We start from the raw sequence: 72,089 nt of genomic DNA on the forward strand, positions 1-72,089 counted from the left end.
GATGCAATTACCTGCATCTACAGTGTAAGCTATACAAGCTCAATCTGTTATCCATGCCCTTTGAAGGTCATGTCTATTACCTGCTGCCCTTTCTGCCCACTGCTCCATACCACACTGCCCCAGCTGCCAGATAGAGATGTAATAAGAGGGCGCAGCAGGTTACCCTCTGGGCTCGGCTAAAGCGGCTGTGGGCCGGCCGTTCCCATAACGAAATCCACAGATGGTGCTCTTGAAGGCCAAAAAGTAACTGGGAATGTAGGATCCTTTTAAACTGCTGCAGCTCCTGAGGACCTAAAAAGATCAAAGGTTATGAAATGCAAATATGAAATATGCTGTGCTGCATGTGTATACTTACAAGATGCTAAAACAACTTTCTCCACCCTTCCAGAGTTCCTCTCGTTCTCCACAGATAGCCAGTCTTCTACCAGGAAGAAGAACATGTTATCTGTCTGTATGTCCCAGACTATCACATGTTTTAAGTACCAGGATGGGTCTAGACCTGCAAAACACAGCAGTTGTTTGTGAGTATTTGTTATTTTAAGAAGAAAGAAAGAAGCTATTCACAACCACTGACCCGTGTTGTCATGCCAGATGCGTATCTTCCAGATCTCTCCAAGATTGGCATCCGTTTCAACTTGGAAGTCATCCAGGCTGTTCCTCTGGAAAGCTCCTTCTCTTTGAAGGTGACGTGAGCCACTTTTATTCAGACCATACAGGCTAATGCCAACATGTGCAGTGGTACCTGATGGATTCAGATGTTTCATAACTTGGTAAGTTCTTGTTTGATGACTTTTAAGAGGTTGATAACTAAATTAAAGATTCCACTGACCAGACCCTCTTTTCCAGCCTGTTTTGACAAGAACCCGGTACTGGTAGCGACCTTTCTGACCACACAGAGGAACCCAACACAGACGCAGACTTTCCAGGTGATCCAGTTTGTGAGCGAGAAGACCAACCAGCAGATGAATTAGCAGCAAGACTCCACAAACTATTCCCACCACCACGTTTCTCACCGGCTCCTCTGACTGGTGACACAAACAATGTTCATCACTGATGTGTTACAGTTTTTACATAAATTACCGTTCAAAAGTTTGGGGTCAATAAGATTTTTGAAAGAAGTCTCACCATGGCTGCATTTATTTGATGAAAAATACCGTAAAAACAGTAATATTATGAAATATTATTTCATTTTAAAATAACTTTTTTTAATTTAATATATTTTACAATGAAATGTAAAAGCAAAAGCTGAATTTTCAGTATCATTTGTGTCACATGATCCTTCAGAAATCATTCCAATATGCTGATTTGAAACATTTCTTATTATTATCAGTGTTGAAAACGTCTCGGGTTACGAGTGTAACCCCTGTTCCCTGAGTAAGGGAACGAGACGCTACGTCATTGACGTAGCGTCGATAGTTCCCACGAAAGGGAACTGTTGTGCTGTGGATACCACGATATATTTGTTTTCCAGAAACCTTTGATGAAATAGAAAAGTTCAAAAGAACATCATTTATTTGAAATAGAAAATATTTGTAAATATGTAAAAGTCTTGTCACTTTTTATCAATTTAATGCATCCATGCTGAATAAAAGTGGGGGGGTGGGGGGTGGGGGAATCTTGACGACCCCACACTTTTGAATTGAAGTGTATGTTCCCTTTAAAGGGATAGTTAACTCAAATTAAAAACAGCCTATGATTTACTCACCCTCAAGCCATCCAAAGTGTAAACGGCTTTCTTCTTTCAGTTGAATACAGTCAGAGTTATATTAAATAGTGTCCTGGCTCTTTCAAGCTTTATAATGACAGTAAATAGAGGATGAGATTTTGAAGCCCCAAAAAGTGCAACCATCCATCATGAAAGATATCCACACAGCTCTGGGGGGTTACTAAAAGACCTCTGAAGCAAAGTGATGCATTTGTATAAGAAAAATATCCACATTTAAAACTTTAAAAACTAAAATAACTAGCTTCCGGCAGACAGCCATACGCATGTCGACTTACGCCAAAAGAGTAACCCCTTGCATTATGTAGGAGTAGTGTAAGCTTTGATGCCTCTCTCTGTTCAAATTGGGCAACAAACGCAAGTTCCTCTTCTCTTATATCGAAATCCTCTGACATTTCTCTTTAAAAATTCTCATTTTAGACTTCTAATTCGTGGCCGGTGTTTTGTTTTGCTCTATCCTCTGTGTTTCCGTGTTCATCATTCCATCATGCGTCGCGTCAGAGTTAAGCTAGTTATTTAAAGTTTTAAAAACTGATATTTTTCTTACACAAAGGCATCGCTTCGCTTCAGAAGGCCTTTATTAACCCGGTGTGGATATCTTTTATGATGGACTGTCGCACTTATTTGGGCTTCAAAATCTCATTCTCTATTTACTGCCATTATAAAGCTTGGAAGAACCAGGACATTATTTAATATACAGTGGGTATGGAAAGTATTCAGAGCCCCTTAAATTTTTCATTCTTTGTTATATTGCAGCCATTTGCTAAAATCATTTAAGTCCATTTTTGTCCTCATTAATGTACACACAGAACCCCATATTGACAGAAAAACACAGAATTGTTGACATTTTTGCAGATTTATTAAAAAAGAAAAACTGAAATATCACATGGTCCTAAGTATTCAGACCCTTTGCTGTGATACTCAGGTGCTGTCCATTTCTTCTGATCATCCTTGAGATGGTTCTACACCTTCATTTGAGTCCAGCTGTGTTTGATTATACTGACTGGACTTGATTAGGAAAGCCACACACGTGTCTATATAAGAATGTACAGCTCACAGTGCATGTCAGAGCAAATGAGAATCATGAGGTCAAATGAACTGCCTGAAGAGCTCAGAGACAGAATTGTGGCAAGGCACAGATCTGGCCAAGGTTACAAAAACATTTCTGCTGCACCTAAGGTTCCTAAGAGCACAGTGGCCTCCATAATCCTTAAATGGAAGACGTTTGGGACGACCAGAACCCTTCCTAGAGCTGGCCGTCTGGCCAAACTGAGCTATCGGGGGAGAAGAGTCTTGGTGAGAGGTAAAGAAGAACCCAAAGATAACTGTGGCTAAGCTCCAGAGATGCAGTCGGGAGATGGGAGAAAGTTGTAAAAAAGTCAACAATCACTGCAGCCCTCCACCAGTCAGGACTTTATGGCAGAGTGGCCCGACGGAAGCCTCTCCTCAGTGCAAGACACATGAAAGCCTGCATGGAGTTTGCTAAAAAACACCTGAAGATTCTCTGTTCTGATGAGACCAAGATTTGGTCTCACTTTTTGGCCTTAATTCTAAGCGTTATGTGTGGAGAAAACTAGGCACTGCTCATCACCTGTCCAATACAGTCCCAACAGTGAAGCATGGTGGTGGCAGCATCATGCTGTGGGGGTGTTTTTCAACTGCAGGGACAGGACGACTGGTTGCAATCGAGGGAAAGATGACAGGGATATCCTGGACGAAAACCTTCTCCAGAGTGCTCAGGACCTCAGACTGGGCCGAAGGTTTACCTTCCAAAAAGACAATGACCCTAAGCACACAGCTAAAATAACGAAGGAGTGGCTTCACAACAACTCCGTGACTGTTCTTGAATGGCCCAGCCAGAGCCCTGACTTAAACCCAATTGAGCATCTCTGGAGAGACCTAAAAATGGCTGTCCACCAATGTTTACCATCCAACCTGACAGAACTGGAGAGGATCTGCAAGGAGGAATGGCAGAGGATCCCCAAATCCAGGTGTGAAAAACTTGTTGCATCTTTCCCAAAAAGACTCATGGCTGTATTAAATCAATAGGGTGCTTCTACTAAATACTGAGCAAAGGGTCTGAATACTTGGGACCATGTGATATTTCAGTTTTTCTTTTTTAATAAATCTGCAAAAAATGTCAACAATTTTGTGTTTTTCTGTCAATATGGGGTGCTGTGTGTACATTAATGAGGGAAAAAAATGAACTTAAATGATTTTAGCAAATGGCTGCAATATAACAAAGAGTGAAAAATTTAAGGGGGTCTGAATACTTTCCGTACCCACTGTATCTCTGATTGTATTCAACTGAAATAAGAAAGTCATATACACCTAGGATGGCTTGAGGGTGAATAAATCATGGGGTAATTTTCATTTTTGGGTGAACTAACCCTTTGATTGCGAAATTATGTTATATCTTTAAGTAGAAATGGCATACAGGTGGCAGCAGTAGAAGTGCTTCGGGATGGATGAAGAGGCTGGCTCCAAACATAGTGAGGTGATGGGTGAGGCAGTGGGCAGTGTGGGGGCTGCTGCCACTCAAAGGACTCAAACCATCACTGCTCCAGCGCCTCTCATCAACACTGAAGAACCGGCACAGCATGCTGAACACACACACTGAGACAGACACGTCCACACCGCTGACGCTACTGTTCAGCTTCACAAACAGGTCTTTGGCAGAGCCATTCAAGCTGTAAAATTTACAGACACAATTACTTTCGTTCACACTAACACAATATTTCTATTCACTATTTTTAATGAAAAAAAAAAAAAAATTAAGGAAGGAACAAGAAGAACTTACAGTGGTGTAAGGAAGATGGTATGCTCCAGTGACGGAGTCTCAGCTGAGAGAGAGAGGGTGAGCTCTTGAGAATGAGTTTGTCCAGACAGTGAATGAACTGGTTGGTCATCTAGATAGATCCATACAATTCCAGAGGCTTTCTCACCAGCACCTGCTTGACAATACAAAGCACAGGCTTTCTATATTCTATACTGCTAAAACATTTCTATATTGCAAACATATTATATACCTCTTTTGCATGTACTTAAAGGTTATTTTTATTGCTAACACTGAGACACGCTGACTATTACATTAATTTCATAAAATAAATTAAACCAATATAATATACAATGCCATCTGCTTACCAAGGCTGATGGTAAAAAATATAGTAAAAACAGTAATATTGTGAAATATTCTTATAATTTAAAATAACTGATTTCTGTTTTATTATTTAAAATGTTACACGATTCTTCAGAAATAATTTTAATATGCTGTTTTGGTGCTCAAAAATATCTCTTATTATTATCAATGTTGAAACCAGTTGTGCTACTTAATACTTTTGTGTAAACCATGAGTTTTCAGGATCCTCTGATGAATAGAAAGAAAAAACACAGCATTTATTAGAAATAATCATCTTTTGTAACATTAATAATAAATGTATTTACAGTCTGTTTTGATCAATTTAATGGATCCTTGCTGAATAAAACTATTAAGTATTGAGCATTAATTTCTTTTTATACTCAAGTCTTAAACTTTTGATTATTTTATGCATTCTTGTTGAATAAAATCATAATTTTCAAGAAAAAAGTTCTTACTCTAAACAAAATAATGTAATATAAATGAACATTGCATGCATATTATATTATATTATATTATATTATATTATATTATATTATATTATATTATATTATATTATATTATATTATATTATATTAGATTAGATTAGATTAGATTAGATTAGATATTGAAGTGTAATAAGATGCATTGGCTGGTGTACACTACCTGGGATAAGACTGAAGTTTAGGGCAACATAGAGGCCAGTCTGAGGCTCTGTTTCCATTGCTTTGACTGTGAAATTTACACTTCCCTTGGGCAGCAGAGTAAAATTTTTCCATAGTAACCTCTCATCTTCTGTCTCTTGTACTTTTTTGTGTAAAGTAATTTGTATCGCTGTGTCTAGTGTCAGGTTGGCAATCGAAATGGGCTGCCCCTGTGGTGTAGCAAACTCCATGGCTGCAAGAGTAGTCGTTATAGGAGGTTCTGCAGCTGGAATGAATGGGTTTTCTTCACCCTCCATTTGCAGAAGGATTTGCAGGACCTCTTGTTTTTCCTCCTTTAGTTGAGAGCTCAGTGCTGATGGGATGTGAAACTGGCAATGGCGGAGAGGATCTGTGCATAGAAGGTCTTTACTAGGGTCACCCCGTACACCCACCACACTGATCTTTGGAACGGCGAGGGAAAGAGCTTCTTCCCCACTCATCCGCGACAACATTAATGAGCGTGTGAGCTCAAAAATCTGGCTTAGTGCTGATACAGCTGTCTCAGATGTATCCATATGCTTGAGGCCTGAATCGCTCCTCTGCCTCTGATCAGCAGTTAGTGTGCTGCCTGCAGTGAAAATGTAAAGATGGATAAGCCACAGTTCATTTGCAAGTTCAGAGTGAACCTCTATTATCATGCTGAATATGAATTCTGCCTTACTTAAAACAGCCAGAATGTTTCTGCCCGTGTCTGTGGGGTTGATGTCACCCTGTCCTGTTTGTTCTCTTATCACTTTGATCATCTTTTCCGTGACCTTCAGAACCTTTGCATAGCAGCCGTTGCACTGCCATTCAGAGGTAACCACCTGCAGACAGGAAAGTACATTTTCTAGTACATCATTTGCATTTGTAACATCACATGTGACAATACTTTGTTCTTAGGCAGCATGGATAGTTTTCCATATTCCCATAACTCCTCATTACACACAGCAGGCAAGCTGAATTCAGTGATGAGGTTTTGCTTCTCCTGTCACACGGTGCTGGACCTAGAAAATGTTGCTGACATGCTTTATGTCAAGCTATGATTAATGCTGATTAATGCTATGCTTTCCATAAGCTTTAATAATTCAAAGCCTTACTGTAGACTGGGCCAAAGCTGAGCTGATCAGAGCCACATCCTGGAATGAGGAGACCGGCAGAGATGCAAGAGCCTGAATCACATTGCCACGTATCTGAATCTTGTCCTCCAACTCATGAGCACTTACGGATGCTAGCTGTGGAAGTGGGTTGATTTTGATTTAAAAACTAATTTCTAAAAAACAGCAATACAGAAACTAAAGTTGCACTCAGTAATTTTTATGGCAGTTGTCTTGGACTGACATCTAGTGGTATGGATGCAACAACACAAAAAGCAAATATTATCATTTACTGATGACAGAAACTTAGGTTGAGCAAAGTTCAGAATTTAAAGGCATAATTTACCCACCTTCCAACCTGTATGACTTTCTTCTGAGGAACACAATAGAAGATATTTTGAGGAATACTGCTAACCAAACACCATTGGAGCCCACTGACTTCCACTGTTTAGACCATGAGTTGTCAACTCTGGCCCTCGAGGTCCACTTTCCTGCAAAGTTTAGTTCCACGCTTGATCAAACTCACCTGCCTATAACCTATAGCAATTTTGATTAGCTTGTTCGGGTGTGTTTGATTAGGGTTGGAGCTATACGTTCACACCATGTGACATTCTATTCGGAGCTGTTCACATCATCGGACTGGGAATTATGCACTTCTATGGCATCACTATCAACACCTAAATGAATTTGCAGTGGTCAGGTGGTACAGCGGTCACATGGTACAAGTAGGAGCTCTCAAACAGTTCCCATCTTACAAGCTGCAATCACGAGCAATTTGAGGATGTGAACGCTTTTTACACGACAAAATCACGTAATTACAGTAATTACAACATGCCGCAACACCTCTACTCTGCAGGAAAATGTACCTTGAGTGTCCGAGTTGAGAAACCCTGGCATAGACCAAAAAAATCTGAGACATTTCTCAAAATGTCTTCTATCGTGTTTCACAGAAGAAAGAAAGTCATTCAGTTTTGGGCCAACATGAGGGTGAGAAAATGATGACAGAATATTTTATTTTTTGGTGAACTATCCCTTTCAGTTCATGAGATGGAATTTGAACTAAATTAGCTACACCCAAGAGGAAGCTAAACTAGATTGTAGGAGGTGAAATTTATTGAATTACATTTAGGAGAAATTCAACAGATAATGGAATTCTGGGAAATAAAGTGATTTTCCATCTTGGTACATACAATTAGGCCACGTTCACACAGCAGCAGAATATGGTTGTCAGTCCTGTATTTGAGTTCTTAATACGGATACGTTCACACACAGTACGGTTATTTATGGGTGTGACAACCGCATTTTATAACCGAACTCACACACGTAAATTTTCAGGACTCAATCCCAAAAACTGACAGTGTGAACGTGGCCTAATTAAAGTCCCCCTGGCCTGTAGTCAATAATTGTATCCCTTAAAACTAATCTTTGATCACCAAAATTACATATTTAGTCAACTCAACTCAATTTTTATTTGTAAAGCACTTTCAAAACAATAAAAATGGACCAAAGTGCTGTCAATAAAGTTTTTTCCTGTGAAAAAAAAAAAATCATTAATGCCTTAAAATAGATTGAATGTGACCCTAAACCCTTGCTTCATTTAGTATACATGGAACATATAATGAATATGCAAATTAGCCCCGCCTCCACTCACTCACACAAGCTCAGTGATCCACTCGGTCAACTTTACTGTAGTAAACGCTGCACAATGTCAAAAGGAAATACTGGTTTAACTCAGCCATATAAAAATGTTATTAGGCTACTGATATCTTAATTTCATATAAGTTTGTCATGATTTATCAATTTTATCCTTCCAGTGTAAAAATATTTTTAATTAGGAAAATACTGAGTGTACCTTTTAATATACATGCGGACAGCTGGTTTACCTGGTTGAGTTGGCTGGTCAAGGCAATAGAATATTGGATAATTTCCTGAGGGTTTCCTTGTTGGAATAAGGCAATAAACTCTGATTGGCTCTTATTCTTCAACCACTCCATTGTACACTGATCACACAGCAGCACAGTCAGATTCCTGCAGAAGATATGAAGTGTTATTTTGGAGATGTGATGTTTTAATTGGAACATAATTGCCAATAGCTGACTAACTTTCTTGCTGCAATGACTGAAGCCCCCGTACTGTCCTCTACCAGCACCAGCATGTGAATAACAGATATGTTTCCTGCTGTATTCAGACTACCCAGTGGCACCAGGGAGCCAAACGTGCTCTGAGTGCCTCTGTAAAGGGTAATCATGGGACATAATGGTCCAAAATCTTCACACTGTGCCACCTGCAGTGAAAAGATCAGCTGAGCTGAGTCACCGTAATCATCTATCCACCCTGCCATTGAGGAAAAAATAGCAAAGAATACGTCAAACCGTAGAGCCATTACTTGGGTGAGAAATAAGAGCAGAAGAAAAATGACACTACCTGAACAACTGTAAGAGACCACAGTTTCCAGGAAATGAAGCGAATCGTCTGGTGACAGAGTGCAAATACCCCCGTAGGGAGGATGGTTGGGGACTAAGGTGATGCTTGCCGACCCCCAAAGCCCAGAGGCTGGCTCAGACACGTTGAGAGTAAAGGTGTATTCTTGGCCCTCCATTAGTGCTCCTGGTTTAATGACTATTTCTCTCCAGAGACTTCCTGTCGAGGTAGTGACCTCATTCAGTGTTAAAACTTCACCTCTCTGATTCTCTGCAGTCCACCTATACTGTAGTTAAAGTGTTTTAAAACATTATTAAGGTGTGTGTGTGAGAGACTCATGAAGTTATTCTATTGGGAATAAATTACCTGTACAGTGTCTTGACATGAAGAACAATGGCCAGCCAAGGCAACATGGTGCCTGTGACTTACTTGGAATTGCAACAGTGAAATACAGGAGACACACTTTACAGTCACAGGCAGCAATGCAACATTGTACAATTTAACCTTAAAAGAATAAAAATGTAATTAAAGACATATAACGAACATAGTTTTCTGTTCTATGTTTACAATCTTAATGAAACAGGAAGTTTTGGGAATTACATATTGTTTTTTAAATTACCAAAAAGCTCCTCGACGAGCATAAATGGATAGTTCACCCAAAAATGAAAATTCGGCCACCATTTACTCACCCTCATTTCATTCCACCGTTAAAGGCACAATATGTAATTTTCTCCACTCGAGGTCGCTTATTCAAAACAAAGGCATAGCATGATGATGAATGAGCATGAGCATGAATGAGCGTGGAATCATGGGAGTTGTCGTCTTCAACTCCACTGCTGATGGAAAGCAAGCCGACGGACTGGGGCAGAAATAATTTTTATTGGATGAGCTAATGTATTAATGTTTTATTAACGTTTTGTTGTATGAAGCAGGACGGGTTGAGAGCCGTGGGAGTCCTTTTATTATGCTTATGCTTCAGTTGCCCGCTTCAGCTCTTTTTGTTGCGTATGTGGGGTAGCGCAGCTCTGTTTTACATGGTTAAAACAATCATACTAAATACATTTAAAGGGATAGTTCAGCCAAAAATGAAAATTTGATGTTTATCTGCTTACCCCCAGGGCATCCAAGATGTAGATTACTTTTTTTCTTCAGTCGAACGCAAATTATGATTTTTAACTGCAACCGCTGCTGTCTGTCAGTCAAATAATAGCAGTGGATGGGAACTTCAACTATAACAGTAAATAAAACTTGCTTAGACAAATCAAAATTAAAACCTGCGGCTCGTGACGACACATTAATGTCCTAAGACACGAAACGATCGTTTTGTGCGAGAAACCGATTATATAAATATTGTTCGGTTTCTCGCACAAACCAATCGTTTCGTGTTTTAGGACATCAATTTAGGACGAATTTGCGTTCGACTGAAGAAAAAAAGTCATCTACATCTTGGATGCACTGGGGGTAAGCAGATAAACATCAAATTTTCATTTTTGGGTGAACTATCCCTTTAAGTGTGTTAAAAGTTGTTATAACGTTTGTGCATTCGCTCTGTGGCTGGGATAAGAGACTTGTTGCACTTTGCAGTAATCTAGATCGATATTAGAATGTCATGTTAATAAAAACTGGATGACTTGTGTTTCTAAATGATATGCAATTCATTTAAAAATATATTGTTTGATGGAAAAAAAACTCTCTCTGATTATGCTATATTAACCACTTCTATTCATGGTATTCATGGTAAATCAAGAAAACAAGCGATTCAAACAATAAGACTTACTGTGTTTAGGTATATAACAATGATTAGTTTTCTGTTAATAAATGTATGCATACTGTTGCTTACCCATCTATTAAATAGTATAATAAATAATATATTAAAGTGTCTTTGGTGTTTCCATGGTTTCTAGGAAAGTAAAACTGGAAATCGAGGGTAATGCAGATATGATGTCATTGCCAGGTGACGAAATGTCCTGGTTAAAATGGCTGATTTCTCTGGATTTAAACATTGTTGGAAATGTTTGGGATAATGTAGGTACACAAGTCAACAAAATACATAACATATATACGTAAATACAATGCATATTTTTCTAGTGGTTTTTGGATATTTTAATCTAAAAAACTTACATATTGTGACATATTGTGTCTTTAAGACTTTTGTTATTCTTCGAAATGCAAATAAAAGTTTTAGTATTCTCTCATCGTTTTTGTCCATCCTCTAAAAGTCTACACAACCAAAACTTGCTGCATCAAAAAGTTTGAAAGACATTGTAAATAGATATTTTTCTGCCATTTTTCTTTATTCTATGATAAAAAAAAAAATTGTGGAGAAAGTCAGTGAGGTCCAAAACAGCATTAGACCCCATTGTTTTTCATTATATGGACAAAAAAAAAAAAAAATGAAGATCATTTTTAAAATATCATCTTTTATGTTCCACAGAAGAAAGAAAGTCATACAGGTTGGGCACATCATGGGGGTGAGTAAATGACGACAGAATGTTAATGACAAATATGTTCCTAGTGAAATGCTAAAAGCAATGTGAAGTAAAATAAGTTAACACTCACCGACTGTGATATAGAGACAGGTTGTCGTCCACTTTTGTAAAGGGTGAGAGTAAAGCGGTACACTCTGTCTGGCAGCAGTGCACTTCTGGGAAGAAGCAGCATACTGCCATTTCCTGGAATGTGATGATGAAAGGTGGAAACGGCTGAAGACAATGCTGTTGTGTTCTGAAAGCACAGAATACATTATCAGTCGAATGTAGATGAAGAATTTACTGCATTCGTAATTTACTGTACCTCTATAGTGTAACTCCACTGGAACTGAAACAACTCAATATCGTTCTCCTCTGAATCTGGATCGAAAGACTCTGTTGCGTCCAGTATCAGATCATACTGAGTTGACCAGAGCCTGTGAGAACCACCTTCAATCACAGGCACCAGCTGACTGTGGACCACGGTAAGCTTAATGGTCCTGTTCTGTTGTAGAGGAGTTCCCTGAAGTCTAGCAGTAAATTTCAGACAGTAGTTTCCCACTTTTAGAGCGTGCTTTGGCAGATAAAGAAGTGGTGTTGTAACATCCACTGAATCATTTAAGGACACCTTGTCTAATCCTGAGCAATCTTGGCCTCTGAAGATCTCCCAGAAATAAGATGCTTTGTATGTAAAGCAACCGTTGAAGTCCACTCGTGCTTCAAAGTAACTTGGTCTGGATTTTAATATTTTATATTGTTCTTTTACAATGTAGACGTGTGGCTGGGTACACTCCAGCTTTTGTACTTTAATTGTCATTTGAGTGGAGACCTCACTTATGTTGTTGAAAGCTGTTAATTTCACCAAAAACTCACCAGTAACATTAAATTTGTAGACTTGTCTATTGGATTCTGTAACCAGGGCTCCTTCGCTGGCATCACCGAAATCCCAAATGAATTTAAGGTTGCTGCCTCCATCTGTCATGGCTACAAAAGTGACCGGATAGCCAATAAAAGTTCCATCATGGGAGGTAAAAATCTTCACTTCCTTCACATACTTCTGTATTGTTGCTGTACTGGTCAGGGACTGTGAGCAGAAGCCATTTTCCGCTTCCACTGTAACAGACAGGGATCCATTAGTAAAAGGTATGAAGTGAACATTTTGCCCGAATTTCTGAGAGGACTGGATTCCATTTAATAGGAAAGTCCAGTGGTAATTGGCTTGTGAGTCACTGGATGCTTGAAAACTGATGTTTTTGGATGCCTCTAGGACAGCAGAGCAACATCCGATCAAATGCAGACCTTTAATTCTTTCCGCGACTTTCACAATCACTGTTGCAGTTTGATAACTGACGTTATTTTTTGCTGTTATTCTCACCAGGTGGTTTCCGACTGAAAGAGAAGAGGTTGTAAAATTCTGCCGAATATCCACGGAATAACCTGAATTAACAAACTCCAAAGAAAAGGAAACTTCACTTCCTCGGGAGACAGATGGTGTGAAAGTAACCATATCATCCTCACAAACAACATCACTGCTAGCCGTAAGTAAAAGTCCTTGGATGGCGTCCTGAACCACAAGAGTGTATGATACAGTTTGCCAGCTAATGTCGTTTGAGGCGTTAAGTGAGATCTGGTGAACTGCAACTTCTGCGAAATTATAGCTAACAGTTTGATTGTCAGCAAGAACAGTAACAGTGTTGTTGTGAAACGTTAAAACCCATTCCCAGTGCAGGACGTTTCCTGTTCCTGCAGAGCCATGGAAAAACACAAGGCTATTTGAAGTTACAAAAAATGGTCTGAATTGTCCATTTATCTGAATATCCACTTTAGAGATGTCTTCCTGAATTATTAGTTGCTTGGTTGCATCATCAGACCCAAACACATTTGAGACTGATACTCTGATATTGACCACACCGATAACTTTAAAAACATGCAACACAAAAGGCACATCTGATATCACAGGACTTTGCTCAGAGTCCAAGAACCATGAGTAGTGAAGATCAGTTCCAGATGCTACACTCGCAGATATCCTCACTGGCTTTCCTTTAGCTACAGCATTCATTGGCGATGAAATACTCAACCCAGACACAAGCTCTACTGCTCTCAGAGAAAGTTCACTATCTACTGATCCAAGAGCATTGGATACTACCAGTCTAATGTGTATATCACCAGGGCTGTTTGCAACAAGTGGAAACTGTTTGTGATTACTTACAGTTCTGGTAATCCAACTTTGGATTGCAGTCCACTCATATGTCAAGTTAGAACCACTTGTCACTGATGCCGTCAATACTACGGTCTTACTTGTCAGGACATATCTTGCAGCATGCAGCTCCTGACTTTGAATTCGAACTCCATGTATTCTCTCTACAACCTCAATGTGCGCTATGGTTTCTACTTGACTGACAAGATTTTGTGCCGCAACTTTTATCTGAAACACCCCTGCTTTTTGAAACACATACGTGAACGTGGATGTACCAAGCTTTGGGGGTGATGAAGAATCCACAGTCCAGTAAAACGCAACATTTTCATTAACATCAGTCTGAGCTATTATCAGTGTCTCTTTTCCTGCCTCCACAAATGGCTGACTGGTATTAACCATTAAGGATGACAGAGGTGCCTGCACCTCAATCTCTATGGACACCGAACTTGAACTTAAAGCATTAGATGCGGTGGCCGTCACACAAAAACGCCCTGGAAAACCGAAAACGTGTGATTGATTTTGGCCCTCCTTTTTGTAGCCATCTCCAAAGTCCCACTGAAAAGAAGCTGTTTTACCAGGAAGCTCAGCCCAAAAGTAATAGGACTGATTCACAGCCATTGCATCATGGCTGCCTTCAAATTTTATGGATAGATTAGAAACAGGCCTTTGAACTAAAATGGTTGATTTTGCTGTGGCGTTGCTGACTTTGTTATGTACCTGCACTGAAATTTCATATAAACCCTCTTCTTGAAAAACAAAGCAATGGTGTGATTGGCCTTTGACTGGAACTATATCACTAGAAATGTTGTAATACCACCAAAACAGATAATCTGTTACTTTGGGAAGCACGGAAACATCAAAGCATATTTCCTCACTCACTGCTACAGCACTCTTGGCTGAATGCAGGGTAACATCTGTTATTTGAGCCTCAACACATATGCTGGTTTCATAATGTACTGAATCCACAGGGCTATGAGCATTTACACCAACTGTGTAAGTCCCTGAACTTAGAAACGTATGAGTGATAGATGTAGCTCCTTTAACAACAGACAATGGTGTGCCGTCTCCAAAATCCCAATGAAAAGTCAAAAAAGGAACAAAGCCTTTGACTGACACCTCAAAATTAGTCTCTGCTTGACTCAAGATGCAGTCTGTTGGGATAATTTTACTAATTAGCAAACAATAGACTTCCACATTGACTAACCGGTGTTCTTTACTTAATGGATTATAAGCAGAAACCTGAACAGTGTAATTTCCAGGAGACTTGTAAATGTGAGAGGCTGAGCTTCCAGTCAGATCTTTTAGTATCGAACCATCTCCAAATTCAAAGGTCCATTTTAGATGTGTGCCTGAAGATACTCTGCCACTGATTTCAAAGATGGAGTTCAGTTCAATGGAGCCATTGTAATTTAACTGGAGATCTGAGACAGCCTCAACTACGTCCACTGATGTATAGTTAGTCAAGACTGATAAGGAGTTGTTGGCACTGATGGTGACGTTGTATGTGCCGGGCCTTTTAAAAACATGCCTGACTTTACTGTAAATGTCCTTTACTTGATCAGAGTCATCGCCAAAATTCCATAAATAAAGTATCCCATAAGTAGAGGGCCATAATGAGACCTCAAAATGGATGGTGTGGTTGACTTGACAGATAGTAGGAGATGATGACACCAGCAATCTTGATATTGGAGTCCTTATTTTAATGGTTACGGCCTTTTCAATTTGGTCATAATTGTTGTAAGCCTTTATTTTCAGTATGTAGTCACCTAAAAAGAAAAATTGTATATCCTGGAATTTAGTATATTATTTTTCCCCCAAGGCATACCCTCTTAGACTCATAGTCATTTTAATGCCAATATCAAGTAAAAAATGGATTCAGTGACTGATGCCAATGTAGCAATGCACAATTAAAATTATTTACAGTACCTGGAAAAGAAAATGTATGATGGATAGAGTCTTGCAAATAGAAATGTTTGGCACTTTGGTGTAGATGGCTGTCTTCCATCTCTAAAGGAGCAGAAACTGGGTGACTGACAGATGCTGTATTATCACCAAAATCCCATCTGGACAGATAAATCATTTCATAATATAGCATAATGGAGCATTATACATTCAGAAGAGGTCAAACTTAATTTCATAATTCTAACTCAACTATAATTCAGAGACATTAACCTGATTGTAACGCCTATAGAGATGTCAGCTTTAACTTGAATTGTGTAGAGAGTTGAGGTGTTTACAGCAATGGCCTCTGGCATGGGAATTACTGCTAGGTCAGCTAATGGGGTCATTACATCGGCTGTGAGATTCACCTCAATTAACTGAGAGCTCACAGGGTTATTTGCCATTACCTAGAGCAGAGAAAGCAGTAAAAATTAGAAAAATGAAATCATTCATAACAAAACCTAAAGCAATGATTATCAATTGGTGGGTCGTGACTCCAAAATGGGTCTCAGGTCCGTTCTGATAGAGTCACTGACAGCAGGTAAACAACAATGCTAGATGCAAATAATAAAATGCAACTAGCCACATAATCATGTATAAAATAAATAGATTAATCTACTTTTAGAAGAGAAGAGAATATGCTTTACACAACTTTTGCTCTTGACATTAAAGGCTGTGAATACTCCTATTAAACTTAGTATTTTCACCTGAAACAAAGATATGGATATGGAATATGGATTGTGCAACTACAATACCACAAATGGCTTTGTAAAATTAATTATTGACTTCAGCAAGCATGAACCAATTGAAATTCAAGCCACATTTACCAAATAGAACCAAAATAGGCAAACTATAAAGACAAGCCGATGTCAATGTAAATAACTTGATTTTTAAAATAATATTATTTTTCAGTTTATTGTTCTGCATGCAGTTAATGTTAACGCATTTTATAAAACATTTTGATTTGAAGAATGTTTTGTTTCTTTTTTGAAAACCAACTAAACCAGACAAGAACCACTTACCTAAAAGTTCTGAAGATCTGAATCATTGCTTTAGGCTCAGTTTCACAAATGGGTTTAAACTTATATTTAGAAAAAATTCTTTAATATTAATATGTTTACCTTTAGTGTGTATTCTGCTGGTCTTTTAAAAACCACACTGTAAGACTCTCCTATGTGTGGAAACAGGTCATCAATAATCCAAGTATACCTTACTGATGAGCCAGTGACTACTGAAGCTGTAAACAACTGTAGGGGAGAAAACACAGAGTAAGCCCCCTAAAACTCATTTAAAGTCTAGTTATGACATTCTAAAAACCATTTCTTCAAATACCATGTAAATACCATTAGCACATCAAATTCTAAAAGGTTACCGGTAAACTTTTCACAATGACACATAAGAAATTGATACCTGTGGTATGTCAACTAGAACTCTGCTGAAGCCCTGAGGCTGGATGCTCAGCCCAGTGACAGGAATATGAGACACAACTCTCACACTCAGAGTCTGGGAGTTCAAGCTGTTTGAAGCCATGATGTTTAGTGTATGTTCCCCTTGACTAGAAAGCTCCACGTACACATGAGAGAACCACGTGTCAAAAGTAGCCCTAACACATCCTCCTTCAATCTCAGGCATCTCAGCAGGGCAAGAGGACTCAAAAGGAACTCCATTCTTAGACACAGGGTCCGACCAGGAACTGGTTGCGTTTCCTCCTGAAATGATCTTGATGACAATGAGAGTTGGTATATTGACAGCAACATGCATTTGGTTGTCCTTGTCAAGCTTTGGATGTAAAACTTGCAACCCTTTGACAGGACTCTCTGCTTTGATTGGACTGTTGCTCTGTGAGGTGTTTGGTATTGGTGAAACTCCATAGTGCGGCATTGTGTCCTCGTAAATCACCCGTAGGTCACAGACCAGTCCATCTAGCCATTGGCCCTGTCCCAATTGGGCAGACAGGGTCCCCTCTAACCAGCCCCCCCACTCAGGCCCATGAAGGGAGAGGTAACTCTGGCGCCATGCTGAGCTGGTACTGGCAACACAATGTAGAAATTCTCCTGCTCTTCTAGTGTGTTGCAATGCCAGAATGTCATCAGGATAGACAGTGATATGTTTGTCTTGTGCTATAACCTGCATAAAAACAACAAAATAGTTTCAGATTTAAAAAAGGTCAAATTTATAATCAATATATAATATATAATCAAATATGTATATACAACCTGAATTTTGGAAATGTTTTAAATTTGAATAAAATGAAAACTAAAAGACTTTCAAATCACATGAGCCAATACTTTATTCACAATAGGACATAGATAACATATCAAATGTTTAAACTGAGAAATTTTAAATTTTATCCACTAAATGATGATCATTTCAAATTTGATGCCTGCTACAGGTCTCAAAAAAAGTTGGCACGGGGGCAACAAATGGCTGAAAAAGCAAGACATTTTGAAAAGATTCAGCTTGGAGAACATCTAGCAACTAATTAAGTTAATTGATATCAGGTCTGTAACATGATTAGCTATAAAATGGATGTCGCTATATAAATAAATTTGACTTGACTTGACTTAGAGAGGCAGAGTCTCTCAGAAGTAAAGATGTGCAGAGCTGTGAAAGAGTGCATAAAAAGATTGTGGAATACTTTAAAAACAATGTTCCTCAATGTCAAATTGTAAAGGCTTTGCAAATCTCATCATCTACAGTGCATAACACCATCAAAAGATTCAGTGAAACTGGAGAAATCTCTGTGCGTGAGGGACAAGGCTGAAGACCTTTATTGGATGCCTGTGGTTTTCGGGCCCTCAGACGACACTGCATCACTCATCGGCATGATTGTGTCAATGACATTACTAAATGGACCCAGGAATACTTCCAGAAACTTTCGGTAAACACAATCTGCTGTGCCATCTGCAGATGCCAACTAAAACTGTATTATGCAAAAAGGAAGCCATATGTGAAGCCCCGTTGTGTCCTGTGGGCCAAGGCTCATTTATAATGGACTGATTCAAAGTGTAAAAGTGTTATATGTCCAAATTGTCCAAATTTGACATTCTTGTTGGAAATCACGGATGCCGTGTCCTCCGAGCTAAAGAGGAGGGAGACCTTCCAGTGTGTTATCAGTGTTTTCGTGTAATCAAAAGCCAGCATCTCTGATGGTATAGGGGTGCATAACTGCATATGGTATGGCCAGCTTGCATGTTTTGGAAGGCACTATGAATGCTGAAAGGTATATAAAGGTTTTAGAGCAAGATATGCTCCCCTCCAGATGACATCTATTTCAGGGAAGGCCTTGTGTATTTCAGCAGGACAATACAAAACCACATACTGCAGCTATAAAAACAGCATGGCTTCGTCGTAGAAGAGTCGTGGTGCTGAAATGGCCTGCGTGCAGTCTAGATCTTTCACCTATAGTGAAAAATACGTCAAAGACAACCACGAACCCTTCAGCAGCTGGAAACCTCTTTCAGGCAAGAATGGGACCAAATTCCAAAACAAACCAAAACTCCAGAAACTCGTTACCTCGATGCCCAGACGTCTTCACACTGTTTTGAAAAGAAGATGCTACACCATGGTAAACATGCCCCTGTTCGAACTATTTTGAGACCTGTAGCAGGCATCAAATGAAATTAGCTCATTTTGTGCAAAAAAATTGTAAAATTTCTCAGTTTAAACATTTGTTATATTATCCATGTTCTTTTGTGTATAAAATATAGGCTCATGTGATTTGAAAGTCTTTTAGTTTTCATTTTATTCAAATTTAAAAAACGTCCCAACATTTTTGGAATTCGGGTTGTATGTAGTATATGTATATATGTATATTAGCTTTTTATCAACTCATGAACTACCTTTTGGGTGATTTAATACAGAATCTAGCATCTTCAGTTGTAGTGAATATGACTTCAAAGGACTTCAGTATTAGTATTACTGTAATATTGTTGTAGTCCTTGTCTTGTTGCTAGGCCAAATGTTCAGTACAGTGTAATGGACCATTTTCCTTTGCGGAAGCTTTGTTATTGTTAAATAATTAATAAATAATTATTTTAAAAATGATAAACAAGAGAAATATTGCCACCTACACTGATGTGTGTGAGTTCAGTGCTTGGTGGCAGTGTCAGTGACATGTCTGCCATCAAGTGGAAGAACGGTGGTGTCGCAGGGTATCGTGGAGGCAGAGGGAATATATGTCCCCCGTTAGAGGAGTGGTAAGGGCTGCACGGACTGGTGACAGGCAGACAGATCTCCAGCAGGTGACACCAGTACTGCCCACTGACACAGCCACCAGTGGTGTTACACATGGGCATTGGTGAACAGCAGCTGAAAGGGTTCAGGAGAGAACTACAACCTGAGAGAAAAGATGTTTTATAAAATCTACTTCTTAAACTGGTAAATTGCTAAACTGGTATCAAAGTATATGCTACTCATTAGTGCTTGATTTGCTCACCGGGTGGTACTAGGTGATAACTTGGGCTGCAGAACGGCCGTAAGATTTGCACTCTAGCAAAGGTCAGCTGATCACTTGGCTGCATCACTATATCCAAAGACAGCACTCGACCCTCATGGCTGAACCAAAGACCTGGGAACAACATAATCTGTGCACAGTACACACACCTTTCATTTCAAAATAGGTGTGTATTAACTTCCAAATGGTAAAATTAACATGTATTGTTCATAAAATGAACTTTTTTTTTTTGAAAATTACATTTAATTTACATGACTTAAGACATTAAAGGGGCTATATGAAATAATTTTCATGTATTAATCGCTTTTTTCTGCCAATGTGTGAAGAGCTTGTAATGAAACTTTAAAAACAAGACCTTCTCCAACTTCATATATTGTCTGTGAAAGTCTGTTGACAGATTTTTTTTTGTGGAGGACTCTGGACATTTTTGCCGGGAGAATCAAAAGGATGTGACGTTTTCACATGCTCCTGTTCCTTTCATGAAATGAATGCTTAAACAATGTTCAGGTAATGCCAAAAGAGCTATTCTGTACTGTTATTTCAATGTGTCATTTAAAGAAAAGGGATCAATTCAAATTCTCAAATATACTTTATAATTAAACTTTCATAAAAGTGTAATCTGTCCACATGATGCCAGTGAATTGCAGAGCTTGTGCAAACATATTCATATCACTACGATCAGATGCTTTCTTAACTGCTGTTTTCTCACTGTTATTTTTGTTGTATGTTTATTTTGATATGGAGAGGAAAGCGAGCAGCACATCAGCTTCGACGACGTCTGGATGTTCATTAACAGTGTATCACTGCAAATGTATTTCCAACTTCTTTTTACTTCTAAACGGAAAACGAAAAAAAAAAAAAAACTTCACCGTGAGTTTATCAGGCCGGGCCTTGAAACACGTTCAGTCTCTTGTACATAACCTGTGCATGAGTGCGAGTATGAGCAACACAGTTCACTTAATGGCCACCGGTGTCGCTACTAGCAAGAGTTTCTGAATTCTACATATAGCCCCTTTTTTTTATAGCCCCCCCCCCCCTTTTTTTTTTAAAGAAACCCATTAGTACTTTTATTCAGCAAGGTTGCATGATCAAAAGTGACATTAAAAAGCCTTTTATAACGATCCAAAATATTTTGAATAAATGCTGTTTTTTTTTTTACTGTACTGTTTTTTTCTTACTGTTACTCAACATTGACAATAATAAGAAATGTTTCTTGAGTACCAGATGAGCATATTGATTTGTCTCATTTTATATTAAATGTCTTTAACTACTATGTACTAACATTTAAATTAATTATTTGATACAATGCACTTACTGTATATATACATTTTTACATATACTTCTACTTATATTTTTAAGAAATACCTGCATGTAATTACAACTGTAATTAATTTCTGTAATTACATCTATGATTACACTGTTGGACCCTTCCCCTACACCCTAACCCTCCCTTAAATCTACTCATACCACCAAACCTGTCCCTAACCATACTCATATCCCACCTCAGTAGCGGCAAGTGTTTTGCAATATAACATGAACACAATAAGTAAATTGTAGCTAACTTTTTTAAGTACTTAGTTAAAGACACCTAATATAAAATGAGACTGAATGATTTCTAAAGGTTCATGTGAGACTGAAGACTGGAACGCTTTTGCGTTCTATTGCAAATGTTTCGCGTTCCCTTGAGAAACTTTGCATTCACTTACAAAACCTTTGCGTTCTCCCAAAAAACTTTGTGTTCGCTCGCAATACGTTTCTCAGCGAAACGCAAATGTTTTTTTGTGAGGGAATGTTTATTGTGCAAAACATTTGCAAGAGAATGCAAAAGCATTCTTCCTCAATCTCATATTTTTCCCCATCACCATGCCCCTTTAGGGACTCCATAATTAAAATGGAAAATTTTAATTGTAATAATATTTCACAATATTACTGTTTTTACTGTATTTTTGGTCAAATAAATGCAGCTTTGGTGAGCATAAACTATAGAAAAAAATAGACTTGACATGAAAAAAAAATGAAATGGTAGTGTATCTTTAACAGTTTTATAGTAGTGTAAAATTGTTGAGTAGGCCTATATATATTTTATTGAATAAACTGTAGATCCCTTGATTAACAATTTATTAAGCTGATTGCTTTTTTTGTTTTTGTTCTTTTGTTTTGTGTTTACCTCAACCATGTGTGGTCCTGGGTCTGGTGGAAAGGGTAGCAGTTGTATCTGGGACACTGTGTATATGCCTGACATTAGTGGCACACCTGTCACGTAGCTCTCCAGTGATGGCAAAGACACTTTAAAGAGAAAATGAATGACAATGCTGTCAGTTATGAGGTCTGACAAAGGTTTTGCAACATGGCTTATACTGAATGTGAGCTTTAAATAACTCTGTAAACAAATGTTTGTCATCCCCTAGCTCAAAGTTAAAGTCACCATGAAACCAAAATGGACATTACTGTTTTTGTTTTGTTTTGTTTTTTTATGGAATATTGTATGTTTTTTTCCTCGTAAACTTTAATCAAAATAACTTCTTGCAATGACATCTCATCTCTTTTCTGATGACATTTACTGGTACAAGTGTAGGACATCCTGTCACTCACATGACATTACAGCAATAGCAAACAACAATGATCCAACAATTCAGTCAATTCCCAATGGACAAAATCAAGTCCTGCCCTACATTTCTTCTTGTTAAAGGGTTAGTTCACCCAAAAATGAAAATTATGTCATTAATGGCTCACCCTCATGTCGTTCCAAACCCGTAAGACCTCCGTTCATCTCCGGAACACAGTTTAAGATATTTTAGATTTAGTCCGAGAGCTTTCTGTCCCTCTATTGAAAATGTATGTACGGTATACTGTCCATGTCCAGAAAGGTAATAAAAACATCATAAAAGTAGTCCATGTGACATCAGTGGGTTAGTTAGAAGTTTTTGAAGCATCTAAAATACATTTTGGTCCAAAAATTACAAAAACTATGACTTTATTCAGCATTGTCTTCTCTTCTGGGTCTGTTGTATATCCGGTTTCACTCCACAGTGACGCTGCTTCTTCTTCTTCTTTCCTGTTTTACGGCAGTTGGCATCCAGCTTATTGGTGCATTATTGGTGCATTACCGCCCTCTTCTGCTCCGGACAGTGACGCAATTAGGACATCCGCAACATGCACACCTACGCACCATTTAAAAAATATAGCAATACCAAAATACAAACAATGTAGAATAGCTTGAATACAGCGTGCGTCTCCCTCAGACTGTAAATGAAGCTCGGGCGCACTAGATAACACTTTATCAGCGTCACTGTCCGGAGCAGAAGGGGCAGCAGAAGATTACTTTGATGATGTTTTTATTACCTTTCTGGACATGGACAGTATACCGTACATACATTTTCAATGGAGGGACAGAAAGCTCTCGGACTAAATCTAAAATATCTTAAACTGTGTTCCGGAGATGAACGGAGGTCTTAAGGGTTTGGAACGACATGAGGGTGAGTCATTAATGAAATATTTTTTTTTTGGGTGAACTAACCCTTTAAGAAATTTTAGTTGCGATAGTCTTTTTAAGAAAAGACTAGACTTCTGTTTCATGCTGACTAAAAGCAAACTATAGTACTGTAATGCTAAAAGTATTTTATTTTCAAGAAATTTAATCACATATCTTCAGCCATATCATGCTGTTTTCAGTAATTATAGTAATTATAATAAAACACTTTTCTTTTTTCTCTTTTTATAATAGTGATGAGCAAAACTTTTTTCTGATGAAAATGTTACTGTTGTGGAAGGTGTATGGCCCAGTCATGACGATGATTTGGATAATGGTATTTTCTTGTATAAGTGGGGTTTATTAGCTTACCTGATATCTTTTTCTCACAGATAATGAAATTTCCCTTATTGCATTGTTCATTAGTCCATTGTCCATCGTCCAGAGCCATTGAAGTACATTCCTTCATCTCACTGTCTTCAGTATCTAAATCATCGAACCAACCCTGTTCCATTCCATTTCTCAACCAGACCCCAATTGGAGCTTCTCTGGAATTTACACAGAGTAAAAGCAAATACAGGTTCAGCCATTAAAAAAAGTTGCAATGCTCTGTGTTTGAGACTATAATATCTAAATAATATATTTTTAAATATTTCTGTTGGAAAAAAAAAACAGGCTTGCGAAACAATATAAAACCTTGTGATCTCTTACAGTTGAAATGAATTTTGTATGAAGGTCTGAACATTCACACTGTCCACCATAGCAAGGTCTCCTCTCTCATCTCTCTGACAGATGCTTCTTGCTTCCAGCCATGCTGACGTAAATGCGGGCATCCAGTAACAGCGCAAACCATCACGGTCAATTTTTGCACCCTTCGGGCAATAATATTCTAGTGGAAAGCATGAAATATTCCAAAAACAAATTGTGTTCATTTGATATGCATCCACAAATAGCGAACACAAGTCACGTAATGTAATGCTCTATGATTGAAAACAATTAGCAAGAATAATATCCATTACTGAGCAAGGCAGATAAAACATCTCACCACTGAAGCAGCTTGTAAAGACACAGAGAATCCAAATGAGAGGCAGGTGCACAATATTTGTCATTTTATCTGTTCCCCGGGTAGAGCATAATAAATGTGAGTAATAATGAAAATCGTACATGAGAGACAGACTGTGTCCGTCCACGAAGACCCTGCTTTAACTCTCCTTCTGCCTTTTACTTTTCTTCTTCTCTCTCTCTGGCCTCCTTTTGTCTTTCTCTTGTACTTTGTGTGCTTGGTGACTTATTAGCATTGTGCATTTCAACACATAGTTTCAACCCCCCCCCCTTTAACATTCACATGACTTTTGGTGTGTCTCACAGCAACAGCCCTAGAAGAGAGTTCTCATTAACATGCTGTAAAATCCTGCCTGATGAATAGGCAGTTAAACCTCTCATCCAGGTTAAATGCGTCACCACCTCCTTTATTACACTATATCTATATATAATGAAAAGAAGAAAAAAAAAATTAAAAATTTCAAGGCATCAGTAGTGCTGTTTGCCATTGGAATAGAACATCTTTTGTGCAATTTTGCTTAAGTTCTGCCCAAACCCTTGAAAATACAGTCTAACCTTCAGGCAAATGTTTATTTTTCTCCCCCAGGACATACGTCAATGTCCACTCCACTTTAAATGTACAGAAAATAAGAGCGAGGAAATGCAGAAAATGGGAAAAAGTGGGCTCTTCTCAGAAGACGCACCAGCTGTTGCTAAGCAACTGAGTAGATAGAGCAGAGGTTGACAGTCATTCTTTTCAAAGCAAAGCAGACAGACGTAACAAGGCTTTCTCAGCTGAATACAGGGTCGTAGCTTTCAGGGGTGAACAATGGAACAGCATCTAATAGTTTTCAGCAAAAAGGCCAATGAGAATCAGATTGGATTCCAATGACCTTTCCCCAAACCTTACCGGATTTAGATGTTATTACATTTAGAACGGCAAACTCATGACGTTCCAAACCTGTATGACTTTCTTTCATCTGTGGAACACAAAAGATGATGTTTTAAAGTATGCTAGGGGGAAAACAACTTTAGATACCTTTGAATTTCATTAAATGGAAAAAGTACACTCTAAAAAATGCTGGGTTAAAAACAACCCAAGTTGGGTTAAAAATGGACAAACCCAGAGGTAGGGTTAAATGTTTGCCCAGTGTGCTGGGCAGTTTTATTTAACCCATTTATTGTTTAAAAATTACTATATGGCTGGCTTAAAATGAACCCAAAATAGGTTGGAAATTAAAAACAGACATGTGTAGAGGCAACAATAATAATCAAAATGTGAACATTTATTAATAAGTAATGTAATAAATGTTTATTGTTTAATTATTATTCATTAAACTTACACTCTAAAAAATGCTGGGTTGAAAACAACCCAAGTTGGGTTGAAAATGGCCAAACCCAGCGATTGGGTTGTTTTAACCTAGTAGCTGGGTTAAATGTTTGCCCAACCTGCTGGGTAGTTTTATTTAACCCAACTATTATTTGAAAATGACTATATGGCTGACTTAAAATGAATCTAAAATGAAATTAAAATGTTAATTTATTAAACATATTAATAAATGTTAATTTTCAAGATATTTTGGGTTCATTTTAAGTAAGCAATACTGTAATTTTTAAACAATAGTTGAGTTAAGTAAAACTACCCAGCAGTTTGGGCAAACATTTAACCCAACTGCTGGGTTAAAACAACCCAATCGCTGGGTTTGTCCATTTTCAACCCAACTTGGGTTGTTTTTAACCCAGCATTTTTTAGAATGTATTAATAAATGTTAATTTCCAACATATTCTGGGTTAATCTTAAGCAAGCAATATAGTACTTTTAAACAATAGACCCTTTTCACATTTCCAGGTTTCTCAGAAGCGGAAGTCATCATAGTTGGGTAAACTTTTATAGCGGTGAATGAGAGATTTCATTAAATAATTTTTTTTTTTTTGTGTGTGTGTCCATTTGCACAAATAGCAAAAGAAAAACTCCACAATAGTGTTTTCATAAATTTCAAAAAGAGGAAAAAATAGAGAGCGATTGATAATGGCAGTCAGAAAAGAGAAAGATGTAATTTTTACCATCACTTCCATAGCTGCTGTGTTAGAAACACCCTCACAGCAGCTAGTTTTAACTAGTTTTTTTTATTTTTTTTTTTGTAATTTGATGCAACGTTAATATAATACTAGTGTTATAAATGTATATACATTTAAAAAAAAAAAAAAAAAAAAGAAAATATAAAAAACTTGGCAGGATTTACGATATTGATTACTGTTAAAACGCGTCATCACAGTCTATGAAAAGAGTCTATAGTTAAAATTACCCAGCAGGTTGGACAAACATTAAACCCAACCACTGGGTTTGTCCATTTTCAACCCAACTTGGGTTGTTTTTAACCCAGCATTTTTTTTTTAGTGTAGACATGGTTCAGAACATCACAAGAATGGGAAAATTAATCACGGCATTTTAATTTTTGGGTGAACTATCCCATCATATGATTGACTATGTTGTCTTTTTATAATCTGATGTTGATCACAGCTGTTTTAGCATCACTGTGGACTCATTGGGTTGACCTGCACATTGAAGGTGGTGTTGGGGGAGGTTTTTAGAAAATATACCAGAGGGCTCTGTGTCAGGAAACAAAACGGTGATGAATCCCAATTAATCAGCTTCATCCTGATGAGCATGCCAATGAAAAGAGGGAATATTGTTATGTAAATATGACATTAACACCTTCATACCTTACAGATGCAGTCAACATGAACCATGTTTCCATCTCCTGTATCAATGTCATAAGAGTGATGTTAAATGTTTATTTGTAATTTGAATTTTAAAATTATTCATGATGTGATTATAGTTTATACTAAATTTTGCTCTGACACAACAATTGCGTCTCACCCCTCCTGAAATATTTGTGGCAGGCTGTTGTTCAGGGCTGAATAACAATTATCTGCCAGATAGATTATTGCGCTGAGCATTGCTCAGAATCTCTGATTACTTTCTGAATCAATTCCCCATCGTTTTTCATTAGCAGTGAGCCTCTTTATTCTCCAGTATGCAGAGTTCCCAAACAATGAAGGTTCCTTGAACATTTCGTACATCTGCATCATAAAAAGGATTTTGAACTTGACGCTTATGAAGTGGCACCTGCTCGAGTGGTTGTCCTTGGAAAGTGTCGGCACACTCCATGTTTAATCCTGTCATACTACTTTATGTGAGAGAGTGAAGCTACATGGTGCAAAAACAACTCATTTGGCACCTTTTCCTACCCAGTACTAAAATCCTTCTTATTTCTCCTTGGCTTCCTTCAACCTTCGGATAGTCTCAGGCTTCACTTCCCCTAATCCTGCTAATACACATGAACAACACCCTGAGCCCAAAGGGAAATGGTACAAAGATATCCTTGTTTTTTTTATAGAGTAGAGAGACAGTTTAAATCCTTAAAGGCAAAAGCTGTGCTGAATTTTAGGAAACATGAATGGATAAAGTCAATGAAGCAGATTAAAACACCTCAGCAACAGGACAATGTTTGCACTGTTTAATACTCCATGAAAAGCAGATCTTAAAGGCTGCAAGTGCTTTATATACTTTATATTGACCTGCTGAAAGACTGAGCCATCCCATCTACTTTAATACAGTCCTCTGTGTCTTTAAAATCTACTGGAATGTGAAACAGACCGTATTCACTTTCACAGTACATCATCCTGGTCTTATCGTGAACAATTTATCTGTGCACATTATTCCAAGTAAAAATCTTTATTTTATCAAAATGTAATAACTTGTTCTTCATTCACAACCACTTTTGGGTTGATTCAATCAACCGTTATGATTCAATCAATTCCTGATGGATAAAATAAAGTTCTGTCCTACATTTTACAGTATATTGCATCATACTCTGAAATGTGGCAGATTATGAAAGCAAAATGGATTACAAACAGCATTTAACATTGTTTCCTGTAGCTTTCCATAAATGCTGACTTTAAGGAGAACAAATATTTCTAGATTGCAATATAAATTAATGTGTATTTTATAATATAGTGTGCAAGGTATTGAACATAATGTCACATAGTTTTAAGTAAACATGTTTATTAGAGTAGAACATACAGTAACTGTACAAATAAAAAGAAATTAAATATTTTCCTGCTTAATTTTCAGACATATTTGAGTGGAGACCATCAAAATATTCCAGGGTGGGTTACCAGTCCAAAAAAATCCAGACCAAACTGAAGTTCAAGAAAGTCTTTTTCATACCATGTCCACTAGTGTAAATTTATTCTCCTGTTTTGTAGGAATGACATTGATAAAGGTCTTGTACAGAACAGAACCCTTGGGAAGTTTTGGGATCACATCCCTGGCCTCTGCACTTCGTGGTAGAGGTATGTACACCTCCTTGGTGAATCTGACAATACCGTCCTCTAGGGCATAAAGTGTTTTGTTGGTTCCAATGCCAACCTGTGAGGAGAGACAATGAGAGATTACCTTCAGATAAGAAGAATGTTGGCTATTTCCAGTTTTCACATAATTGTATGGAAATAAAGTTTTAGGAATTTGAGAAATTTAAAACAAAGCAGTATTATGATGTAAAATTGAAATTAAAAAAAAAAAAAAAGATTATAAGTATTTATGTATCAGTTATTAAATTTGTTATATTGATAATATTATTGGTAATGAACAAATTATGCTTTTTTTATTTAATTAGTTAAATGCAAAATATATACTGTGTGCACAATTATTAGGCAAGTGATTATTTTGACCATATCATAATTTTATCCATAATTTCCGACTCAAAGCTTTATAAACTTGAATGATTATTGGATTGAATGCACATCAGGTGATGTGTATTTGTGTAACGAGAGAGGGTGTGGCCTAAGGAGATCAACACCCTATATCAATGTGTGCATAATTATTAGGCAGATTCTTCTCCTCAGGAAAAATAGGCCAAAAAAGAGATTAAAAGGTGCTAAAGAGGTTCTTTTCGTCAACTGAGAAACCAAAGACCGTTACTGAGTTTTTGAAATGAGCGCATGCGTAAGAATTTCGAGGGAACGCCTCCCAAAACTCATGCATGAGTATTGGAACACGAGTGTTTACCACCGGCATTCTCTGTATCGTGTTAGTGGATTCATTATGTCGGACTCACCGCAGGTAACTCATAATCTGCAGCTGTTACTCCTGTCTCCTGAAAAAAACATTGCATGCGGCGCCTGTAGAGTGTGGAAAGTAACTGGAGAGCGCAGCCGTGCTCGTCTCTCACTAGGAACGTCATGGCAGTGATTGACAAGCCAGAGGGCCAATCGTTTATGCGATGATCACGTAAACGATTGGCTGATGTTTTTAAGGCCCTACCTTGTGCACAGATGATGTATATTAATATTATTCCTTTCAGTGCACCTAATAAATAGTCTTTTATCAGTTAGTAAAGACAGTTTCAAGTAATATTGCAAAAATTTATAAAACAAAACATGCTCTTTAGCACCTTTAACTGACTCTGAAAAGTAAAAAATTGTAAAAAGTCTTTCAGAGGGATGCAGCACTCTTGAAATATCCAAGAGCCTTTTGGGGCATGATCACAGAACCATCAAACATTTTGTTGCAAATACTCAACAGGGTCGCAAGAAACGTGTCGAGAAGAAAAGACGCAAATTAACCACCAAAGATTTGAAAAGAATCAAACATGACTCTACCAGGAACCCATTATCCTCCAGTGCTGCCATATTCCACAACTGCAACCTACCTGGAGTGTCAAGAAGTACGAAGTGTTCAGTTCTCAGAGACATGGCCAAGGTAAGAAAGGCTGAAACCTGACCACCTCTGAACAAGACACATAAGTTGAAACATCAAGAATGGGCCAAGAAATATCTGAAGACAGATTTTTCAAAGGATTTGTGGACTGATGAGGTGAGAGTGACTCTTGACGGACCAGATGGATGGGCCCGTGGTTGGATCACTAACGGACACAGAGCTCCACTTCGACTCAGACGGCAGCGAGGTTGAGGTGGGGTACTGGTATGGACAGGTATTATTAAAGATGAGCTAGTTGGACCTTTTCGGGTTGAAAATCAACTCTCAGACCTACTGCCAATTTTTAGAAGACACTTTCTTCAAGCAGTGGTACAGGAAAAAGTCTGCATCTTTCAAGAAGACTTTAATTTTTATGCAAGACAACGCTCCATCACATGCATCCCCATTGAGAGCTGGCGTGGCTGGCCAGTAAAGGCCTTAAAGATGAAAAACTAATGACATGGCCCCCTTCTTCACCTGACTTAAACCCTATTGGGAACTTTTGGGCCCTTCTTAAGCAGGAAATTTACAGTGACGGTAAACCGTACACCTCTCTGAACAGTGTCTGGGAGGCTGTGGTTGCGGCTGCACAAAAAGTTGATTCTGACCAGATCAAGAAACTGACTGACTCCGTAAATGGAAGGCTTGTGACTGTTATCGAAAAGAAGGGTGGCTATATTGGTCACTGAGGTTTTTTTTTTTTTTTAAATTTCAGAAATGTTTATTTGTAAATTGAGTGTGTTTATTATTCTCATTTTAACAGGTGAAAGTAAACAAGTGAGAAGGTAAAATCTTTGTTTTTCATTTAGTTGCATTATAATTCTGCACACTAATAGTTGCCTAATAACGGTGTACATATAGATATTCTCTTAAGAAAGCCAAAACTTCACTTTTACTACTTAAATATTCAGGTTTGAGGGTTTGTTAACATTTTGGATTGACCAAGAACATTGTAGTTATACAATAATAAAAGTAATCCTCAAAAATGCAACTTGCCTAATAATTGTGCACACAGTGTAAGTTTCACTAGTGATCTCAGACTTTTGGACCCTACTGTGTCAAGAAATGTTAAAATAAGTCATAAAACAAATAATAAAAAAAAAAGAATTAGTGACTTCCATCAGAAATTGTTATATGCTGCTTTTGCTCTGTCATTGTATGCTTGTGAAAATGGGTACATTTTAAGGTAAAACAATTGTAAAACACTAAATATAAAAAAATAAGTAGTGTACAAAAATATCAACAGTGTGTTTTGGTCACCAAAAATTGTCATTAATAAACTGTATAGACTTACAACATATAAAACATGTTCCCCCGGTTTCACAAACAAGGCTTAAGCTAGTCCTAGACTAAAATGCATGTTTGAACTGTTTCAACTGAAAGAAACTTAGTCTGAGATATCTCAAAATATATCAGTGCAATTGTTTTGTCTCAAGATGCACATAAGTAATATTTTTTTTCTAAGACACGTTTATAAAAGTTACTTAAATGCCCTAATTGAACTAAGGCCTAATAATGGCTTAGGCTAAGCCCTGGCTGTGAAACCGGGCCATGATAACTTACTATGACCAGACACAGCTGTAACTATATAGACAGCTATTCATAGGAAAATATTTGGTAACACTTTATTTTAAGGTGTCATATGTTACATGGAGATACTATAGGAATAACTATAAATCATGCATATTACATTCAACTAACCCTAAACCAAACCCTAATCCTAACCCCTATAGTAAGTAAATGTAGTTACTTAACATTACTCAGTACTTATATGTACAATTACAGTGTAACAAAGCCACCTTAAAATAAAGTGTAACCAAATATTTTATTCTAAACATCTTACATGAGCTCCAGGTTGCCAGCGCATTAGACCCTTGCGTTGTGTTGCGAGGATATTGCCAGCATGTACAAAGTTCCCTTAAAAGAAGGAAAGACAAAACATGTGCTATAATACAAAATAATAGAGGATATAAAAAGGCATTTATATAAACACTAGCTACAATAAAACCCACACACAAAACTGATACGTTTCTCATATCATATCAAGGTCAATACTCAAAAAGTACCATCTTGTTTCTTAAAACCGTATCTGCGGCCAGCACTCTTCCCTCCTAGGTTTTTGCTGCTTCCTCCTGACTTCTTTGAAGCAAATCTCGTCAGTACTACTGTGGGTGTTTGACTGAACAGAATGCCTGCAAAGACAATTTAAAAAAATCAACAGAAATCAATACCTGCAATATGGATTATGTTGAAACTTTTTTTTTCTTCACATAATAGACATAAATTTGATGTGTACGGGGCATTATATCAACGTAATCCTTAATGCTCTGCATTACCATGTACTACAAAGCATTAGTCGGTTTATGTTCTGTTGTCAACATTTAACTCATGCTCACTGTGCTGTTAGGAAATGGTGGCTTAGCATGCTACTACTTACTCACACAGTTATTACAAAATGCTAAACGATAAAGTGCTCCATTATTCTACATCAGCAACTATTATTCACACCCGATTTACAATATACATGATATAAGTCGAAAAGGGAAAACAATATAAACTGTCATTCTACTTACTGGCTCTGGATTGCAGCATCAAGGACGCGAGCGCCGCCATCTTGAAAAACGTCAGAGTATGACGCAGCGGGCGCGCTCCCGTGATCCTTGAAGAAGAACCCGCGAACTGTGGCGTGAGTAGAGATAAATTTGTAAAGTTTGTAAATATTGCCTCTGTTCAACTACAATAGAAGAATTTGAGAGGATGTTGAGTTACATGAGCGTTTGTACCTTGGTATTTTATGTGGTCTGCTATATTGAGTTGAAAACTTGTTCTTTGTTGCAGTCTTTCCTGTTCGTGTTCGCGAATGTAAATAAGTTATGTGTGTTTAAGTTATGTTTGTGGTTGTGACCGAATATTACGAAATCCGCACTGTGGTTGGCTCTGTTTCAACTAAATATTTATGTAAAATTTTTGGTAAAGTAACCATATTTTCTTACTAAAATACCCTAACGTTAGTTACTAGTGTTTGTACAGTATTTGAACTGCGGTAGCTTGGTATTATCCATCTATGACTGTGATAAAATAACGAGATAAAACAAAATGCCAGATTCTGACACCGTTTGAAAGAAATATCATATTAATATAGTATGACTTTACAGTAGTGCAAGGCAAATAATGTCTGTAGAGACTGATCTTTCCCATTGTCTCTGTGATATATTATTCATGGTTGTGAATTCTCCCCACTTAAATATCACAAAAAAATTGTCAGAATGATTTGTGGTAAGTTAGTGTTCAGTCAGTGTGAATGGGTATTGATGAACATTTCACAGTACCTGTATCATCGTTTATGTTTGTAAATTTGTGAATCAGTTTTGGAGTTAGATTATAGCTGCACAATTTTCAAAAAATTAAAATTAAGAATCAAATACATTCATTAAAAAAAAAAAAAAAACTTAAAGGTTAATGACTGAGTAATTACGGAAGAAGATTAGGGCCAAGCAATAATAAAAAAATAAAACCATCTCGAGATTAAAGTTGTTATATTTCAAGAAAAAAAATAGTAAAATTTTGAGAAAAAAGTCGAAATAAAATGTTGAGAGTAAATTCATTAAATTACAAGGAAAAAACGCATTAAATTTCAAGAAAAAAGTTGAGATAAAATGTTGAGAATAAAGTCATTAAATTATGAGAATAAAGTCATTAAATTACGAGAAAAAAGTCAAAAAAACAAATTTGTAATTTAATGAATTTGTTCTCGTAATTTGACAACTTTTTTCTCATAATTTAATGACTTTATTCTCAACATTTTATCTAGACTTTTTTCTTGAAAAATGTAACAAATCTGTTCTCATAATTTAGCGACTTTTTTCTCATAATTTAATGATTTTATTTTCAACATTTTATCTCGACTTTTTTCTCGAAATTTAATGATTTTTTTCTCGTAATTTAATTATTTTTTTTCGTAACATTTTATCTCGACTTTTTTCTCGAAATTTAACACGTTTTTTCTTAAAAAAATTAACAACTTTAATCTCGAGATGTTTTTATTTTTTTATTATTGCTTGGCCCTTATCCTCTTCCGTAGTAGTATAAACAGTTTGTGAAATAAAAAGAAATGTTACAAATAAAATGCTGCTAAAAAGAAAATATATTTTGTATATTTTTACATATTGTATTAATATAAATAAAATAAATATAAAGCTGTACACACAAACACTTTTTTTGCATTATTTACTAATTTTGTGGAGGGAAGAAATATCAGCAGTACTACAGATCTAAACTATTTCAGAAAATCTGACTTGCATGTGTTTTAATTTGAACTTTCCTTCAGACTGCAGATATTTGGATGAAAGCTCAGCATGACCTGCATCAGCAGACCTGGATTCCTCCTAAGTGACAGCGACTCCAGTGATTCAGAAGAGCTGCCTGTCTTCGATTTCTCACAGTCAAAATCCAGACAGGCCAACATGGTGGTTTTAGACAGTTCAGACTCAGAAATGGCTCCTGTTGCTAATCCAATTTCAACTGTAAAGGTCCACACCTCCACTGGAACTGCTAGAAGTGACGTGTTGATGGTCAGTAGTGACAGCGAGGAGGAGGAGGCAATCATTCCCTTAGCTGTGAGACTGAAACAGAAACAATGTGGTCTGGGTACCACCGGTACAGAGGAAATTCGGGCTTTTAATGTGATTCCTAATGGATATTCACACCTCTTAGATGGTCCAGCACATCATATCAACCCCGAGGCCCAGCCGGTTGAACATAACAAGATCTGTAGAAATATAACAAGGCAGTGTAGCTCAAACAACGATGCACCATACCTTACAAAAGAAACTTCACCTGAAGCGGAAAATGGCACTTACCTGGCCAAATGCAAGAAAACCCCAGCAGAAGTGGAGGCTGCCAGACTGGAAGCCCTGAGGAAACGAGCAATGCGAGAGCATCAGCAGGAAGAGAAGGAGAGACTGAGAATGGAGAAGAAAGCTCTGGCTGATGCTGTGAAAGCCCTAAGGCCAGAGGAGTGCATCAAACACATGGTGGTGACGGTCGACCCGGGTAGGTGGCAGTGTGTGCCTGCAGTGCTCATTTTTGCTGTCACAGTTGCTTTCAGTGCTCGGTGTGCTTTGATACTTTTCCTGAGTTGTTAAAAATCACTGGCATGAGGTATTAAGCTGCATTTGCTGAATGGATTAGTATTGATTAGCTGTCTTTCCCCCATAGGCCTGCTGCAGCTGGAAGGTGGCGGTGCTCTCCTGACTTCCCTGCATGCCATGGGCTGCAATTGTGCCATAGAGAAGCAGTCTCTTCCTCGTAGTGTCACCTGGGCTAGACGCTCACCCTGCCCTCAGGCACGACAGCCCCCCTACACATACAGATGCAACTTTTAGCCATATTCCTTGTCATTGGCTTTGAAGTGCAGATAGTGATAAAAATTATAATAAATCATTATAATAAATTATATCATGGCTGAATATTACAATTTTAAATAATAATATTTTTTCTAAATAAATTACAAATAAAAACATAAAAAACTAATATCATTGTATCCCTTGTGCTTCAATTAAAAAAAGTTACACATAGGTTCATAGAGGACACAAATGTCCATGTCCAAAACAAAGTTTGGGAGCACAGACTTAAGTTTGGTCTCATTTTAAAGAAGACCCTTGGCAGATTATTGTTAAAAAAAAAAATAAATAAAAAAAAAGTTTAAACAGTAAAATAAGAAAAAAGTTATATAGTTTTAAGTTTATGAAAATGATTTGTAAACATTATTTTATATAAAATATATATTTTATGAAACGTTGAACTCTAAAACTGCTAGAAAATCAATGCCGTAATTCTAAATAAGTTTTGTTCCAAATTTGAGGTTGATATCTCAAAAAGTGAGCTTTCTATAAGATTTTGTTTAAGTGCAGTACCAAATTTTCCCCATTAGATGTAAGCAAAGCTCCACTGGTACACACAGTGGTTGGATTTGTGATTTGCAGTATAGTAGAGTTTTTCTCTCTCAAATATTACACATACACACACATTTTTTTAATACACACATATAAACCACACTCTGACATCCATACCAACACACCCACACAAAGCTGCATAATTTATCCAATTGGCTCTATAATATGCAGAAGCAGAAACAGGAATAAAGCTATTTTTTTATTTTTTATAGGCCATACCTGAGAAAATGGCACCATTTGGTAAAAAATAGTAAATAATTTTGAAGCCTTGCCAACAAAGTGAAAGCCTATTAACAAATACTGCATCATTTTATAGTTAAATGGCCCTGGGATGTGTAGCTATTTTGTGTAAGAATTATTAAAGGAAATGAGGGTGAAATTCCTATAAAAATACACACCTGTGCCAAAATTTATGCAGTTGGCATTAACACAGGCAAAATGATAAAAAAAAAAGACAAAAATGTCCATAGAGACAAGCAAGGGTTAAATGCTACATGACAAAATACAGCATGAAAAATGGATATTAATTTTGAGATTGATAAAGAATAACTGTTAAGTTATAAGTTAGCGTTATTAAATGGCAACGGTAATCTACATGTAAAAATAGGGGAAATGAGTATGAACAATTGAATATGTTCATTTTTGTTTGGATGATGTAATTGCCAAAATATTGCTTATCTGCAATGTCACCCAAGGATTTCCTGTTGAATGTCACAAATAAAGATGCTGAATGTCTGACATTTAAAATTTCAAATACATGAATATAGCATTATAAGATGTTTATCTAATGTTTGTAGATAAAGAGGATGCTTAAACTTCTATGTGATGTCTCAAATCTGGGTAGAAATTAGGAACTAAACCATTGGTTCTCGACCTGGGGGCCTGTTCCCACTAGGGGACTTTGGCAAACTTCCAGGGGAGCCCTAAAGTTCTAAAATTATTTAAATTTGGTTTTATTATTAACATACTGTAATCTTAATTAAAAACAACAAAAAGTACAGCATTAAACTGTCATCATATTTTTGAATTTATTTGTTTTATTACATTAGAAGTACCAGAATTACATATTACATACGCAAACAAAGGGGGGCCTTGGAGTCAAAAAGGTTGAGAACCACTTATCTAAATCATTTTACGCTTGATTTTAGACTAGTTCAATTGTTTGTTTTTTTGCAGACTGGTGAGATGATGTCCATTCCAGACTCACATACTATAATCCAAGTTCCAGTGGATGACTTTGTGACCATGATTAACAACTACTGCAAGGTAGGCACATTATTCTCAGTGGCATGGTGTGATTTTCTATTGGACCATTATAATTACTTAATTAACTATTAATAGGATAATTGTTTGATGTGCTAGATGTGCCCTTTTTGTATGATGTGGCAACTAACGATGAAATTAAAAGAGTTTTGTGGCCGAAAGGGCAACAGAAAAAAATGCAGTTATGACCTTTCCAAGAAGAGTCAGAGCAATTAAGGGTAATGAATACAATTATGGGATCACATCTCAATTATGTAAAAATGATCCATAAGCTCTTTAAAATGTCCTGTTTCTTAATCTTTGAGAAATGCCTGTCCCCACCTGAACTTTAAAGGGTACTCCCTCTTATTAGTTGTGATATACAGTGGGTACGGAAAGTATTCAGACCCCCTTAAATGTTTCACTCTTTGTTATATTGCAGCCATTTGCTAAAATCATTTAAGTTCATTTTTTTTCCTCATTAATGTACACGCAGCACCCCATATTGACAGAAAAACACAGAATTGTTGACATTTTTGCAGATTTATTAAAAAAGAAAAACTGAAATATCACATGGTCCTAAGTATTCAGACCCTTTGCTGTGACACTCATATATTTAACTCAGGTGCTGTCCATTTCTTCTGATCATCCTTGAGATGGTTCTACACTTTCATTTGAGTCCAGCTGTGTTTGATTATACTGATTGGACTTCATTAAGATAGCCACACACCTGTCTATGTAAGACCTTACAGCTCACAGTGCATGTCAGAGCAAATGAGAATCATGAGGTCAAAGGAACTGCCTGAAGAGCTCAGAGACAGAATTGTGGCAAGGCACAGATCTGGCTAAGGTTACAAAAAAAATAAGGTTTAGGAACTTAAGGTTCCTAAGAGCACAGTGGCCTCCATAATCTTTAAATAGAAGACGTTTGGGACTAGGGCTGGGCGATATATCGCATGAGATTGTCACGCGCATTTCGTCAGTAAAGCCGGTTCCCTGATTACCGCTAAATCGCCATCACCTGCTTTCAAGCGGCATTGGAGCGGCATTTAATAGACAGAGCCGTAGTTCATTGACAAGCCACGCAATAACTTGTTCATATCACAGATGAAAGCAGGTGATGGCGATTTAGCGGTAATCAGGGAACCGGATTTACTGACTAAATGCGCTTGACAATCTCATGCGATATATCGCCCAGCCCTATTTGGGACGACCAGAACCCTTCCTAGAGCTGGCCGTCCAGCCAAACTGACCTATCGGTGGAGAAGAGCCTTGGTGAGAGAGGTAAAGAAGAACCCAAAGATCACTGTGGCTGAGCTCCAGAGATGCAGTCGGGAGATGGGAGAAAGTTGTAGAAAGTCAACCATTACTGCAGCCCTCCACCAGTCAGGACTTTATGGTAGAGTGGCCAGACGGAAGCCTCTCCTCAGTGCAAGACACATGAAAGCCTGCATGGAGTTTGCCAAGATGGTGAGAAATAAGATTCTCTGGTCTGATGAGACCAAGATAGAACGTGTGGAGAAAACCAGGCACTGCTCATCACCTGTCCAATACAGTCCCAACAGTGAAGCATGGTGGTGGCAGCATCATGCTGTGGGGGTGTTTTTCAGCTGCAGGGACAGGGAAAGATGAATGCGGCCAAGTACAGGGATATCCTGGATGGAAACCTTCTCCAGAGTGCTCAGGACCTCAGACTGGGCCCAAGGTTTACCTTCCAATAAGACAATGAGCCTAAGCACACAGCTAAAATAACGAAGGAGTGACTTCACAACAACTCTGTGACTGTTCTTGAATGGCCCAGCCAGAGCCCTGACTTAGACCAACTGAGCATCTCTGGAGAAACCTAAAAATGGCTGTCCACCAATGTTTACCATCCAACCTGACAGAACTGGAGAGGATCTGCAAGGAGCAATGGCAGAGGATCCCCAAATCCAGGTGTGAAAAAACTTGTTGCATCTTTCCCAAAAAGACTCATGGCTGAATTAAATCAAAAGGGTCTGAATACTTAGGACCATGTGATATTTCAGTTTTTCGTTTTTAATAAATCTGCAAAAATGTCAACAATTGTGTTTTTCTGTCAATATGGGGTGCTGTGTGTACATTAATGAGGAAAAAAAATGAACTTAAATGATTTTAGCAAATGGCTGCAATATAACAAAGAGTGACAAATTTAAGGGGGTCTGAATACTTTCCTTACCCACTGTACATATACATTCACACCTGTGTTTTAGGAAGCCAAAAAATATAAAAAATAGAATATAATAATTATAATAATTACAAGACTTTTGTCCTAATTTCTACACTTGCAAGGGATAAACCTTTGAGCTTTTATTTTGACAGTTTTTTTCTGTGAAAACAATGTTACAAACTGATCTCATTAATTATATGGAAATGCTGTAATCATGTTCCTACAAAAATGTTGACAATTATGCAAATATGAAAATAATGTGTAACTTGTGCCTGCTACATTCCCAAATGCACGTTAAACTCATAGCAAATGCAGAGATTGAGTTCACTGCATTCATTGACCCTTTCTCAAATGGCCTGTCACTTCATATGCACTTACGAACTTAAAATGGCTGAAACGTGCGCGTGATCATGAAGTCCACAAGACCGTAGGGCAGGGGTCAGGAACCTTTTTCACCAAAGAGCGATTTGTTCATTTTTGGTTAATGCCTTTTTCCAAAAGAGCCACAGCAAAAAGTAATATAATGTTATTAAAAAAATGTCAATAATAGTAACTTTATTAGGTCCATAGTAATGCTACACGATTCATCGTTAAAAGATCGCGATCTGGACTCAAACCTTATTTCTTAATGACACTGATTCGCCTGTGTCTGTTTGACAAGTACGATCACAGCGAGCATTCAGATCTGCTTTGGCTCTGCCACAGATCAAGAGAGAGCAGTTATCATGTATAAGGAATAGCCTCACAAAGTCTTTTCAACCATACAGTATCATTATTTCTGTTACAATAATACAAATTATCACAGAAGTACCGAGATAAAAATTTGTAGTTCAGATATAAACACTGATATCTACGGTAGCAATCAAAGTAGAGGAAATCACCTTATGAATGTAACTTGGCGCTTCAAATAACGAATGTATCATTTAAACTGTTACACCAGTAGGTGGCGACAAGTTACTGTTTAAAAATATGTATTAGTCATTGAATTATTCATTCAAGTGATTTGTTCAAAATTCTGATTCAAGTGAAGTCTTTATCATTCATTCATTAATTCGTTCACAATTTTTTAAAAATAGTTCACATTAATTAGATATTTTTAAATAGACTACAGAAATTAACATACATGCTATTTTGTTTTGATGTCTATTCAGAATTGTGGGAGAATCATTATCTCTATTTTAAACAAACAAAAAAATTCGAGACATGGATAGCTGCTGGTCGGAGTAATTGGTGTGCTGAAAGGTGAATTGCTACAGCAGAAACTAAACCCTATCTCTAACCCACACCTTGACAGACAGCTTTTTTGACCAATGATAAATACTTTTCTCCATGCCCCTGCCTTTCGTCAGGACCCAAACATTCACCACTTTACTTCAACCCGCAGATACCCACACTTGAATTTCTCCAGAATCTTGCAGCTCTAGTGTATAGACAACCAAAAACAAACAAATATGCAACAAACGATATATAACAAGTAGCAATATGGAATTTATTGTGCAGGGCTTTCACTGTGAGGTTGAGTGACCACCTGAGGAGCATAAATCCTCTTCAGAGTTCTCTGTGTGTGTATGTAAGTGAGTGAGTGAGTGAAGAATAACGCATAGTGCTTACGTCGACTGTGTTTACGTGAATACTCGCCAAGGTGGGCATTTTGACATATTTCGTTTAGCCGTTCAACTTAAGACAAAGGCTACTATGATTGTCGGTTTTCCACTCGGAGCGCACGCACAGAATGCATCCTATCAGTAGCGGATTCAGTTCCCAATCCGGCTTATTGCGCTTTTAATATTCCTTTTTAATATCAAGCACATCCTGCTCTTTACATTCTCATTCATCCATTTCATTATTAATAACTTTAAACAGTCCTGTCCACTGAAAGCTGCATGGATTATTATAAATATGACACGTTTATAGGACGTAAAAGGTCTCTGTGGCAAAAGCGAAAGTACCTGGTGAAATATTTCGAAATGTCACTTGGCACAGCAGAACACCAGTTTCATTAAAAGAATATGTTTCAGTCCAGTCACTTTTAAATTTTTGCTGCTGTTCTGAAAAATGTTTTCACCATAACCTAGAATTCCTGCTCAGATTTATGCAGCTACGTTAGCTTGTTTGTGGTAATCATATAATAGTAAGTCGTATGCCGTTGGTATAACTTGAAATATAGTATTTTTCTAAACTTTTCATGAACTTTGGTAGGCTGTACAATAAAGGAAATCTAATTGGTGGCTTTTTCTGCATAAAGCTGATCTTTTTTATTGATCATTTGTTGGTAATGGGTGAGAGATCTGGCCATAGATTCCCGACAGCTGCCATAGGGTGTCATTTTAGGTTTCAGAAGGGACAATGGTCACTTTTGTCACTCTTTTTGTGAGCCTGCACTGAAGCGAGCTCCTCAGCAGACTACTACCCGACAGTCTACGTTACGACAACAAGTGCTGACTCATAGGAAGACCGTGAGTATTTAGGTTGCTGTTTGGGACAGGGCCATTCACTGTGAACTGACCTTTACTGAAATGCAGAAAACACTGGATCGCGAGCTGATCATGTGAGCTAATTGCGCACTTCGTTTTGAAACACAGCGCAAACAGGCTGTATGCTTACTTAATAAAATCATAGTCTTTTGTGATTTGATAAAGGCAGAAACCATATTGCGCTTTCAATTTTATTTGGTTGGCAGATAATTTGCCAAAGCAATGGCGCAATACAACGTTAGAAAACTTTTATGATATTATGAGAAGTTTTAAAATTTTGTTGGTTTATTATGATACTGTGGGAGCACAGATTAGCCTATGGTGGGCCTCCAGTTAATTATTGGAAAACACTGGGATTTCTATCCTTTGTGGGGGTTTTCTGTTTTTAATGTAGAGGCAAAGCAACGGTGTATTGACTGAAAGCGGCATATCTCTGACCACCTGGATCCAAGGACTTATGAGCAGGAACCCAGGCAGAACCCTCAGTCTAGTCGTGATTGACATAGAGAAGTACTTCAGGTGAGTGACTTACTGAGAGTGTCAGACATTTATTTATTGTTTGACTATTTTTATAAAGATTTCATCTAAAAGCTTTGCTTTGACAAAAATACCAGCTTTACACTTCTATTAAATACTACACTTTTTCATTTTTTTACAACACACAAAATCCTTGAGTTGTATTTAACTTTTTTTTAATATTCAGTGTTAAGATATTTATGGTGCTTTTTATCCAAGTATTAACCAATAACAACTTTAAAGTAGTGCTGTCAAAATTAATGCATGCGATTTATATTTTTATTTGAATGCATTAAAAATATTTAACGCAGCATCTGGTTTTTTTCCCGTTATAATTCTTCCGCGATTGTACAAACAGTAACACACATTTATGCCAAAATGCATGTTTTGTCGAGTATCCTCATAAAAGCAGTCTTAAATGAGTTAAATAACGTCTTAAAAGACCTTAAAGAGTAAATGAGATGCTTGTCAGATCCGAGCAATGTTCGGCAGTGGCAGGTCTTAAAGTCACAGCACCCTAATAAACCAGTCACAATTAATTACAGAAAAAATGTGCGATTAATTAGTTAATTTTTTTTATTATTGATTGACAGCACTACTTTAAAGACAAACAAATCATAAAACAAACATTTGCATTAGTTGCATGTTATGATTTATTTTGACACTAATTTTGGCAAATAATTGCTTAATTTAGCATTAAATGCTCTTTTGCAGATCCCAGAATTCAAAATGTCAGAAGAAATTCCGTGAGGCAGTGCTAGGTGAGGAAAAGAATGTAGGACTTCAGGGAGGGCAGAAAAAGAGAAGAAAGAAAGACGATATCAATCAGCTTCCAGAGGTCTCTCGAGTGCAGGTTGAGGAGGTAAGCTGAACCACCTCGTTGGCAGTCGATATAAATTCATGGCCGTATTTGAGGTCCTCTGCTTCAACTCAGCCTTTCTTCCCACACCTGTCCATCAGGCTTTGGTCGACTTGCAGCTGCAAACTGGTGTGCAGGTTCGCTTCCTCTCTACCTGGAAAGACTTCACTGATTATATTACCATGTCAACCAAAGCAGTAGCCGAGGCACCGTTCAAGTGAGTGGGAAGCCACTGTTTCCATATTTATCGCTTTCCAATAGGGCTGCAACTAATGATTATTTTGATAATCGATTATTTTTTTCGGTTAATCAATTAATGGGATAAAAATTATTATTAGAAAAAATACATTTTATTTATTTTTATTTTATTGACAACAATACACACTATTGCACATCCTGCCCAATGTACTTTAAAGCAGTGGTTCTCAACTCCAGTCCTCGGGACCCACTGCTCTGCACATTTTGTATGTCTCTCTTATCTGACACACTCAATTCAGTTCATGCAGACTCTCCTAATGAGCTGATGATCTAAATCAGGTGTGTTAAATAAGGGATACATAAAAAATGTGCAGAGCAGTGGGTCCCGAGGACTGGAGTTGAGAAACACTGCTTTAAAGAAATGTGCTGCCTAAATGCTATGAAAACATACAGTCATTTGTAGTGATCGACCGATATTGTCCTTTTTTAGTCCTTTTTTATAACCGATACTGATACCGATTATTTGCATGTTTATGTACCCGATAACCGATATGCAGAACCAATATTTATTTACTGTTATACTTCTATTTTTGACAATTATTACAACACAAATGAGCTGAACAAACCATTTTATTTATAACAATCACTCCCTCCTTGCATACAAAAAAAAAAAAAACTTTACTGAATAATATTAGCTGGAATATATAACATTGTCAGGAAAGTAACAAACAAAACAGCACACATCATTGCATTTTCCAACTAGTGTTATTAATTATTATGTTTTGTCGGTCTAGATCATGAAATGCTTTCTGACAAAGTGCTGTAACTTATCTATGCATTTACACAAAACTATAAATTGGGCTACTCAACCGCGATCGCACGTGGAGATACTAAATAATTTCCACAGAGCTGCATTTATTTAGATTTGTATTAACTAAATAATGGTTATGTAGTAAATCAAATGATTATATAATCTAATAAAGTTAAACAGCACTTGTCAGTTGGCATTTTATGATCTAAATTTAATCTAACGTTAAATCATGAAATGCCAACTGACAAAGTGCTGTTTGACTAAATTAATCAACCGCGATCGCGCATGGAGATAAATAATTAATTTCCACAAAGCGGTAGGCTATATTTATATGTGTATTAGCGAAATAATTGTTATGTAGTAAATGATAATATAATCTAGGGTGTTTAAACAAGATAATCTTGTCAAAAGTTTCATTCAGTGGCCGTGCTTAAGCCTCCTGATCATCCGTCAGTTGCTAAGCAATATGAACGAACTTTTTCTTCTAGACTAATGGTGAGCAAATACAACAGATAGAGAATTAAATTCAGCGCTTTTATTTTCAACATGCACTCATTCACGTCTGTTTTATTTAATCCATGTAAAGTTACGTCTTTATTGTGGCAGGACATGACGAATTACACTACGTGACTCAATGAGTTCGTCTCAATTGTTTAGAAACAAGCTGCATAAATTAACTATATCAGGAATTTATGTCTCAGATCTCATTTGTGCATGTCTGTTATGTTAAATAAAGTTGATTAATTAAAGCAAACCAAGTAGAACATATACTTTACCTGTGCACTGAGTTGTTGTTGACTGATCTCCTCAGACGGAGGAAGTCTCAAAACGGCCACAAGATGGCGCCGTAAATCGGCGAATCCGATATTACAAAACCGATACCCGATTAGGGAAAAATGCTTAAATATCGGGAAAAATATCGGTAAACCGATACATCGGTCGATCACTAGTCATTTATTATACTACATATAATAAAGAGAGAACACAAATATTTTAGGAATCTATCAAAAACTTGTTTGAAACTAAAAATTGTATTGTTATTTTCCTAAAAATGGCAAACTGAAACAACTAAATAGTATTAAATAAAAATATTTACACATAATATACAAAAAAACTTCTGTTTGTATTGACTGTAACTGGGCATCTGAAGAAAAACAACAACAACAACTTTAAAATAAAAAATCCATGGATAACAACAATAAATATATTGTAGCTTTAGAAATACTGCTGTAACTAAAGAGCTTACACATACTGGTGGATTAACCATTGCAGAAACATGAACAATGATTTTAGTAATCACCAATACTGATAGTTTATGCTGCCCTGACCTGTGGCACAAACCATACATTGGGTATCAGATGTCTAATAACTTTAGCACTGTATATAGTGAATATATTTTAAATCTCTACTCTACATTAAAAATGAAGATAGCAATAAAGATAATAAAGAAAAACACAAACTCAGTGTTAACCAACCAGCAAGATAAATGTTCTGCAGGAACACGCACGTTCACTCTGGACACAATCACCTCATACTGTCATTTCTTTATCCTGTAAATAGGCTATAAGAAACGTCTTACATTTATATTCAATTACATGTTGCTGTCGCTTTGCAGTTACTACTATCATAAAATACTTGAATGACATGTTGACTTTTAAATCTAAATTTAACTTTAAACAGATATTTCAGCCAAATTAATATTTTTGCGCTGAATATTAATAGTCTTCCTCTCTCCCGCGTTCCATCTGTCTGACACCGGTGCGCGTGCCGGCACTCATTCAGTAAAGTTTGAAGTTTATCGCAGACTGTAATTCTCATGTTTTGATCAGCTTTGATCTCATACCTTTCCCGCAGCAGCTCACTCTGTTTCCTCCACTATTTTTTCATGCATTTTGGTCCATAGAAATGCGTTATTCAGTGCTGTAATTTGATGGACTGGCGGAAATCCTCCGTGCACGGTAATCGGAGCCAACTAATCGATAATGAGAATCGTTGTCAATGATTTTCATTATCAATTATTATCGTATAGTTGTTGCAGCCCTAGTTTCCAACCAGCTGTATCTTTAGCTACTGTTGTTTATTTCTTACTTTTGTATATGTTTATTTTTACCAGGCGGGAGCGAGAGAAGACGGGTTTCACATTTTGTTTGGAGAGTGAGTGGGCAGGGGGTCAGAAGGTGGACCGCACAGGGAACGGCCTTCTGCAAGTTTGGAAGAGACAAATACAGCAGTTGAACCGTGTCAGCCCTGATATGGCCAGTGCTATACTCAGTGCCTACCCATCACCTCGGCTCCTTTCTCAGGTTAAATCTGTTTTTAATTATGAAGTGCCTTAACCCAACCCATTATCAGCAAACAAATTAACAAACGGCACAGTTTTCATAAATCATTTTATATCTGACAATTAGTGTATATGTATATTTGTTACTTGTAGGCATATGCACAGTGCAAATCGGAGCATGAAAAAGCTGGTCTGCTGTCAGATGTACTCATTCGTCGCGGAGAGGGTGTGACATCTACAACCCGCAGAGTTGGTCCAGAGCTTTCTAAACGGTTGTTTCTTATGATGACATCACATGATGCCCAGCAGCCCCTTGATTCTGCTGTATAGGTTATTTTGTTATTCTTGTACGCATGAGGACAAATATCAAAAGAATTGTATTATAGTGACTCACATTTCAGTGCAATGTCGGCTTGGTTGTATTTATTTATTACAGTTCATATATTTGATAAATTTCAAGCCTGAATTTTCCAGATTTTCAAAGTTATGTTTGTCTGTTTTTACTATAAATCATTGCCATTAAATGTTTCTTAATGTACCGTAAAACCATTTTTACTTCACCTTCATCAGAGCTAGTTTTCCTCATATATCCGTGGTCCAAACCTTTCTGTACCTTTGTACCCTAGAAGTGAACCTTCATCCTAATGGCCTTCATCCTTCATCCTAATGGCAAAAACCTTGGACGGCAGAAGCCTTTTCAGTGTAAATCCGAAATGCATGTTTCATTTGACACATTTGGAGGTTTTTAAGACCTATGTCTCATTTACAATTAATTCCCTTTATGTTATCTATCTAAATGTTTTAGCAGTACTAAACAGGTCATTGTTAATTGCAAAAGCAGCAGTCTAAGTTTTGGCTCTTTTCCTGTTTAAGGCACTACTGCGTGCGTTTCGGAACCAAAATGGCCCCTTGAGCACACCATACTCACTGTCTAAGGACTGTAGAGGCTCATGGCTCATTTCCAGCACATTAGAGAATGGCACCTGACCAAGGAGTGCCGTGTTGCCTAAAACGAGCAGTGGGGTAACGAGCCGTTAAATGTGCTTAAGAGATGAGCTGCATGCTTCATTCCTGTCCCTGAAGGCAGTATTTCCTCTACAGTTTAAGGGATGGCATAACAAACTATGGCTAGTAGGTGTGTGCTTGTGCTGAAGGGAATTATACGAGCAGAATTACAGCAGCTTGAAAAGGGATCACCTTGGAGTGATTGTTTAGCTGAATAGTACGAAATCCAATTTTCGTGTACTCTGAACACAGACTATAATAGCTTTTATGACCTAGAGTCTGCAGTGTTAACATCTTCACTGACTTGTGAATGGTTGAATGGGACTTTAATTTCCAAAAAGCAGTTGTAGGATATTATGACTTACAAAGTAACTCATCTAACCTAAATGTTTTGGAGGAATAGTTTTTCTCTGCATGTATTCCATTTGCATCAAAACGCGAATATCTGTGTAAGTGCAAAGGGTCTGTTCATCTTCAGCTACTGGATGTGCAATGTGCATATATGAGTCATGACTACTCCACATGATAGATTGGACCTTGTAAAGCATTTCTGTTCAGCAGAGTAGCAGTTTCTCATTTCTGGTGCACGCAGGATTCTTCCTGCTTCTTGTTGGAGATTAATAAGGATTGGGAGTGGCGGTAGGTCAACGTCGGCCACCTTCACTCACAGTCAATAGAGTGGGAAGCAAAGCAGGGCTGTTAGTCACTGTCTTTCCCTGGATATTCTCATCTCAGCTCATCTCTTGGAAAAATGCACCTTCTTATCGGCCGCCACACAAGATGGAGTGCCACAGGCAGTGCTGTTTATGGTTTTGTGAGTCTGTTTTGTTCCAATTACAGTTTCATATTCTTGGCAGAGTGGGGGCACTTCCAATTTCTTGAGTTGTGCCACAATAATGCCACCTGTAGTGTGCTGGCCCTCCGACGACAGTGGCATAATAATAACACATTTCCTCAGGCAAGTGATATGCCAACGAGGCAAAGCAACTGATATTATCCTTCCATTGCATTCTCAATGTGTTTTGCCTTGGTGCTTGGTGAATCACGATCCACTCAGAGCCACTCGCTAAAATGACAAGAGAAAATGTCAAAGACTCTAACAATTTATTTCAGAGCATGAGTAGGCTGGCCACTGTGGTATTGGTTTCTTTGCCACCAGCGTTCAATCAATGTTTCCTGCTTCTCTTTAAAAATAAATCATTATATGGCTCCGCTTCTGCCTTTCTTTTGTTCATTTGCAAATCAGACGCAAGTGATTCAAGTGTTCAGATCCAGCTCTTCCGGGAAAAGAGATGCAAAGCCCTCAAAAAAAAAACCAAAAAACCAAAAAAAAAAAAAAAACAACTTGGCTGACAGAGCTAGAAGCTTTTTAACTTCAGAGGAAAAAACATTGCATTGTTATTGCAGGATTTTGTTTTCTACCTTGCCCTCTCCTAGCAGCTTTTTTTTTTTTTTTAGACTGCACATATGTACAGTTTTCTTCTCACAGTGGATTTTTTTTTTTTTTTTTTTTTTTAAGCTGGTTGGCTGGATTTTTGATTGCCACATGAGGGCAGAATTGCTTCACACTGACTGCACACTATAGACCAGAGATTCCACACTGGTGTTGCTGTCCTCAACTTGATGTTATATTAAACATCACGTAGCAATCCAACACGGTAGCAAAACTGTCCTTAAAGTCCAAAAAATGTATCAGTATTACCAGGAACTGAGTGCGTAACAAAATTATTATCATTATATTGGCTTGTCTATATTGTTTGTGTTTGATGCTTCTTGAATTTTGATGGTTCCGTGCTTTCGGCAGCCAGTAATTCACTGCTCAAGTTTACCCTCCCTGAAAATAAACCCATATTTAATGTAGTCTGGGTTGTTGTTGTTGTTGTTTTTTTCAACCTGTTCATGTTGCCATCTGCCTTATTTGGCTGGGTCAGAGATTGCCAAAATATTTGTTATACCTTTGATGTAAAAAATTTACTTTAAGTACTTTAAGTTAGATTTTAATGTAATATTTCAATAATTTAACAACACATTCGCATGTTCACAGCTCTCTGATGCGGGTTAAGGGTTATATCTCATGCAGGTAAGCAAAATAATCTTTTTTTAGTAAGTGTTTTATTTAGATTTATGTTGCTTTAGTTTTAAAAATGATTTAATTTGACATTTTTATGATTTAATTAATTTTTCATCAAGGGTTTGCAAATCCCATTTTGGCAAACTATGGGCTAGATGATAGAGTGACTGATGCATTTGCTCCATAAAGTTTGATTTGGCGCAAATCTTTTAAAATTGTTATTTAGTCAAACAAATGATTTATATATACTACTGCAATGCTTTACTAGCTTACCTTCCAGCTAGCACTATCAAGCCTTTACAGTTGATCCAGAATGCAGCAGCACGTTTGGTCTTCAATCAGCCTTAGAGGAGCCATGTCACAGCCCTTTTGGTTGCCAGCATTAAATTTAAGTCTCAGAAGGTAGCATATAGAACCACCTACAGTTCTGCATGGTCTTACCTAAACACTTTACAAAATTTATGATCCTCCTTATTCCCTGTAGTCAGTCAAAAAGTGTGATGCCTGGTGGCAGCATCACATCACGGTATGGAATCTTCTTCACAAAACCTCTACACTCCAATGATGGTGAAACACATTCTTCACCCAAATAACGCACCTCATTCAATCTTGTTGCATGAAAAAGATTGTATACTTGCTATAACCTGACCACAAATGACATGTGCAAAATCTGCACATACTTCTGTTTCATATTATGTAGTTAATCGGTGGCAAACATCTGATGTTTGTCAATTTTTATTTTTTTTGTCTGTAACGTTGTTCTGCTTTTAGTGCTGTTTTTGTCGTTCACTGGATTGCTTTTCTATGTTTTTGCTATGTAAACATGTACTAGGTACTGATTCACCCAATGTCTCTGCTGGTAAAGCATGATGATAAGTCTTCCATTGTCTAATTTTCACTCTTTGAATGAGTGTGTGGATTCTCTCGAACGTTTAGTGAAACACTGCTGGTCACATCATTTCTACATGGCAAAATACTTTGAAGATGACTCGCACCATATATAATTTAAAAATTATGAGTTCAGTCTTCATCTCGTGTGTAACACCATGCAGATGACTCTTATTACTCTAATAACATTTCTTAATGTGTATGACTCCAAGCCAATCAGAAGAAGCTTAGGAGAGGGAGGTATAAAATGTCTATCGCTTGTTGGCAACATGTACAGGAGGTGCAGTTATTATAATTCAAGCTGCATCTTGTTCTGTTTTTTATATGCAAGAATGAGAACGGCCGGTTACTGTAAAGTATGTAACAGACAAATTTGAGTAGAATTGCATCTATAAATCTAGATCTTAAGCACATTCAGTATCCTCAAAGAGCATCTGGCCATCAAAAACCAGATAGAGAATCCCATTGATGGTCCTTAAGAAATTGGATCATTATCTTCTGTTTTCCGCTCACTTTCTCCTCACAATCTTTCACCGTGGGAGGCTCTGCTCTCCGAAGGGTGCTTGAGAGTTTGAGACCGCTGCGTGGAATCAGGCCAGGGCTCTATTTACTTTAGATCCCAGGCCTCAGCCCTGCAGGGACCCCTAATCAATGCCCACCTCTCGCCCTCCTCATGATCCCTCTCCCGTAGCGACCTGATGCGATCGCTAATTGGGCTATTTGTGTGGAGCTGAGTGAGCCTGACGTTCTTCCTGCTTGTCAGTGTGTGTGTTTTATGATGCATCCGGGTCGTTTACTTATTTATTTGAAGCATGCACCTTCTGGAGTCTGTAAGGTGGTTTGATGGACTGCGTCCCGGAGGAGTCTCCTGAGGCCGTCCGTGTGTGTACAAGCATGTGTCAATGTGTGCGAGACGCCACGCCAGTGTCCTGCTCGCCGCCGCTCAGTATTCATTACACACCGTCACCCTCTGGGGCATTTTTATTAACATTCCAATCAGTGCCATGCCAGATTGCTCGATCTGCAGAAACAAATTGGGAATAGTCTTTGATATAAGGTTGAAAACACTCTGACAAGAGGAGGCACACAAATATGAATTCATGTGCACGGCACATATTGAGATTTGGTCAATGAGCCAAGTCAGGGCCATTACTTTTCTGTTTGTTATTTAAATGGCTTTGCACAACACCGGCACCTGGAGTATAGCTTTCACTTGCTAGAAGATCTTGCTCCACAAAAACGACCAGTGGGAAGCTGCCGGTTCTTCCCAAAGTGATAGGCACTTTTCCGGTTTTCTCTCGTGATCCATTGTTGTCTTTATTTCCTTTTTCCCTGCAGCTGACTGATTGTCAGAATTCAGGTGCTTGACAGCCCCCATCGTCTGCAAAAGACACACTTTATTCTCACAGGAAGGCAACGGTGAGATGGAAAGATGAAGGTAAGACAAAGGGTGTCATTCATCGTGTCTCTCAATTCACAGGTCTGTCACATTCCCCTCAATCCGCTGAAGGCTTTGCAAGACTTAGCGCTTGAGATTCTTTGGTCAATAGCTGTACTTGACCTTTTACGTCCAAAAAAGTTTGTAAGTGTTGGTGCGCTTTCCCACAGCATGTGTCATGTATGAGTATCGCTTGTCCCTGACAGGTCTCTGGATCAATCCAAATTCGTGTCAATAATATCTTCTCACAGCTGCTGTCCTTAACCTGGTGCTCAGTTCCTGTCTGAATGACGTTAGTTGTGTCTGACCTACACAGGAGATGACCTAGAATGATGATGAATGCATCTTTGGGAATGAAAAGGTATGACGAGAAATGAATCTGGTGATTTTACACTCCATTTCTCCTTTTACTGTGCTTCGGTCCAAGGTTACATGCTACTTCCGTTTTCATCTTTAATTTGTTTCAAACTAAAGGGAATGAGTGCTGAAGGAAAAATACATATATTGCCTGAGCATCTGTTTGGATGCACTGACATTAAAATTATGACCAATACCCATTTTAATTTTTTTATTATTTTAATTATTTTAATTGAGTACATGTAGGCAATCATGTCAATTTAAGCATCACAACATGAAAACTGAATATTTATTTTGAGATTTGCTAATATATATATATATATATATATATATATATATATATATATATATATATAGCCTCATATATATATATAGCCTCATATATATATATATATAGCCTCATATATATATATATATAGCCTCATATATATATATATATATATATATATAGCCTCATATATATATATATATATATATATATATATATAGCCTATATATATATATATATATATAGCCTCATATATATATATATATATATATATATATATATATATATATATATATATATATATATATATATATATATATATATATATATATATATATATATATATATATATATATATATATATATATATATATATATATATATATATATATATATATATATATAGCCTCATATATATATATATATATATATATATAGCCTCATATATATATATATATATATATATATATATATATATATATATATATATATATATATATATATATATATATATATATATATATATATATATATAGCCTCATATATATATATATATATATATATATATATATATATATATATATATATATATATATATATATATATATATATATATATATATATATATATATATATATATATATATATATATATATATATATATATATATATATATATATATATATATATATATATATATATATATATATATATATATATATATATATATATATATATATATATATATATATATATATATATATATATATATATATATATATATATATATATATATATATATATATATATATAGCCTCATATATATATATAGCCTCATATATATATATAGCCTCATATATATATATATATATATATATATATATATATATATATATATATATATATATATATATATATATAGCCTCATATATATATATATATATATAGCCTCATATAGCCTCATATATATATATATATATATATATATATATATATATATATATATATATATATATATATATATATATATATATATATATATATATATATATATATATATATATATATATATATATATATATATATATATATATATATATATATATATATATATATATATATATATATAGCCTCATATATATATATATATATATATATAGCCTCATATAGCCTCATATATATATATATATATATATATATATATATATATATATATATATATATATATAAATATATAAACATATATATACATATGACCCTGGACCACAAAATAAGTCGCACGGGTATATTTGTAGCAATAGCCAACAATACATTGTACGGGTCAAAAGTATCGATTTTTCTTTTATGCCAAAAATCATTAGGATATTAAGTAAAGATCATGTTCCATGAAGATATGTTGTAAATCTCCTATTGTAAATATATCAAAAGTGGTTTTTTGTGAGTGGATATGCATTGCTAAATACTTCATTTGGACAACTTTAAAGACGATTTTATCGGTATTTTCATTGTTTTGCACCCTCAGATTCCAGATGTTCAAATAGTTGTATCTCAGCCAAATGATGTCCTATCCTAACAAACCATACATCAATTGAAAGCTTATATATTCAACAAACAAATTGACCATTATGACTGGTTTTGTGGTCCTGGTTCACATATATAATCACCAAAGCTGCATTTATTTGATTAAAATACAGGAAAAACAGTAATATTGTGAAATATTATATATAACATATCTAACAGTTGATAACAGTATATTTTACTTTCCTTAAATCTGTGCTTTCCAGTAAACTTTTTCAAATTCAGTTTTAATATTTTTTTAAAAAATACTTTTGAAGATTAATAGTATCTTACACTTTAACAAAGTCTTAATAAAGCGATCAAAAACAAAGCCTCTTTGTATATGTGCGATTTCAACTTCAACTGATCCGTATGAACAGACACTAAGATGAGTAAATCTGCTTATTGCAATGAGGCCCTTCCTCTTTCATAATTCTTTTTTTAAAATGTCTGAACATTTAAAGTTATTAACCTTGAGATAAATATGCTACAACACTCAAAATATGAGGAAAAGCTCCACCTCCATTCCCATTAAAACCACACACACAAAAAGCTTACTGCACTCTGTAAGTCCTTTTCTTCATTCGATGTGAAGGTTAGAAAGATGAGCATTGCAAAAAAATAAATTGATTAATAATTAAAAATGGATCCTTTTTTATCAAAATAGCCTCATACAGTACATCTCTTTCTTCAGTGAAGATCATAGCTGTAGGAACCGTAAACATGATGAAGTGAGGCTGGCTTTTTCATCATGCATCAAGCTTCAGTATTATTCAAATGCTCAAGCTGGTAAATAATTCAGGGAAGGTGATGTACTTCGTATTTCCTGAGCTTTGGGATTTATGTAATTTTCCCAACACCAAATGGTGATTGATAGACAGATAATGATGTAATTATCTTAGCGAGACTTGGTGCTCTCCCATTAAAGAGGATAATGTTGCTGTTGTCCTTCTGGAATTCAGTTGCTAATTTTACCCTTTAAAACTATTACAAAATGACAGCCAACATCCTGGAATGAAGGGATCGTTTAAGGTGCGCACTCTGATGGCGTGATACAAAGGTTAAACTCTTCTTTTCTGAGCCAGTTTGTAAAAGTTGAATATAGATTCTTGCTCTGAGCTTTTGAAGGATTACATCCACACTTTGTTTTATGAAAGGACTAAAAGGTCATATGGCTTAATAGAGAAACCAATTACTTCAGCTCCACTTGATAATGAGAATGTTGATCAGCTGAGTCCTCGCATTCACGAATCAGATTTCTTCACAGCATTTATTATTTATTATTTCCAATTTATGGGCTATTAGAAACATTCATTCAAGTTGATTGGCAAGAATCTGTATGGCATCTCTCTTGCGACTGATTTGTATTTGCTGCTATCAAGGTTATGGACATAAAATGTTATGATCTGAAGAACTGGATTTGCTGGATAGTTCACCCAAAAATGAAAATTCATTCATTTGTTACTCACCCTCGTGTCGTTCCACATTCGTAAGATCTTCATTCATCTTCGGAACACAAATTAAGATCTTTTTGATGAAGTCTGAGAGGTTCCTGTCCCTCCATAGAGAACCAACGCAACTACCACTCCAAGGTCCAGAAAGGTAGGAAAGACATTAAAGTACTCCATGTGACTCCAGTGGCTTAAACTCAAAATAATATTATAGAAAGCATCTTCATGCAACAATGTCAGCTCTCACACGAACACAAAACACATGCGTATGAACACTTGCACATGTGCGTTGAGTTGGCGCGAGTTTGAAGACAACACGCATACGTTGTGAAGCTCTCGTGAGCGCGCATTGCCAGATCATTATTTTTGTAAGTAAAGTGGTAAATTGTTTTTTTTTTTGGTTGTTTGTTTTGCGCAAAGCACCTGCATTGCTTCATAAAATTGAGGTTCAACCACTGGAGTCACATGGAGTACTTTAATGATGTCATTCCTACCTTTCTGGACCTTAAAAGTGGTAGTTACGTTGGATCTCTATCGAGGTACAGAAACCTCTCAGACTTCATCAAAAAGATCTTAATTTGTGTTCTGAAGATGAATGAAGGCGAGTAATAAATGACAGAATTAAAGTTTTTGGGTGAACTAACCCTTTAAAGTTGGAAAACACTACACAAATTTTGCACCAATTTTTTGGCACAGACTAGCTTCAGAACATGAAGACCTGTCCGGAGTTTTACATCAATCCGTGACATGTTCGGTGACTGTGAGCTGCATTTACATTCAGGATAGAAATGGAGGCTAGCAAACAAAAATAATCTCTACACTCTACAAAACGCTGGGTTAAAAACAACCCAAGCTGGGTTGAAAATGGACAGACCCAGTGGTTGGGTTAAATGTTTGCCCAACCTGCTGGGTAGTCTTAAACTATTGCGCAATAATTACTGTATTGCTTGCTTAAAATGAACCCAAAGTATGTTGGAAATGAACATTTATTAATTTGTTTAATAAATGAACATTTATTAATAAGTTTATTGAATAATAATTAAACAATAAACATTAAATTGCTTATTAAATGTTTACCTTTTGATTATTATTTTTGCCTTTTAGTAATTATGTGTCTGATTGTTAATTTCCAACATTTTTGGTCCATTTTAAGCCAGCCATATATATCTTTTCTTAAAAAGAAAACTGGGAAAAAAACATGTGTGTGTGTGTGTGTGTGTAGATCAAGTGGTGGTTTATTGTTGTCTCACTAATTGCGTCATCAGATTCTACACTTCTATTGGTTTTTAATTTGTGTTCTCGTAGGAGAAGCCACACTGCAGGACTGTGCCACAATACAGCTCTGTATTAATAGAGCACAGATCTTTTGTTTGACTAATGGGCCTATATACAGGGATTTACAATGACAAATAGAATAGATATCATTAATTTTTAATGAGAGTTGGTCATTAGAGACATCAACCTTTGGCATTGGATTGTTGGCATGTTCAGTGATGCAACACAGTTAAGAACTTTATGCAAATAAGTAGTGATAAAATGCAGTGACTACCAATAGAAGTAAAGACACAGGAGCACACGTGGCCAGTACTAACTACACATTTTACAAGCTTAGATATTTGTCAATGACGCTCAGGATGTGCACCAAATCCTCCGCCATCTCCTCAGTCATCTCTCCTTACTTTCGTCACATAGTAAGTGAAATCTGACTCAGCTCATGCTGTATGGAGTGGAGAAGACACTTTCAGTTTGTAATTGTAGCATCTGGGTTTTTATTTCTATAAAAAAGCAAAATGACAGTCGGGGACGATGCCGTGGTGGGCAAGTAATGTAATCAGTGAATACCATGTAAGCTTACCCTAATTATTTTTGTTTTTACTTAGAAAATCGATTTTAAGTTCATTAACTAAAAGTTAAAACATTCAGAAAGTGGGTAGACTGTTTAACAGATGTTTTCCTTTCATAAGGCTCTGGATGATTGAAACACGGTCATCTCATGGAATTTTAGAAGGCAAACAAGCCTTTAGAAATTTCAACCTTTACAGACCCTAAAAAAAGTCTATAATGCTTAACAGTACAAAATGTACCATGCTGAGAGGTGCATTTAAAATATGTAGAATGTTTATATTTTTTAATTTATGTTTTATATATCTGTCCACAGACCAGCTGCAGGACCTTCGTGCCCCAGGGGTCCCAAGACTGACAGCTTGATCCATAATTCATAGAGGTCCAAACTTTAAAGCCTTTACTATTTATTTGCCCTCATGAATGTTTAGTTCTTGCACAGTAGCTATAGTTTAACTGTAGTTTCATTCAAAGTACCCAAGGCTTATATAAACATAAATATTGAGAGTATATACTTTTCACACAGAGTGAAACTGTAAATGTCCAAAAACAACTTAAAGCATTACATTAGTATTGTTGAGTACATTTTATATTGGCTTAAATTACTTGGAAAAAAAAGTCCATGACTTTGCCTGGGTTGATCTTGAACTTTAATTAACAGTTTCTGGTTATGTTAAAGCTTAGTGAAGTAGAGTGTAGGGCATAACAAATATTATTTGCTTAGTATAAAACAATAGAAGTCTCCTCTGTGTTGTTTGTGTGTCTTTATATAAGTGTCTGGATCATCTCAGCGCTAGCCTGTGACATGTTCCCAGTCACAATTAGATGTGTTTGCGGTTCACTCTCTACAGTTCACTCTCTGATCCTTGTTTGCAGTTGAAAATCATATGATTGTAAAAAATAATGTGTTGTCAAATCCAGGCTATGCCAAAGACGTTAAAATGTTACCGCACCACCTAAAGATACACAAAAATGTAAAATAAAATTATTCTATAAATGCCTCACAGGTCAATTCTCTTGCAGACCTTTCATTTTTACATTTTTGTCTCATGAAAATGTATTTACTTTATACTTAACAAAATACTTTATTGCGAGATGAACATTTCTCCAGAAAACTCAGTTCACAAACATGCAAAATACCCTTTTGCATTCTCAAAATATGATTTTGCAATCATAACTGAGGCACAAATATACCTCCATAATAACCTGCCATTGAGATGAATGAGAATGCTTAATGGACAACTCTCTTCAGGTGTTATAGGCCTCCCTGGGTTAAATAGTGGCCATGTGTTCCTCAAGATAATCAGAGGATCCTCAGGCAGTAAGTTATCTGATGACTGAAACATAAATTGCTGATTTATGTTTGAAGGTGACAGTGGGAACACAAAATTCATCTAACAGATTTAAATTTGTTTTCCAATAGAGTAATAGTCATTTATGTCTTTTACCTTTCCTGTTAAAAAGTCTGCAGACAAAGATAAACATTTGAGGAGATGACATTAGATGACATAGATGACATTTCACTATCTAGAGACTTCTGAAACACATAGTTGGATATCACAACACCATCAACAAGAAGAACTGTTGGATTATCTCACCTTTCTGTCATAAGAGACACTGTGACCAGTCATGACCGGTGTCATTCAGCACTTGATGATGTGTACCTGTTAGCAGTATCAGTGATGTACTACGGATCTGTTGTTACCATGGTCACCACAATGAAAGTGTCTTGCCAGTTATATTTTGTGCTGGTGTAATATCTTATAGACTCAGAGGCAATCTCATTTTTCCCCCACTGTGTACCAAACCTTATATACACTGAGAATACTTCTGGGTAGTTTTCTCCAATTCAGATACTGCAGATATATCTGTTAAAGTCAGGGCATGGAGAATGTGAGTTGACCCAGCTTGGACATTAGATTTACTGCATGAAGTTATACTGTTTGCATGGTGAAATTTGTGTTTTAAAATCATAATTTGATGGCATACATTTTGGAAAAGAGACATTTTACCTGAACTAAATGAACAATCTGTGTTTTTTGTGGAATAACATCTGTTTTGCTTCATCATTTTGGTTATAGTCCATCTTTTCATCTCAGTCAGCTGAGTATGTTAAAGATTAAGTATTGTTTTATAATGGCTGAGTAAAAATATAGATTTTCTTGATTTTTATCGATTCTCATTTTTACGAACCTATATCAATTCTTAAATCCCAAAAATCGATTAGTCTATCTGTTTTCAGTTGCTGAATGAACGGAACATTGTAGTCCGCTTCCCATCCAATAGACCCTTTTCACATTTCCGGGTTTCTCAAAAGCAGAAGTCGTCATAGTTGGGTAAAATTCCAGAGTGGTTAATGAGAGAATACATTAAATATATATTTTGTGTTCCCATTTGCTCAAATAGCAAAAGAAAAACTCAACAACAGTGTTTTCACAACTTTCAAAAAGAGGAAAAAAATAGAAAGAGATTGATAAGGGCAGTCAGAAGAGAGAAAGATGTCAACTTTACCGTCAATCCCATAGCCACTGTGTTAACTAGTTTTTTGTAATTTGATGCAAAGGTAAAATAATACTAAGTATAGGTCTGTGAAAAGGGTCTGTAAGCTTTGTCTATAAACAGTGTTTCAACTGCTGAAAGATGCCAATAAAACAGCTTACAGTGTCACGTAACATCACATTTACCTCAGGAAATATATTCAGTGACTATGAACTCGTTAGTCTGTCAGCTAGAAAAGTGAACTTATAGAGAGGGGCATTTTGATATATATATATATATATATATATATATATATATATATATATATATATATATATATATATATATATATATATATATATATATATATATATATATATATATATATATATAATATATATATATATATATATATATAATATATATATATATATATATAATATATATATATATATAATGCACCATATTACATATTCATTATAATGTTTAATATTCTTCAATATTTAATGCATGTTTGAATAAATCCGTCAAGTTTTTATGACATTTAAATGTTTATATTTCAAAAAACGAATTGGAGTAGAAATATAATTATGTGACTGTAAAGTTAATATTATAACTTTATTGTTATAAAAACTCCCTTGAGTGTAATGCCAGTAAAAATCAGTTAGTTTTAACCTTCTTTATTATATAGTAATGTACAAATTGACTCCCATATCCAGTTGTAAGAAAAAGTACTTGAACCACTTGCAGAATCTGTGAAAATGTGAAAATTATTTTTGTTTAGTACTGTCATGAGTAAGATATTTTACATAAAAGATGTTTACATATAATCCACAAGAAAAAAAAGCTGAATTTATTCAAATGGCCCCATTCAAAAGTATGTGAACCGTTGGTTCTTAATACTGTGTGTGGTTACCTGGATGATCCACAACTGTTTTTTGTTTGGTGATGGTTGTTCATGAGTCCCTTATTTGTCCTGAACAGTTAAACTGAGCTCTGTTCTTCAGAAAAATCCTCCAGGTCCTGCAGATTCTTCAGTTTTTAAGCATTTTTTGCAGCAGTGACTGTATGATTTTCAGATCCATTTTATCACACTGAGGACAACTGAGGGACTCAAACACAACTATTAAAAAAGGCTCAAACATTCACTGATGCTCCAGAAGGAAACACAATGCGTTAAGAGCCGGGGGGTGAAAATTTTTGAATTTATCAATATCACCTTAATATCAAGATAAATTGTAATTATTTTTTTTCTTTCGGGAAACATGCAAGTATCTTCTGTTGCTTCCGGAGGGCAGTACTAAATGAAAAGCAATGATATTTCAATAAAATAAGAAAAAATTGGACATCTTCATCCTGTTCAAAAGTTTTCACCCCCCAAATCTTAATGCATCGTGTTTCCTTCTGGAGCATCAGTGAATGTTTGAACTTTTTTTAATAGTTGTGTTTCAGTCCCTCAGTGTGATAAAATGGATCTGAAAATCATACAGCCACTGCTGGAAATGGTTCAAATATGCTAAAAATGCTTAAAAACTGATGAATCTGCAGGACCTGGAGGATTTTTCTGAAGAACAGAGCTCAGTTTAACTGTTCAGGACAAATAAGGGACTCATGAACAACCATCACCAAACAAAAAACAGTTGTGGATCATCCAGGTAACCACACACAGTATTAAGAACCAATGGTTCACATTTTGAATGGGGCCATTTGAATAAATTCAGCTTTTTTTTTTTTTTTTCTTGTGGACTATATGTAAACATCTTTTATGTAAAATATCTTACTCAGGACAGTACTAAACAAAAAATAACATTCATTTTGTATGATCTCTCTTATTTTGTTAAAATTTTTCACATTTTCACAGATTCTGCAATCTACTTTTTCTTACAACTGTAGTTTACAGTATTAGTTGAGAGATTTTTTTTTTTCCTTGAGAAAATTTGCAATGTACTCTACCTGATATAGGCTATATCCAAAATAATCAATATTGAATCGAATCAAATTGAATCTGAATTGAATCGATTCGCAAGCTTGTGAATCAAAATCAAATGGTGAAATTTGTCAATACCCAGCCTGCTCATTGACGGAATGTTCTGTGCTTTAAAAAAAAAGTTTTGAATGAAGACATTCAGAAGGAACCTATTGTTTAACAATCAAACATATCAATGACTGTATGCTTTCACTTGTCCATATAACAGTGTTACTAGAGCCTTTGAGGAAGGCTCAATTGTTGTTTTTGAAGACAGCTGAGAATGGTATTGACGTGCTGATAGGAAATATCGAGCCAGGGGACAAATGTGCTGGCTGCTGATGCATTAATTGGGAAGCTAGCTGTGGTGCTCAAAACTCCTGCTGGGATCTCTCCCTCTCCTCAGACTTATTCAAAACACAGACAAGCACCCGCAGCTGCTGTGCACACATTGTGCGGAAACTGACGTGTGGAATCTGGCGGCTTTGCCACATTGTTTGGCCAGTGTTGTCTGGGCAGGCTGACAGAAAGCAAGACAGATGAGTGTTTTCATTTCTTTTCTCTTTTTCACATCTGAGTTGACAGGGAGCAGTTTCAAAATACTAGTCCCTTTTGAGAAATGGCGACCTGACAAGGGTGATGAAAAGGAGTGGTGATGAGGAGTGTGGATCTGTCAGTCTACCCCAGATCTAACTATACACACCACATGCAGGTAAATGTCACCCTTTCTCATTGCCATTGAGTCGGTTTCCTTTTAGAGAAACATTAAAGCTGGTTTTTGACCAGTAAAGAAAAGGACAACCACAGCTACACTGTAAAACTCAATAAGTTCAGAATACTCAAAACATTTGAGGAAACTTATTACCTCAAAACATTTAAGTTAACTAACTTATTTTTTTTAAGTTAGTAGAACTTAATTTTTTTGTGACAAGTGGGGCGGGGCCGAGAGCCATGGAAGTGGAGCAATGCTAGTGTGGTGCACAGGTGTCTCTCATTAACAATCACATCACTGGCATTCCTTCACTCCCACAGTTCTCAGCCTCGCCCCACTCAAGTACATATAGTTAATTTACATAAACATCACATTCAAATCTTGGTTAAATGTTAGTTAGCAAAAAACACATGTTATTATAATTATCAAAGAGACTGTCAATATATACTTGCATGTATATAATCAAACAACATACCATATATGTGGTCTTATAAGTTTTGCAGTCCATCCTCAACCTAACCACACGGTCAACTCTTCACCAGAATGGTAACCCTACAAAACTAACATAACAGAACCCCCTGTCAATCCCAACATAACACACCATTAAACACTAACTTATGTCTCCCTATGTTAATCTTATGCAAAAACACACAAAATAACACTTTATTTCAACATTTAGACAGTCTGATGCAAAGCATGCTGGGAATTAGAAATCTGCTGCAACTAACAGTTTAGTTTACTTGAAATATGTCAGTGCTGTGAACTCAAAAGTAAAAGAAAGTTTTAAATACTCATAACTGTTAATTTAACTGAACTAATTTGTTTAATTTAAGTTTGTCCTACTCAAACGAATTAAGTATTTTGAGCATTAGGGTTTACAGTGTAGGAGCCTTTAGTGTGACATATAGAACTCAAATGGTTAAACCTCCTGACTGATCCAGGGTGGGAAAAAACAGCAAATGAAAAAAGAACATATCTATCGTTGTAGTTTGTGTTGAGAGGTTCTCTTAACTGTCCTTTACTCTGACAGATGGGTGCTTTTAGCCTGCTTTATTCAGTAAACTGCTGACTGAGATAGAAGAATAAGCATATACAACTGAATTGACGGGCTCTTGGGCTCCACGCAGGGGTCTGCATCTGCCAAATGCTTTGCAGGAATGTAATGACTTCAGTGAGTGAGTACCTTTGTGCAAAGACAAAATATATGCTGAGACTTATGTGTTAGAAGGAAATGCAAGTTGATGCACTGACAAGCCTGGTATTGAATCTGAAAAACAGCTTACGTTTAATATGATGCTGAATTTCTCACGTAGCAAGTTATACCCTTAAGAAGGAATGCCACAAAAAAGTGGTATTATTGAATAAAATAATTGTACTTAACAGTACCTAACAGTTAAATAGTGATAATGAAGTTGCAATTGTCAAAAATATTAACATCTGTGAGATATAAAGTTGCGATTGTGAGAAATAATGTAACAAAGGGCTTTCCACACTGCACTTAACCCTGGGTTATCTCCATTCGAAGCACCGCTTGTACCCCTGCAGTTGCGGTGCCAAACTTGTACGGTGTGAAACGATGCAATGTTAGAATGTTACAGCTAGATGCTTAGCAACAGACAACCAATAGCGTGCCTCATGTTCACCTTCTTTGGAAACACCTCGCATTGTACACCGATCAGGCATAACATTATGACCACCTTCCTAATATTGTATTGGTGCCAAAACAGCTCTGACCCGTGGAGGCATGGACTCCACTAGACCCCTGAAGGTGTGGTGTGGTATCTGGCATCAAGATGTTAGCAGCAGATCCTTTAAGCCCTGTAAGTTGCGATGTGAGCCCTCCATGGAACGGACTTGTTTATTTAGCACATTCGACAGATGCTCGATTGGATTGAGATCTTGGGAATTTGGAGGCCAAGTCAACACCTCAACCTCGTTGTTGTGCTCCTCAAACCATTCCTGAACCATTTTTGCTTTGTGGCAAGGCGCATTATCCTGCTGAAAGAGGCCACAGCCGTTTCCATGGGAATACCGTTTCCATGAAAGGGTGTACATGGTTTGCAACAATGCTTAGGTACTGTAGGTGGTACGTGTCAAAGTAACATCCACATAGATGGCAGGACCCAAGGTTTCCCAGCAGAACATTGCCTAAAGCATCACACTGCCTCTGCAGCTAGCCTTCTTCCCATAGTGCATCCATGTGTTCCCAGGTACGCAACGCACACGCACCAAAAGAAAATGTAATTCATCAGACCAGGCCACCATCTTCCATTGCTCTATGGCCCAGTTATGATGCTCACGTGCCCACTGTTGGCGCTTTTGGTGGTGGACAGGGGTCAGCATGGGCACCCTGACTGGTCTGCGGCTATGCAGCCCCATACGCAACAAAGTGTGATGAACTGTGTATTCTGACACCCTATCAGAACCAGCATTAACTTCTTGAGCAGTTTGAGCTACAGTAGCTCGTCTGTTGGATCGGACCACAAGGGACAGCCTTCGTTCCCCATGTGCATCAGTGAGCTTTGGCCACCCATGACCTGGTCGCCGGTTCACCACTGTTCCTTCCTTGGATCACTTTTGATAGATACTGACCACTGGAGACTGGGAACACCCCACAAGAGCTGCAGTTTTGGAGATGCTCTGACCGGGTCGTCTAGCCATCACAATTTGGCCCTTATCAAACTCTCAATCTTTACGCTTTTCCTGCTTCTAACACATCAACTTTGAGGAGAAAATGTTCACTTGCTGCCTAATATATCCCACCCACTAACAGGTGCCATAATGAAGACATAATCAGTGTTCTTCACTTGTGGTCAGTGGTCATAATGTTATGCCTAATCGGTGTATAAAAGCAGTAAATTCAATGTTTGAGAGGAAAAATGTCTAATGCTGAGAGAAAATGTGACAATTTGATTGAAGTTTCATTCTTACTGTACCTTTTACAGTTTGAAATGTCCATTCAGTATAAACTCGATAGTACAGTTTTTATGTTAATAGGTTGCATGCTGCGTTCATCTAATCAATGCCAATGACACCACAAATTTGCAAATAAGAACATTAATACAGGGTTTATGAATGTACAGTGTGAAACGTCATCTTATATTTAGGATTAATTGTTAACACTTGAATAAATTATGAGCAGTGTGAAATGTGAAGCAAAATAACCCAGGATTACATTTACCCGGGGTTTAGATTTAAAGTGTGAAAAGACCTCAAATGTCAAAAATAGTAGCAGATGAGAGATACGAAGTAGAAGTCATGAGAAAAACATAATTTTGGGATACAAAGGCTCTATCATGAGGTTTACGCTTATATTTAGATGGTCCACTTTTGACAGTCTACTAACTATAAGTAACTGCAATTATGTCAACTAACTCATTAAAGAATTAGCAGACTGTAGTAGATGTTAAGTTAAGGTTAGTAGAATAAGTTGAAAAGTTATAGTCAGTAGAATGTCTGTTGTGGGAGCATCAAAATAAAGTGTTAGCAGATATTAAGCAGACAGTCTACTAATAATGAGTGTTAGTTGTCTTAAGTGGACCAATACATTTGCAATGTTTTTTCTGTTTTTTTTTAATTTTTTTATTATTATTATTATTTTATCTTTCTATTTTGTCAATGGTTCATAATTCTTAGGAATTATCAAAAAAAATATATTATTGAATAAAATAATTTTACATAAAAATTGTGAGATGTCATATTGTGATATATACATTTGCAGTTGTGCGATATGAAGTTGCAATTATGAGAAAAATGCAATTATGAGAAATAATGTTGCAATTATCAAAAATAGTCAGGATTGTGATATATGATGTTGCAATTTATGAAATATAAAGCTGCAATTTTCAGGGGAAAAATCTTGTTTTTTTTTCTGGCTCATAATTCTTAGGAATTATTGACTTTTGTGGAATAAGCTCAAGAAGGAACATCAGAAAAGCATATCCTGCTCAAACAATGGCATTATTGAATGAAATAATTTTGCATAACAGCAGGCAAATTCTAAAATCAAACACCTAAAGGGTATTAAAAGCACCGCAAACAAATCCAATAATGTATCGACTGCCCTTTCTGCACATCGATTGTTCATTAGAAGTCACAAAGCTATCATAATTTATATGATGCCAACACATTAGTTGTGTATACTATTGCATAACCCTTTGGACTTCATATCCTTAAAGGTTACAACAATTAGACTCTGTAGGATAGCTTTGCTTTTCCAGGAAAAGTCTTTCAGGAACAAAATGCTTTTAACATATTGTTTTCGAGTCCTAGGAGAAAAAGAATTGAAATTAGACGAAGACAAATAGTCGTGTCCATGTGGTAGACTTTGGATTTGCCAACAATATCTGAGAAAGATGAGAGTGTCAAGGCTCTCTCCAGCAAACTCACAATGCCCTGGATGCAAATCAAAGCAAAAGAAAACAATAATAGACCAGTGTCTTTTGAAATGTGCATTGCCACTTCAATTTGGCTGCAGCTAGGTCACATCTCTCGTCCTTATTATATGTGTGACTCTATTAGAACTGATGCCCTGGAATCACAGGCTTTGCTCTCCAGAAAAAGTTAAAGAGAGTACATTGTATGTTTCTTTGTACAAAACCAGTTCTTTAAAACATCTTTTATGTTCAGCAAATGAAAAAGTCATTTCAGGGTTGGAATTATACCTTTAACAAATATCTAGTTAAATGTTATGCTAATATTAAGTAGAGATAAAATATTTCCTAATTCCATCCAGTGGCTGGAAAATGAATTAAAGAGTTGTTCACCCAAAAATGAAATTTCTGTAATTAAGTACTCCCTCTCATGTTGTTCCAGACCTTCTACGGAACACTAAATAAGTTATTTTTTTCTGAACCACACATAGGCAGCAATGTCATTGCACCTTTTGAGGTCCAGAAAAGTATTAAAGACATTGTTAAAATAGTCCATGTGACTTCAATGGTTCAACCTCAATGTTATGAGGTGACGAGAAACTTTTTGTAAAAATAACGACTTTATTCAACAGGTGCAATAACGTTCCTGCCTATGTGTGGTTTAGAAACCCTCTGATTTCATCAAAAAAAAAAAAAAAAAAATCTTAATTTGTGTTCTGAAGATGAACGAAGGTCTTACTGGTTTGGAACAACATGAGGGTGAATAATTATAGGATTTAAAGGATTAGCTCACTTTAAAATGAAAATTACCCCAATATTTGCTCATCATCAAGCCTTCCTAGGTGTATATGACTTTCTGATGAATACAGTCAGAGTTATATTAATAAATATCATGATGCATCCAAGCTTTATAATGTCAGTGAAATGGACCAATGAGTATAAAAGCTGAAGAAAGTGCATCGATCCATCATAAATGTACTTCACATGTCTCCGGGGGTTAATAAAGGCCTTCTGAAGCGAAGTGATGCGTTTATTTAAGAAAAATATCCATATTTAAAAGTTAGTAAAATATGTAGCTTCCGCTAGGCCGCCTTCTCTATTCAACTTACGAACTTGACGTAAGGTGATTATGAAAGGCTTTTTAAATATGGATTTTTTTATTTTTTTTTTTTTTTACACAAAAGCATCGTTTCGCTTCATAAGGCCTTTATTAAACTCTGTAGTATGTTTATGATGGATGGATGCACTTTCTTCAGCTTCATAGTCATTGGCCCTGTTCACTGCCATTATAAAGCTTGGGGCCCTCAGGATATTTATTAATATAACTTTGACTGGGTTCATCAGAAAGAAGAAAGTCATATACACCTAGGATGGCTTGAGGGTGAGTAAATCCTGGGGTTATTTTAATTTTAAAGAAATCCTTTAACTAATCCTTTAAATAAAGTGGCAATGATTGTTTTAAATATATTTTTTAGAACCTGTAGCCTACTTTATCATTTTTTAATATACATTTTTTAAATGTATATATTTTTTGCATCAGATTTTTTGGTCTCGAATTGTAATGAATCAGGCAGCTTCATCTCTTGTAAAGAGATATGACTGCTTTATATGATGAACAGATTTAATTTAGGCTTTTATTTACATCTAACATGCATACAGAGCACATCTCATGTGGCAAACACAGAAGCTCAAATGTGCGTGTGTGACACCTCTTCTAGATTTATGTGCGTTTATATGTGAATAAAAGTCTAAAATAAATCTTAGAAGATCCAAAAAGATCATAAAGTCATTGTAATATTCCAGGTTTTGGTTACCTGACCTTGCAATGGTGGGACAAAAAAACCTGTCTGTTAATGAACAATATCTTAATTTGTGTTTCAAAGATTAACCAAAGTCTTAGGGGTTTGGAACAACACGAGGTTGAGTATCCCCTTAACACCTGTAAATAGCAACTAAGTGTACAACATTTATCATTTTCATAGATGGCATTAAAAAAACTATAAAGTTGCAGCTGCATGCTTTCAGTGCTTGAGTCTCCCCTAATCTTTAACAGCAGGTCTAACTCTCTGGCTTTATGGGAGTTCATGCCAAGGTCATGGGAGGCCTGAGGATGCATGTAATATGCACATCACTTTAATTTTAAATTTAACAGATGATGACAAGGGCAGCTGTAAATATATCAAATCATGTTTTAAGAGCAGACTCGTTGGATAGGTGAGAGAGTAGAGCTGGCATGTTCAACACGGCACGACTTCTTTATCTGCTCTTCAAATGATTGGAGTGGAGGGTAGCCCATTACGTTGGCGGTGCTCTGAGTTGAGGTTGATGCTAATCATAGCAGCTGTGATCTTTTCGCTCAGTCCAGGACCATAAGGCTGTGAATGTGATACAATCTTCTCTTACCTCACCTTTTCTCTTTTTAATGTTCGGAGAGCATATATAACAGCAAAGGTCTGTTAACCTAGAGTTGATTGCAGTAACAGATATGACTGCTGATAAGAGCTTATGGGGCTGGTTGTGGAAACTGCACTGCACCAGGCACTTGGAAGTATCTTGTGGGAAGTGGGCACGCTTCCCACTGTGAGGCTGATTATGCCAGCCAAGCCCTTCACAATAAACAGATGGCTATGGCAATCATGATCACTTTATTTATTTATTTTGCCTTCCAGCAACTGGTTAGACTTGGAAAATATTGTATCCTTATTATAGCGTAACATCCAACTAAATATTTGTTAAAGTGCAACTTCACCAATTTTCCACCTGCTATGTATTGTTACAATTATGGTAATATATGTAAATTAACTTTGTTTACCCTTTCTCTATGCTACCCATTGATTCCCATTTATTTGTCAGCAAAACTCCACCGGATGATGCAAAAGTGTCAAGTACAGAGGTTTTTAAGCTTTTTATCACTCCATGTTAACAATTTTACACTTTGAATTTTTGTACCTAGGAACAATTCAAGTCAATACCATTGTGACTAAATGTTTGCTTAGAAGTGTTTCCTACTCAAGCAATGCAGTATTTGTCTTTTGCAAAAGAAAGAAAGAAAGAAAATGATGATCAAGACTTCATTTCTAAAAAGCAGCATAAAAGAAATTCATGCAGGCTCATTTTATCTTATTTATCTATCAATTTAATATAAATACACTTTCTCTCTGAAATATTGCAATGTTAACCATTAGTGAATCTAAGAAATGCAAATATTTATTTATGAGGGGAATAAATAAATGTATATACATATTATCAGAATCAAGAATGCAGTAGTGGTGACTCATACAGCTTATTATGTCTAATCATTGGTCAGAAGACAAATAGACATTGCACTCTGTATATGGGTTGCGTGCTGATAATTATAGGTTTGTTTTTTTTTCACCGTGGAGGTTGCAATTATTCAAGGTGAGAAATTTGAATGAAGCAACATGCCAAACATTTTTTCTCAAATTTTCTCAATGCTGTGTTGCTTTCAGAATTTTAATGTAAACTTATATGTGAAAACAACAAAAAGAAAAAAAAAAAAAAAATAGCCCAATATAAATAAGAAAAAAAAAAAATAAAAATAGAATGTAATCAGTTAATTCACATAACATGAAGTTTATGTAGACCCCTTTTCAAACTTATTTTTAAAACATGCAGTCTTAGATGCTACTTTACAGATATTTGCTGCTCATGTACAGTAGGACACAGTGAATTGGAACGCCAGTCACATGCAGTAGTGGAAAATCTCGAAGCTGCCACCATTTCCGCCAAATGGCAGTAAACAGGAACTGGTTGTGATTTGTAGAATGTCAGTTTAAAATGGGTATTTCAGAAGTCAGTAGATCTTGTGCAAAACACATGTAGATCTTAACAGGAAAAGGTAATTCAGGGAAGAATTGGGAGAATTATTTGAAACTTGTGACTTTGAGTGCGTTATGTTTTTTGTTGTTGAGTTTTTTTTTTTTGCTGAGAGCCCCCTTAGCAGCAAATAATCATTCTGTGATCGATCCTCTCCACTTTTGCTAACATCCTGCTGCCTTTTAGAAATAACTGACTCTTTCTGTGTGTGTGTGTGTGTGTGTGTGTGTGTGTCAGAGAGAAAGAGAGAATGAAAGAGAGAACTCATGCAATATATAGTAAGACCATGTCATTATGTTCTGGTAAGCTTTGTATCTGACCAACAGAAATCTTTAGCACATGAAACAAGACATCTCACACTGGGGACAAGCCACATACTGTGCTTGAAAGTAATTGTTTCTCCAGTTGTAAAGCATCTTCATGTGTGTTTGTTTGTGTTCATGAACTCCTGCTGCACTGCTCAAAACCTTCTCCTGTGGTCCTTCTGTGTTAACTGCCATGTTCAATAGTGAAACACTGGTCTGACACACACACACACAATGCTGAGGAGCACTGGAGGAAGTGTGTGAGCAGAGGTCATTCTCTGCATCTGTCCACACACACTGCAGCAGCTGCAGCCGCAGAGATCCAGACAGTCCTGCAGAGCGCCCTTCACCCAGCCAGACCACACTCAACACGTGCACAATTAATGCAAAAAATAAAAAAGGATTCTTGGATGCTGACTGACTTTGTTACATGATTCTGCAGTTGTTTTCCTCTCAGTAGGTATCTTGGATTGTAGCGTGCCAAGGGCATCTAATACGTATATGTTCGCGTATATGAGATGAAATAAAAAAACATTTGCCAGCTATTAAATATTACAGCCTCCTTTCTTAAAAACAAGTCTATGTTAAACAAGGGAAAAGCAGAAAAAAAAGTTAAAAAATAATAAAAAAATTGATAGATTTT

The 72,089-nt window shown here is 36.5% G+C and overlaps 3 protein-coding genes across 3 annotated transcripts in view; 1 reads left to right on the forward strand and 2 right to left on the reverse strand.

Moving 5' to 3' along the window:
- Positions 1 to 24,679, reverse strand: part of pkd1b (polycystic kidney disease 1b) — a 37,850-nt gene extending 13,171 nt beyond the window's left edge. The window contains exons 1-25 of the mRNA XM_067369834.1: positions 24,616 to 24,679; positions 24,282 to 24,459; positions 23,943 to 24,118; positions 22,269 to 22,387; positions 20,084 to 20,231; positions 19,719 to 19,984; positions 17,056 to 17,772; positions 16,767 to 16,892; positions 15,877 to 16,052; positions 15,631 to 15,767; positions 11,833 to 15,470; positions 11,599 to 11,763; positions 9,406 to 9,543; positions 9,043 to 9,325; positions 8,721 to 8,952; positions 8,502 to 8,646; positions 6,622 to 6,756; positions 6,204 to 6,348; positions 5,505 to 6,110; positions 4,524 to 4,674; positions 4,161 to 4,413; positions 830 to 1,025; positions 575 to 742; positions 356 to 499; positions 81 to 291 (exon numbers count right to left, since the gene is read on the reverse strand). Coding sequence (XP_067225935.1) covers positions 81 to 291; positions 356 to 499; positions 575 to 742; positions 830 to 1,025; positions 4,161 to 4,413; positions 4,524 to 4,674; positions 5,505 to 6,110; positions 6,204 to 6,348; positions 6,622 to 6,756; positions 8,502 to 8,646; positions 8,721 to 8,952; positions 9,043 to 9,325; positions 9,406 to 9,543; positions 11,599 to 11,763; positions 11,833 to 15,470; positions 15,631 to 15,767; positions 15,877 to 16,052; positions 16,767 to 16,892; positions 17,056 to 17,772; positions 19,719 to 19,984; positions 20,084 to 20,231; positions 22,269 to 22,387; positions 23,943 to 24,118; positions 24,282 to 24,459; positions 24,616 to 24,679 — 8,717 coding nt within the window. The remainder of the gene's footprint in view (positions 1 to 80; positions 292 to 355; positions 500 to 574; positions 743 to 829; positions 1,026 to 4,160; positions 4,414 to 4,523; positions 4,675 to 5,504; positions 6,111 to 6,203; positions 6,349 to 6,621; positions 6,757 to 8,501; positions 8,647 to 8,720; positions 8,953 to 9,042; positions 9,326 to 9,405; positions 9,544 to 11,598; positions 11,764 to 11,832; positions 15,471 to 15,630; positions 15,768 to 15,876; positions 16,053 to 16,766; positions 16,893 to 17,055; positions 17,773 to 19,718; positions 19,985 to 20,083; positions 20,232 to 22,268; positions 22,388 to 23,942; positions 24,119 to 24,281; positions 24,460 to 24,615) is intronic.
- A 3,986-nt stretch (positions 24,680 to 28,665) lies between these two features.
- mrpl27 (mitochondrial ribosomal protein L27) lies at positions 28,666 to 33,073 on the reverse strand. Its single transcript, XM_067369190.1, has 4 exons — positions 32,949 to 33,073; positions 32,442 to 32,567; positions 32,219 to 32,292; positions 28,666 to 29,046 (listed from the first exon to the last, which is right to left on the reverse strand). The coding sequence occupies exons 1-4, from the start codon at positions 32,986 to 32,988 to the stop codon at positions 28,840 to 28,842; spliced, it is 447 nt and encodes a 148-aa protein (XP_067225291.1). The 5' UTR covers positions 32,989 to 33,073; the 3' UTR covers positions 28,666 to 28,839.
- eme1 (essential meiotic structure-specific endonuclease 1) lies at positions 33,022 to 58,210 on the forward strand. Its single transcript, XM_067369189.1, has 10 exons — positions 33,022 to 33,061; positions 34,703 to 35,427; positions 35,593 to 35,720; positions 37,506 to 37,595; positions 42,628 to 42,752; positions 43,464 to 43,611; positions 43,710 to 43,825; positions 46,731 to 46,920; positions 47,052 to 47,228; positions 58,092 to 58,210. Exons 2-9 carry the CDS (start codon positions 34,731 to 34,733, stop codon positions 47,226 to 47,228), a joined length of 1,671 nt encoding a protein of 556 aa, XP_067225290.1. The 5' UTR covers positions 33,022 to 33,061; positions 34,703 to 34,730; the 3' UTR covers positions 58,092 to 58,210.
- Positions 58,211 to 72,089: the final 13,879 nt, after the last annotated feature.

Source organism: Chanodichthys erythropterus, chromosome 19 (genome assembly GCF_024489055.1).
Source record: "Chanodichthys erythropterus isolate Z2021 chromosome 19, ASM2448905v1, whole genome shotgun sequence".
Lineage (NCBI taxonomy): Eukaryota > Metazoa > Chordata > Actinopteri > Cypriniformes > Xenocyprididae > Chanodichthys > Chanodichthys erythropterus.

What these genes read in the sequence shown, in the direction of transcription:
- mrpl27 (XM_067369190.1), bottom strand. Translation starts at nt 32,988, where the DNA reads ATGGCGGCGCTCGCGTCCTTGATGCTGCAATCCAGAGCCA. An exon ending in GATGCTGCAATCCAGAGCCA is followed by an intron (nt 32,568 to 32,948) that starts GTAAGTAGAATG and finishes TTGTCTTTGCAG; the next exon opens with GCATTCTGTTCAGTCAAACA. An exon ending in CGGTTTTAAGAAACAAGATG is followed by an intron (nt 32,293 to 32,441) that starts GTACTTTTTGAG and finishes CCTTCTTTTAAG; the next exon opens with GGAACTTTGTACATGCTGGC.
- eme1 (XM_067369189.1), top strand. Translation starts at nt 34,731, where the DNA reads ATGACCTGCATCAGCAGACCTGGATTCCTCCTAAGTGACAGCGACTCC. An exon ending in GACATAGAGAAGTACTTCAG is followed by an intron (nt 42,753 to 43,463) that starts GTGAGTGACTTA and finishes GCTCTTTTGCAG; the next exon opens with ATCCCAGAATTCAAAATGTC. An exon ending in CACCTCGGCTCCTTTCTCAG is followed by an intron (nt 46,921 to 47,051) that starts GTTAAATCTGTT and finishes TGTTACTTGTAG; the next exon opens with GCATATGCACAGTGCAAATC.